Here is a 72,089-nt window from a genome sequence, read left to right on the forward strand (position 1 = left end):
GATAGCAAAAAACGATTAGAGCCCATCCTGGCCCCCCTCCTCGCACTAATACAACAGAGAGGAGATGGGCTTTATATAACTGTGAGGGTGGGCAATAAGGATGTGGACTGTCTTTTAGACACGGGGCAGAATTAACATGCTTACCCCAACAATATGTAGACGATATCCTGCTAGATTCAAACACAGAAGAACAGCATGAACAAGATTTACGAGCTTTGCTGGATCACCTTCGGCTGAAAGGACATAAAGCCAGCAGCGACAAAGCACAAATCACCAAGAAGGAACACCATGGCCCCAGGCACTACCAATAGTGATATGCAGCATTAGGGCAACCCTGAACAGAACTACAGGTCTAAGCCCATTTGAAATTATAACAGGAAGACCAATGTCGCTGCCAGGAACTATCGATTTACTGAAAGCTGATGTTCAATTAATGAGTGACAATTGGTTATCATACTATCAGAACTTAACCAATGCTATTAGTTCTGTTTCCCGACAGGTATCGGCAGCTTGGGGTAATCCACCCGAAGGAGGACACAACATCATCCCGGGAGTCTGGGTGTATGGGAAAAAATTGCATAAAGAACCTTTGGATGCCAAGTGGGAGGGACCTTATCAAGTGTTATTGACCACCCAGGCAGCTGTTAAAGTCCAAGCAAAGAAAGCCTGGATCCATGCTTCACACGTTAAACGAGCACTTGTAACTGAAGCTGAAATCTAATAAGGACAATTACTTTTTGCCAAAATGTTTAAATTTACTGTATTATTGATTGTAGGTATTATAGGCATAGGCCTACTTCTTACTAGCCGACCCTCTGCACCAAAGGGAAATAGTAGGGTAAGCAAGGGAATTATATGTAAATACCTTTTTATATATGTCATAAATTTATGCCAAACAAGGTAACATTTCTAGTTGTTGGGTGTGTACGCATATTCCTATTCACTCAAAGGGAGGGATTCCCTTGAGGCCAGTTCCCTTGAATATGTCGGAAATGGCTGACTGGATAATAAAACAGACAATGCGTTTCAGGATACGGAAAACTGGGCACGTAAATGGAAATCAGCAGGTTACAATTTGACTACCTTTGAAGGGGGATACCAACCGTGGTACAATAATTCCAAACAGCCCCCATTTTTTGTTATCACTAATACAACGGGAATAGGAAGACCGGGGGAATCGGTCTGTCTGATTAGAAACATCAAAGGAGGCCAAAATATGGGGTATAGTAACTGCTCCCGGAATTATAATATAATCAAGCCACGGAACCGTCCAAACTGGGCCGATGTGGGAATTTTTAACGTAACGGGGATTCTGAATAAAACAGATGGAAAAGCCTGGACAGGCCCCGGAGTGTTGCTGATAAAGAAACAGCTAACATTCATTTCATATAATGGCACCTATTGGGTGTGTGGCCACAAGGCCTACCTTGGCTGCGTGGCCACAAGGCCTACCTTGGCTGCCCCAGAATTGGATGGGATCCTGCTATTTAGCCGACATTGTGCCTTATATGCATCATATAAAGTCACTGTCGGAACATTTACACCGTCCTAAGAGAGCTATCACAGAAACAGAGAAGTTCTTTGCCATCCTGATCCCTGGGTATGGGACCGCCAAACTGGCAAGGGAATCCATTAACATGGTATCCATTGTGGAACGGGTAGCCAATGATACCTCAGGGGCCCTAGTTAAAATCAATGCAGAAAGGTAGCAATCCGCACAGTAGCCCTACAGAATAAACTGGCCCTTGACTATATCCTGGCTGAAAAGGGAGATACTTGCACCCTACTCGGAACTGAGTGTAGCACATATATCCCAGATAGCTTCGAAGAAATTACCCACTTAGCGGAGCATATCCAAAAGGAGGTCGAAAAACTTAAGCAACCCCCATCATTCACTTTGTGGAGTGGAGCCACTGAATGGCTAGGTTCAATAGGAAATTCATTGGTGGAAGGTTTAATTATATTTGTTGTAATTGTTTTACTTTTATATTGTTTGTTTATGTTGATTAAATGTTGTTGCGACCAGGCGGCTGTAGCGGCTGTCCCGCAGGTGAGGCACCTTCCAGGTCCCAGCAGACCGTCTGTACGTGGCACAGGGGTATGTTATGCTTAAGGAAAGGTGGTTTACTGGTTGAATTAAGATATTGATTTGGATTAAATTGGAATAAGGTTCATTAATCTATTAAAACCAGACTTCCATTGTGGCCACGATGGAACTCGGGTCGGTGTAAATTTGTGTGGAAGCTACCAGTCCGGACATGTGGCAAAACACATCAACAAATTTTGGAAGGAAACTCTATTAACATGTATGAAATTATTGTGTAGAATGTTTAACCAGTGATACCTGAAGTTTTATGATTCAGTTTGTGAAAGAATCAAAGGGGGGATTGATAGAGTATTCAAACAGGCTCATTTAGACAGGCTTTGAAAATTCACAGGCCCCCAAGTCAAAGCTACTACGTGCTGCTCAGCATGTTGCATTAACTCATCAATCAACTTGATATTTTCGGTCCTTGGGTAGCAAGCCAATAAAATGTTAAAAGACTTTCAATTGAGCCAATAAGGTCAAAGAAGGCGAGTTCTTTTCTGTATTTGATCCAGGTATAAGGTACAGCCATTTTTGACCATGTGTATCAGTAAGACAAAGAAACTGGCAATCAGCCAGCAGTTTGTTGCTCTCTGCCGAGATTAAAAAGCTAAAACTACCATCGGAGTTCGTATTTCATTGGAAATTAAGAGATCTAACACCTCTCCCTATCCATACTGTCCCCCCTCTCTATCCATACTGTCTCCCCTCTCTATCCATACTGTCCCCCCTCTCTATCCATACTGTCCCCCTTCTCTATCCATACTGTCCCCCTCTCTCTCTATCCATCCATACCGTTCCCTCTCTCTATCCAGACTGTCCCCTCTCTCTATCCAGTGAGGATATCGTCCGGTGCTGTTGAGGTGCAACCTGTCTGGCTTGTACTGGTCCTACCTCCCCCAGAAATGCTCCCAATGCCTCAGGAATCTAAAGCCCTCCCTCCTGCACCAAACTCCAGCCATGCATTCATCTGCTCTATCCTCTTATTTCTGTACTCACCAGCACGGAGCACCGGGAGTAATCCGGACATTACTACCTTTGAGGTCCTGTTTTTTAATCTCTTTCCTAGCTCCCTAAAATCTGCCTGCAGGATCTCATCCCTCCTTCCACCGATGTCATTGGTCCCGATATGGACCACAACCTCTGGAAGTTCATCCTCCCCCCTCAACAATGTCCTGCAGCTGCTCAGTGACATCCTTGACCCTGGCATCAGGGAGGCAACATACCATGCTGGAATCATGCCTGTGCCTGCAGAAGCGCTTGTTTGTTCCCCTAACTATCAAATCCACCACCACCATTGCTCTTCCACTCTTCTTCCTCCCCGCCCTGTGCAGCTGAGCCAACCACGGTGTCGTGGACATGGCTCTGGCTGCACTCCCCAGAGAAACCATCGCCCTCATCAGTATCCAGAACTGAAAACCGGTTAGTGAGCGAGATGCACTCAGGGGACTCCTGTCCTACTCTTGCCTCATAACGCTGAAAATGTTTTAAACTCATGTTTATCTCTTTCGAAAGTTACAAGTGAATCTGCTTCCACCACCCGAACAGGCAGTGCGTTCCAGGCCAGAACATCTCGCTGCTTCATTAGTCCCCTCATGTAGCATCTGGTTCATTTGCCAATCACATTAAATCTGTGCCTCTGGTTACTGAACTTTGACACTGAAAATTGTTTCTCCTTATTAAGAGGATTGGCGGGCTGGAGGAGTTTGTAGAGATAGGGAGGGGCGAGGACTTGGAGGGATTTGAACAAGAGGATGAGAATTTTAAAGCATGAAGTCACCAGCCGTCTCCCCCAGTGCAGAATGTGACTCACTGCTAACAGAAATGATTTGTGTTTACTTACAAAAGATGCTTAATGAAGGGAAATCAATCTCTGTATCTTTAACTAACAGCGACATGAGGGAAATGAATGGCCTTTAAACACCTGGTCCACTTGGCACTGAAGTGTCTGAAACTCATAATAGGAACTCCAGGGAAACAAAATACTGACAAATGTTAAACTGTTTTGCTGACAAAAGAAATCTCGATTTAACTTTAAAAGATGAATAGATTCACTGGGGTTCACACAGACTCACCTGACAGGCCGACTCAGGATCCACCCCTCAAGCACCGCGATTGGTTGCACAACACGCTGCTCCCTGGGCCCTCCGGCCTCTGACCTCTCTTCCTGTTGGTTCCCAGGACAATCAATCACCACTCGCCAACATTACGCTGCGAGATTAAGTTGAGAGGCTCAGAGGAAGAAATAAAATGGGGCCGTGAATCTGCATTAAGAAATAAAATTCGAAATAAATGATTAAATTTATAAGCAAAACTATTAAAAGTCAAATCAAATGAATTATTGCATTTAATACATCCTTCTGGGCCAAGTGGGAAACAAGTGATGTGTGGGCTGTGCAGAGTGTCTGTGCCCGGTTACACAGCGTGTCCTTGGCTCCCCGCTCCAAGTGCACATGTTTCAGCTCACATCCAACTGACTGGATAAACCTCGCCCGTCTAAACCCATCACACAAATAGCAGCATTTGATGTTTAGTTATGCTCAACCTTTATAAAACAGTGGTTAGGCCTCAGCTGACACATTGTGCTCAATTCTGGGCACCACACTTTCAGAAGGGTATCTCCACCTTAGAGAGGGACCAGAAGAGATTTACTAGAATGGTACGAAGGAGGAGGGACTTCAGTTATGTGGAGATACTGGAGAAGCTGCGGGAATTCTCCTTGGAGCAGAAAAGGTTAAGGAGATTTGATAGAGTGTTCAAAAGCATGAATGGTTTTATTAGACTAAATAAGGAGAAACACTTTCCAGTGGCGGAAGGGTCAGTAACCAGAGGACACAGAGTTCAGGTGATTGGCAAAAGAAGCAGAGGCGACATGAGGAACCATTGTATAAGCAGCGAGATGTTGCAATCTGGAATGCACTGCCTGATAGGGCGGTGGAAGCAGATTCAACAGTGGCTTTCAAAAGTGAAATAGATATATACTAAAGGGACAATATTTGCAGAGCTATGGGGGAAGAGCAGGGGAGTGGAACTAACTGGATAGCACGACCATAGAGCCAGCACAGGCACGATGGGCCGAATGGCCTCCTGCGCTTTCATTCTATGAAAATGGCGGATGATCTTATCCAGAATGCTGCGACCACATATCCCCAGAAAACCAAGACCGCCTATTTCCACCTGTGTAATATCGGCCCTCTCCACCCCTGCCTCAGCTCACCCTCTGCTGAAACCCTCGTCCATTCCTCGGTTACCCCGAGACTTGACTATTCCAACACACTCCTGGCTGGCCTCCCACATTCTACCCCATGTAATCTTCACCTCATCCAAAACTCGGCAGCCCGTGTCCGAACTCGCGCCAAGTCTCGTTCACCCATCACTCCCTGTGCTCGCTGACCTACATTGGCTCCCGGTTAAGCAACGCTTCGATTTCAAAATTCTCATCCTGGTTTACAAATCCCGACATGGCCTCACCCCTCCCTATCTCTGTAATATCCTCCAGGCCCACAAACCCCAGAAATGTCTGCTCTCCTCTAATTCTGCCCTCCTGAGCATCCCTGATTATAATCGCTCAACCATTGGTTTCCTTGTCTTCTGTTGCCGAGGCCCCAAGCTCTGGAACTCCCTCCCTAAACCTCTGTACCTCCTCCCTGAAAGCATTGACTCTGACTTTCTTCAGTTCTACACTCACTGGTTCCCCTCTCTCTCCTCCCCTGAAGGTACTGACTCTGGCTGTGTTCAGTTCCACACTCACTGGTTCCCCTCCCCTGAAGGTACTGACTCTGGCTGGGTTCAGTTCTACACTCACTGGTTCCCCTCCCCTGAAGGTACTGACTCTGGCTGGGTTCAGTTCTACACTCACTGTTTCCCCTCCCCTGAAGGTACTGACTCTGGCTGGGTTCAGTTCTACACTCACTGGTTCCCCTCCCCTGAAGGTACTGACTCTGCCTAGGTACAGTTCTACACTCACTGATTCGCCTCCCCCAAAGGTACTGACTCTGGCTGGGTTCAGTTCTACACTCACTGGTCCCCCTCCCCTGAAGGTACTGACTCTAGCTGGGTTCAGTTCTACACTCACTGGTCCCCCTCCCCTGAAGGTACTGACTCTGGCTGGGTTCAGTTCTACACTCACTGGTTCCCCAACCCTGAAGGTACTGACTCTGGCTGGGTTCAGTTCTACACTCACTGGTCCACCTCCCCTGAAGGTAATGACTCTGGCTGGGTTCAGTTCTACACTCACTGGTTTCCCTCCCCTGAAGGTACTGACTCTGGCTGGGTTCAGTTCTACACTCACTGGTTCCCCTCCCCTGAAGGTACTGACTCTGGCTGGGTTCAGTTCTACACTCACTGGTTCCCCTCCCCTGAAGGTGCTGACTCTGGCTGGGTTCAGTTCTACACTCACTGCTCCCCCTCCCCTGAAGGTACTGACTCTGGCTGGGTTCAGTTCTACACTCACTGGTTCCCCTCCTCTGAAGGTGCTGACTCTGGCTGGGTTCAGTTCTACACTCACTAGTTCCCCTCCCCTGAAGGTACTGACTCTGGCTGGGTTCAGTTCTACACTCACAGCTTCCCCTCCCCTGAAGGTGCTGACTCTGGCTGGGTTCAGTTCTACACACACTGGTTCCCCTCCCCTGAAGGTACTGACTCTGGGTGTCTGTGCTCCCGTCACCACTTTATACACTCTGACACTTCCTATATATCTGTAATATCTCCCTGTTTTGGTGATGGGCTCTCCCTGACCACTCACTCCCTGACTCTCACCATTTCAGGGAATCATACGGCACAGAATGAGGCCATTCGGCCCATCGAGCCTGTCCGACTCACTGAAAGACCCACTCCCTGCACCTGCCCCAAAACACCAGAAAATGTTCCCTTTGACCATTGCTGGTTTTGAAAGTTATTATTGATGTCCCAGAATTGAGGCCAACCCTCAATATCTGAGTGTAACTAGTGAGTGATAAAGGTTGACCAGAACTTGCTTGTTGTACTCTATACTGCTATTAATGCTGGAACAGATTGATCAGCGGACCCTGCCCCTCACAGCTTTGTGTTCACCTGCAAATTGCACCATTTGCTTTAGAATGTCTCCCATTTTTCCTCCTTCCCAAATCCCAGCTGGCGGTCGGTGACCCCGCTGACCCCGGGCCTGTCACCGCGGGTCAAGCCCGGGGTCAGCCTCTGGGCTGTGATTGGCCCTGGGCCCTACACCACGTGTTTATGACGCTAACCAGCCCCACGCGCGGCTCCAATTCCTGCCCCGCGCCGACAACCGACATCATCCGGGCTCCACCAACTGTCGCCGCCGCCGCCCGCACATGCTCAGTACGGGAGATCCGGGCTCAGCCCCGCCCCTCGCACACTCCGATTGGTTGGAGGACCCACCTCCCGCTCGGTCCTCCAGCCCCGCCCCGAGTACAGTCTGATTCGTTGGATGACCCATCGCCCACTCGTTCCTCCGGCCCCGCCCCCGCTCTTCCTATTGGCCCGAAGCCGCCGTCAATAAGCCGGGCAGTGTGAGTAGATCATGCGCGGTGGGGCGGCTGTGTCTGAGGCAGCGGCTGAGAGATGGGCGGAGGGAGGGAGCGGGTTAATAAACACCGAGGGGCCGCGGGCTTCACACACACCGAGTGCGGGCACATGCCCCGAACAACAACCTGCGGCTCCGGCCTTTCCCCGAGCGGGGCCCCCGGGGAGGTGGGCTCTGGGCCCGTGCGGTGCCCCCGGGGTGGTGGGCTCTGGGCCCGTGCGGGGCCCCCTGGGAGGTGGGCTCTGGGCCCCTGCGGGGCTCCCGGGGAGGTGGGCTCTGGGCCCGTGCGGGGCCCCCTGGGAGGTGGGCTCTGGGCTCGGGGCCCCCGGGGTGGTGGGCTCTGGGCCCGTGCGGGGCCCCCTGGGAGGTGGCTTCTGGGCCCCTGCGGGGCTCCCGGGGAGGTGGGCTCTGGGCCCGTGCGGTGCCCCCGGGGTGGTGGGCTCTGGGCCCGTGCGGGGCCCCCTGGGAGGTGGGCTCTGGGCCCCTGCGGGGCTCCCGGGGAGGTGGGCTCTGGGCCCGTGCGGGGCCCCCGGGGAGGTGGGCTCTGGGCCCGTGCGGGACCGCCGGGGCGGTGGGCTCTGGGCCCGTGCGGGGCCCCCGGGGAGGTGGGCTCTGGGGCAGATTAGATTGTTAAACACACCCTGTCCACACAATGGAAAAGTGTTTGAGGAACAAGTATTTCTGGAGAGACTTTTAATCCATTGAACATTTACAGATTTTTAAATGTGTTCCGGGCTGTGGCCATCGCTGCCAAGGCCGGCATTTATTGGCCATCCCTAATTACACTGGAGAAGGTGGTGGGGAGTCACCTACTTGAACCGCTGCAGTCCGTGTGGGGAAGGTACTCCCACAGTGCTGTTAGGGAGCCAGTTCCAGGATTTTGACCCAGTGATGATGAAGGAACGGCGATATATGACCAAGTCCGGATGGTGTGTGACTTGGAGGGGAACTTGCAGATGATGGTGTTCCCATTCACCTGCTGCCCATTTCCTTCTGGGTGGTAAAAGCCGTGGGACAGGTTGGGTGGCAGGTTCTCTTCCATCAGAATATAAGGATTAGGAGCAGGAGACAGCCATATGGTCCTTCGAGCGTTCTCCGCCGGTCAATACGACCATGGCTGATCTTCGACCTCAACTTGACTCTCCCGCCCGATCCCCAGATCGCTGGAGGACATTAGTGCACCAGTTGGGATTTTAGTGACAATCCGGCAGCTTTCATGGTGACTGCTTTTCTGGCGCCTACCCCACAAATTCCCCGATTTATTAAGCTCAATTTTACAACAAGCCTTTGTGTTATTCTGGGTTCCCTCCCTTTTATTTTATTTATATTCATTTTACAGGTTATTAGAACGAGAGGACTTGTAGACGGGAAATTTAACTCCAACATCACATCAAGGTCAGCCAGTCTATTCATCGGGACCTGAATATCATCAAACATAACATGGAAACAAAAAGCAGAGTTGACAGCGGGGAGAAACCGTACATGTGTTGTGTGTGTGGACGAGGATTCAGCCGATCCTGTGGCCTGGCGAAACACAAACGCAGTCACACTGGGGAGAAACCGTGAAAATGTGGGGACTGTGGGAAAGGATTCAATTACCCGTCTGAGCTGGAAACCCATCAACACAATCACACTGGGGGGAGTGAGGCTGTTCAGCTGCTCCGTGTGTGGGAAGAGATTCACTCGGTCATGTGAGCTGCTAACACACCAGCGAGTTCACACTGGGGAGAGACCTTCACCTGCTCCGTGTGTGGGTCAGGATTCATTTCCTCAACCCACCGACTGAGACACGAACTTGTTCACACCAATGTGAGACCTTTTAAATGTTCTGCCTGTGAGAAGAGCTTTAAAAGCAAAAAGGAACTGCGGACACACCAGCGCACTCACACTGGGGAGTGGCCGTTCACCTGCTCCATGTGTGGAAACACATTCAACAGTAATTACTGTAGTGTTTGGCAGCACTCTAGTAATGACTCCACGAGGTAAGGTATTGCACTTGCACTGTTGTGACCTTAGTCGTTTTATTGCATCTCCTGAATGAGGTGACAGTAAGGTGGGCTCCCTTTTATATCTGCAGTGTGCAGGTGAAGTCTAGGTCTCCACCTGTTGCACCCTCTAGTGGTACAGGCATATTGTATACAGTGTAAAGATACACTCATAGGTTTATGTAACTGTACATTGAGTGTACAGGGTGTATACATGCACAACAATTATCACCTTCTGAGACACCAGCGAGATCATACCGGGGAGAGGCCGTTCACTTGCTCCATGTGTGGGAAGGGATTCACTCGACCATTCAGCCTGCTGAGACACCAGCGAGTTCACAAGTGACTGCAGGGTTTGGATTCTGCTGTTATTGCTGCTGTTAATCACATCCAGGACTGAACCATGTTCATTCCACTGTGGAACTCCGCTGACCCCGCTGAAGGGTGTGAGCTCAGGGAGTGGGACCTCCAGGAGTCGAGTGTAAGAAAGCTGGGTTTCAGTATCCTGACAAATGGCACGGTACCAGAGAAATCCTTACTGGTTAGGTTCTGGAATGCACTGCCTGAGAGGGTGGTGGAGGCAGACTAAATCGCGGCTTTCAAAAGGGAATTGTATAAGTGCCTGAAAGAAAAAGATTTGCAGGGCTCCGGGGAAAAGGCGGGGGAGTGGGACTAGCTGAAGGACTCTTGCAAAGAACTGGCACAAACTTGATGGGCCAAATGGCCTCCTTCTGTGCTGTAACCACTCTGATTCTCTACTAAGGAACCGTCCAGCCTCGGGGTGAATGATGCCTGATTCCCTGAACTATTTCACATTGAACCCAGTTCAGATCCAGATCAATTCAGTTTACAGAAGAATAGAGAGAAATATCACCCCCAACTGAGGGAGACAAAAGCAGCCATTAGAGAAGCTCAGAGATCTTTGGAAAAGAAGAGAGTGCTCAATTATGGCAATCATTGCAAAAGCTTTTCCAGCTACGTCAGGAGGCAGAAGAAGGTTAAAGATGGTTTAGTGCAGGGGTGGACCATTATTTGGGCTGGAGGGCCACTGAACAAGTTTTGCTGAGCTGTTGAGGGCCGCCCACCAATGTTCCCCCAAAGGTGGACGGCCGCACGGTCACGCATCAATCACAGGGTCCCACGCAGGGTGCTCACCAGCTCCCACCGCTGGAAGAGACACCGTGCAGCAGATTTAAAGGGATCGCTCACCAGCTCCCACCGCTGGAAGAGACACCGTGTAGCAGATTTAAAGGGCCGCTCACCAGCTCCCATCGCTGGAAGAGACACCATGTAGCAGATTTAAAGGGACCGCTCACCAGCTGCCACTGCTGGAAGAGACACCGTGCAGCAGATTTGAAGGGAGCGTGCACATTGGTGAGAATAAAGTGCTAAATTGGTAAATTTAAAACAGTCCCACTCTTGGGGCCTAAATTTGGCCAATAGAGATTTCTGGCGAACTCACCAGAGGTGCGCCGCTTTTCTACACCGATTAGGGCGCCAAAAATCTTCAGGCCGAGTTAGGCCACTCCCCAGCCTCTCCGATGGAGGCGGAGCCAGGTCCCGGTGCAGAAAACAGTGCCAGGACCTCTGCACATGCGCGCTAGATTATGCACACATGTGCAGTAGCTCCTCGCCCCAGAATCTCTGCGTGTGCTGTGCAGGCTGTGTGGGAGGGGTCCAAAGCGCGCCACCCCTATTCCTGGCCGAATGGGCTCTCTCATTGTTGGCCTGCTGAAGGTACATAAGAACATAATAATTAGGAACAGGAGTAGGCCATCTAGCCTCTCGAGCCTGCTCCACCATTCAACAAAATCATGGCTGATCTGGCCGTGGACTGAGCTCCACTTACCCGCCTGCACCCCATAACCCTTAATTCCCTTATTGGTTGAAAATCTATGTATCTGTGATTTGAATACATTCAATGAGCGAACCTCAACTGCTTCCTTGGGCAGAGAATTCCACAGATTCACAACCCGCTGGGAGAAGAAATTCCTTCACAACTCGGTTTTAAATTGGCTCCCCCATATTTTGAGGCTGTGCCCCCCTAGTTCTAGTCTCCCCGACCAGTGGAAACAACCTCTCTGCCTCTATCTTGTCTATCCCTTTCATTATTTTAAATGTTTCTATAAGATCACCCCTCATCCTTCTGAACTCCAAAGAGTAAAGACCCAGTCTACTCAATCTATCATCATAAGGTAACCCTCTCATCTCCGGAATCAGCCTCCTGAATCGTCTCTGCACTCCCTCCGAAGCTAGTATATCCTTCCTTAAGTAAGGTGACCAATATTGCACGCTGTACTCCAGGTGCGGCCTCACCAATACCCTGTACAGTTGCAGCAGGACCTCCCTGCTTTTGTACTCCATCCCTCTCGCAATTAAGGCCAACATTCCATTCGCCTTCCTGATTACCTGCTGCACCTGCAAACTAACGTTTTGGGAATTCATGCACAAGGGCCAATGGTGGAGCAGTGGAGGCGTGGCCTATTCAGTTGGAGCTGAGCTGCAGAGAAAGAAGGAGCTACCTGCTTTGCTCCTGTTTGGAAGGCCTGGCGTGAGCCCTGAGAACAGCCCAGGAATAGGAGGAAAGCGCTGGCTTGCTACGTAATCAATATCCAGAGGGAGAGGTGGAGCGCAGAAAAATTACCAACTTTATTACTGCTACAAAGAGTTGGAGACAGTGAAAAGAGAAACAATCTGTGTGGAAGGAGGGAAATTCTGCAATATTCTACAAGTGGGTGTTGGTGCATTCCCCGAAAGACATTGTTTTATTGGTGGGGGGAGAAAGGAAGACCTTTCGAGGGCAGGAACATCGCGGGGGGTGTGTGTGTGTGGAAGTGTGTGTGGGGGTCTTGCTTACAACTAGGCCACACACACCACTGAAGCACCCCTCCCCCATTGCCTAGCCTGGGATAGCTGGATCTACCAGGCTGATAACTAGTGATTACCCTGGTAAACATCGTTGGGAGTGTGTGCCTGTGTGGCTCCAGCTGCCCCAGGTGAAGACATCTTCTCCCCGCCACCCGAAGACCACCCCAAAGACTGTATTTTGTTTTGCAATCTGGGGAGTGTACCCACCCATTGCTGGGAGGGGAGACCTGCCCTCGCAGCCTCCCTCTTTCCCACACCCCCTCGCTCTATCTCTCTCTCTCTCGGTCTCTCCCCTCTCTTTCTGAGAGCCCTTCCTCCTAACTTTTTAATAAAAAACAATTAAAACAACTGAGCAGAGGGAGCAAGGCCCCTCCCCAATTGCCAACTAGGGGAGAGGTGTGACTCTTTCAGAGCTCCCTCTGTCCATACATTCAAACGAGGCCACTTAAGACCATTCAGGCCTGTGACTTTGGGGTGCGTGTGGCCCTTAAATGGACCCCGTGATGGCGACCCCATCCACGCCGGTGGCAGGGCCAGCTAGGACATATGCGCAGGTGGCATCCACATCCATGGCACCTCCTGCGCCACCTGCTGCCCTGCCGCCTTTCAGACTAATTACCAAGAAAAACGGGGTCAAGATCTACACTCACCCCACAATGAGAATTTAGGAGTGCGTGCGGGTGATGGCTGGGGTAGTCGGCCCCTCGGCCATTGTCGCAGCCTCCAAGATGTCTGGGAAGGCCGTGTTCTTCCTGGGGTCGGAGCGAGCGGTGTCCCTGGCCATTGAAAAGGGGCTCACGATGGGCGGGGCGTTCCTGCCGGTGGACCCTCTCGAAGCCTCCGCGCAGAAGGTCATTCTATCGAACGTCCCGCCCTTTTTTGCCGCTGAGCTCCTCCTCCCTCACCTATACCAACTGGGGGAGGTAAGGTCGGGGATCAACCTCATACCGCTCGGCCTCAGGGAGAACAGCCTGCGCCACGTGTTCTCCTTCCGCCGCCAGCTCTTTGTCTGGCTGGCGCGGGAGGAGACGACGGAGGGAAATTTTAATGTGGTGCACGAGGGGACTGCCTACCGCGTCTTCTGGACGTCGGACGTCGTGCAGTGCCATGCCTGCAGGGAGGTGGGGCACGTTCGCAAGAACTGCCCCGCCTCCAAAGCCGCCAAACCACCGAAGGCGGCAAAGGCTGGTGCCGCCGCCACCCCTCCACCTATGAGCGTCCACGTGCCGGGAGCCGTAGGTGCGCGGGAATCGTCGGAGGGCATTGTTTTCACGGCCGCCGGCGGGGGGGAGGGAGAGCGTCCGACCGGAAGGAAGGCGCGGAAGAGGACGAGACATTTAGAGGCGGGTCCCCTCGGTGCGCCAGACAATCTGTTTACCGCGCTCGGCCCAACCCCGTCACCGGCGAGCGCGGGGTGCCCGAGCCCTTGACCAGTAGCACAGAGAGGCTCAGGCGCGGGCAGGAAAAAAGGAGGGGGTGGAGCGGTAGGCCTCGGCAGACATCGAGGTCTCCCTGCCTCCGCACCCCCCCAGGAAAAAAAGGAGGCGCCGCTACAATGAGGCGGAGGTGTCCCGTGTCCCCCACCAGCGCCCCCAAACTGCGCCGTAGACGGGAGGAATCTGTCCCCGGGGAGGGAGGGGCAGTCGAGGCTGTCCAGTCTCTGCCTCCCGGGGATGGCGTGGAAGATCTGCCTGTGGTGGGGGGCGTGGGGCCAGAGAATTAATGCATTGCCACCGGGCCGAGCGTCCCGGAGACTGAGGCGGGCGGGGCCGAAAAGGCCGAACCTGAGCCCGCCCAGCTATTAACCAACTTTCCCCCTGAGTCGCTCGACCTGGCAGAAACCAAAATTATGTCTAATTTTAAAGATTCTGTACACGCTGGGCCGGGGGGTGGCGGTGGGGAGGGGGAAGAACAACAACCCTCGCCCCCTACTTTGGAGCTGGGATACTTGGTGGACCTGGAACATTACTTTGACCAGTTCTCTCCTTGTTCCCCGTTCCTGGGGCGGAGGAGGAATCCCTTCCGCTGTCGCTTCCCGACCCAGCACCAATTTTAAAAGAGCCCAGTGGGGACTCCTCTGCCGATGATCCTGGGGGTGGGATCGGGGAAGAGCCAGGGCCAGAAGGAGCGGCCGGGCCGTTTGCCGTACCTCGTGCGGTCGACGGGCCGGCTGCTGGCGGCGACCTCCCGGAGGAGGACGGAGACTCGGTGGAGGACGCGGGTGAAGATCTCGAGTCCATCGCCAGTGAGGCGGTGGATCTGCTCGCGGCTGCCGCTGAGACCCTCCTCATTCCCGTAGAGGAATTCCGGGACTTTTTGGTCCAGTGCCGGGGTCGCCGCGACCAAACCCGTCTGGCCCTGGAAAGATGGTCCGAGTCGGGGCTGCTCATCGCTTCCGTCCGCGCCGCCGCTAAAACCATAGCCGCGGGCGGGCCCTTATCAAAGGTGCAAGGCCTTGAGCTGCGCCGGCTCAAAACGTTCCTCGCTGGGCTGCTGAAGGAGTGGAGGTCAACAAACGACTCCACTTCCCCCCCCCCCCCACAATAGGTTAGGTAGAGGATGCACTATGCTTTTGCCATGAAGATAACCATAGCCAGCCTCAACATCAACGGCGGCAGAGAGGCACGCCGTAGATTTAACAATTTTTCGCTCCTGCGGGAGGGGAAATATGCGGCGTGTTTCCTGCAAGAAACCCACACCGTTCCAGGAGACGAACCCACGTGGCTCCTGAAATGGCAAGGAGAGGTCCGCATGAGCCACCTCACCGCCACTTCTAGTGGGGTGGCCGTCTTGCTGGGCCCGAATTTTCAGCCGGAGATCTTGGGGGTCGAGGAGCCCGTGCCAGGCCGCTTGCTGCACGTAACGGTTCGCCTGGGGGACGTGCCGCTCCATCTCCTGAACGTGTACGCCCCTCAGCCCGGCCCGCAGCAAACGCGCTTCTTTGAAGAGGAGTCCGCTCTTCTTGGCTCCGCCGACGTCGGTTACTGCATTGTCCTCGGGGGGGATTTTAACTGCACCCTCGAGGCGAGGGACCGCTCCGGTGCCCCGCAGTGCATGACGGTGATGGAGAAGTTGAGGGACCTGGTCGGGTCCTTCGAATTGGTGGACGTCTGGCAAAATCTCCACCCCGACTCCAGCGCCTTTACTTGGGTCTGGCCTGGAGTTGGATGATCTAGAGTCGACCGCCTTTACATGTCTCGGGCGTACGTTTCCTGCGTCCCGGCGGCCTCCATGCGGCCGGTGCCGTGTTCGGACCACCACCTGGTGTGGGCGGAGCTCGCTTCGCTCCGCGCGAGGACGGGGTCCGCGTACTAGCACTTTAACAACCGGCTGCTGGAGGACGTGCGTTTCCAGGACTCGTTCCGTCGATTCTGGTCCGACTGGAGAAGGAAGCAGGGGGGCTTCCCCTCCTTGAGGCTATGGTGGGACGTGGGCAAGGCTCACGACCGCATCTTCTGTCAAGAGTACGCGAGAGGGTCGACCAAGAGGCGGGCGGCCAGGGTCGGGCGCCTAGAAAAAGAGGTGCTCGACCTGGAATCCCGTCTCGGTGAAGTCGTCGAGGACCTGGCCCTGCGGACGGTGTACGAAGCGAAGAAGGCCACGCTGAAGGAACTGCAGCTCGTCGGGTCCCGAGGCGCGTTCGTGAGGTCGCGGATCCGGTTCCTGCGGGATCTGGACCGCGGCTCCCCCTTCTTCTACTCGCTGGAAAAAAGGCAGAGTGTCCGTAAGCAGCTCTTGACGCTGGTGGCCGACGACGGCTCTCTCGCCTCGGATCCGGAGGGCGTCAACAACAGGGCCCGTGAATATTACGGGGCTCTGTTCTCTCCGGATCCGTCCAGCGAGGAAGCGCGTAGAGTTTTGTGGGAGGGCCTGTCGAAGGTCAGCCCGGAGGGCGCCGAAAATCTGGAAGCTCCGCTAAGCCTGGCGGAGCTGACCGGTGCCCTCGACCAGCTCTCGAGGGGAAAATCCCCGGGGCTGGACGGGCTGACCGTGGAGTTCCACAGGGCGTTCTGGGACGTCCTGGGGCGCGAATATGCGCGGGTCCTGGGGGAAAGTCTAGCGACCGGGGAGATGCCCCTCTCTTGGCGCAGGGCAATCATCATCCTGCTGCCTAAGAAGGGCGATCTCCGCCTCCTTAAGAACTGGCGCCCGGTCTCCCTCCTCAGCACGGACTACAAAATCTTCGCCAGGGCGATGTCTGCTCGCCTTGGTGCCGTGCTGGACCACATGATCCACCCCGACCAGTCCTACACGGTCCCGGGCCGGACAATCCACGATAACATGCATCTCGTCCGGGACCTCATCCATTATTCCCAGGCGGCTGGTCTGTCGGTCGCCTTCCTATCCCTCGACCAAGAGAAGGTGTTCGACAGGGTGGATCACGACTATCTGCTCGGAACTCTGCGCGCTTTCGGGTTCGGGACGCACTTCGTCGCTCGGATCCGACTTTTGTACGCCGCCGCGGAATGTCTGATTAAGGTTAACGGGTCCTTGATGGCGCCCCTTCGCTTTGGGAGAGGGGTGCGCCACGGATGCCCCATGTCCGGCCAGTTATACGCCGTTTGCGTGGAGCCTTTCCTGCGCCTCTTGTGGACGAGGTTGACGGGACTGGCTCTGCAAGGGCCGGGCGTGGAGGTCGTTCTCTCAGCTTACGCCGATGACGTGCTCCTCGTGGTAGAGGATCCCGCTGACCTGCGGAGGATGCGTGAGTGCCAGGAGATTTACTCAGAATCCCAGAATCAACTGGGAAATATGTTCCGGACTCCTGGTGGGTCAGTGGCGGTTGGACTCCCTGCCGGAGGAGCTCAGGCCTTTTGCCTGGAGCACGACCCATCTCCTCTATCTGGGAGTCTACCTTAGCCCCGACGAGGAAGCCTGGCCGGCGAACTGGCAGGAGCTGGAGGCCAAGGTGGCCGCTCGCCTAGGGCGCTGGACAGGACTGCTCCGAGTGCTGTCCTACAGGGGCCGAGCGCTAGTCATAAAGCAGCTGGTGGCCGCCATGTTGTGGTACCGGCTGGTCACTTTGACCCCTCTCCCTGCGTTTGTCGCCAAGATACAGAAGAAGCTGGTGGACTTCTTCTCGAACAACAGGAAGCACTGGGTCTCTGCCGCGGTACTGAGGCTCCCGCTTGGGGAGGGCGGTCAGTCGTTGGTGTTCATCAGCACCCAGCTCGCGACTCTCCGTCTTCAGACCCTGCAGAGATACCTTTACGTCGAGCCCCCTCCTAGGTGGCGTGCTCTGGCGACGTATTTCTTCCGCCAGAAGCACGGCCTCAACTACGACACGCAGCTCCTGTTTGTGAGTATGGGGGGCGTCAGGACCGCCCTCCGGGAGCTGCCTGTCTTTTACAAGGAACTCATCAGGGTCTCGAACAAAGTCTCCACCAAATGCAGCTCTCCGCCGGCTGGAGTGGCGGCCGTCCTGCAGGAGCCGTTGCTCGGGAATCCGTACCTCCACGACCGAGGTTTTTTGTGACGGTCGGACGAGAGGGCTGTGGCTGGTGAGGTGACCAGGGTCAGGGACCTGCTCGATGGTGGAGGAGCGGGCTGAATGGTGCTAGACACGCTGGCGCGACGCCTAAATTCTGCCAACGTCCGCCACGCGGTCGATGCCATCGAGTCGTTAAAAACAGCTCTGGGCCCTGACTCCGTTAAGTCCATCGAGGAGGCTCAAGCACGTGGGGAGATCCTGTCCGAACTGAACCCCGTCCGGACGGAATTCCTCATCGGCGCCAAACCCCGGAACCTCCCTCGGGGGCCGGCGCCTCACAACTTGAGCCGCCTCGGGGAAATCCCCTCCATGCCTTTCAGTTCCACGCGGAGGGGTTTCCTGTACGGGCTGCTCCTGCACACTCTCAACTTTGCCATCCTCGCCTGCCATCCGGACACGCCATGGCGTACAATCTTGCCGTCCGGAGGAGGCGGGGGTCCCCGATGGAGGGCACTCTACGCAGGGGTCCTCCCACTATTCATCGGGGACTTGGCCTGGAGGGTGGTGCACGGAGCAGTGCCGTGCAACAAATTTTTAAGCCGGTTCACGGACTCCCAGGCCGCCTGCAATTTCTGCGGTCTGGAGGAGTCCGCGTTCCATGTTTTTATTAAGTGCACGAGGTTGTAGCCCCTGTTCCATTATTTGAAGGGGCTGCTCCTGAAATTCTGGCTGCACTTCAGTCCCACTTTCCTGATCTTTGGGCACCCTGTGCGGAGGGGAGCGGGTAGGTACGTTTTAAAGTTTAATTTGTTTTAATTGCCGGTGATTTTAGTGCCCCCCTTCCCTTTTATAGGGGGCACTTGGAGAAAAATTCAATTCTGTGCCAAAAAAAAAAGGCATTGTAAATGTTGGTGCTTCCCCCAGATCGGGGGGCACGGTTTAATGTTTTTCCGTTAACTCGCTAAAGGAGCTTCATACACAAGGAACCAATCGTGGAGCAGTGGAGGCGTGTCCTGCTCAGTTGGCTGAGTGAGTAGTGAGGAAAGCAGATCCTGTTGCAGCTCCTGGCTGGGCCTGTGAATCAACCCAGGAAGACAAGGAATGAAGGGGCTTCACCACCAACTTTCACCGAGAGGGAGAGGAGGAAAGCAGAAAACTTTCAACAACTTGACCATTTATACAAAGTGTTGGAGAGAGGGGGAAAGACCAACAACAACATCCAGTGTGGAAGGAGGGAGACTCTACCATTCTACAGGTTGGTGTGGGTGCATTTCCCTAAAAGACTTTGTTGTATTGGTGGGGGGAGGAAAGAAGACCACTGAGGGCCGGAACTTCGCGGGGTTGTGTGTGTGTGTGTAAATGTGTGTGGGGGCCTTGCTTACAACTGGGCCCCACACACAATTGACCCCCCCCCCCGCCATTGCCTAGCCTGGGATAGCTGGAGCTACCAGGCTGAAGATTCTTTCGCTCACCCGTTAAACATTGTTGGGAGTGTGTGCCTGGTTGGCTCCAGCTGCCCCAGGTGAAGACATATTCTCCCCCCACCCGAAGACCACCCCAAAGATTGTGTTTTTGTTTTTTTTGCCATCTGGGGAGTGCACCCACCCATTGCTGTGAGGGGAGACCTGCCGCTCGCAGCCTCCCTCTTTCCCGCACCCCCTTTATCTATCTCTCTCTCTCTGTCTCTCCCCTCTCTCACTGAGAGCCCTTTACTCCAAATTAAAAAAAAACAAAAAAATAACACAACTGAGCAGAGGGAGCAAGGCCCCTCCCCAATTGCCAACTAGGAGAGAGGTGTGCCTCGTTAAGAGCTCCTCTGCTCAGTCTTTAGATACGAGGCCAATTAAGACCATTGAGGCCTGTGACTTTGGGGTGGGTGTAGCCCTTAACGGGACACCGTGATGGCGACCCCATCCACGCCGGTGGCAGGGCCAGCGAAGACATATGCGCAGGTGGCAACCGCTTCCATGGCACCTCCTGCGCCGCCCGCTGCCCTGCCACCTTTCACACTTATTACAAAGAAATACGGGGTCAAGAGCTACACTCACCCCACAATGAGCATCGAGGAGTGCGTGCGGGCGATGGCTGGGGTGGTCGGCTCCTCGGCCATTGTCGCAGCCTCCAAGATGTCTGGGAAGGCCGTGTTCTTCCTGGGGTCGGAGCGGGCGGTGTCCCTGGCCCTTGAAAAGGGGCTCACGGTGGGCGGGACGTTCCTGACGGAGAACCCTCTCGAGGCCACCGCGCAGAGGGTCATCATATCGAACGTCCCGCCCTTTGTTCCCGCTGAACTCCTCCTCCCTCACCTACACCAACTGGGGGAGGTAAGGTCGGGGATCAACCCCATACCGCTCGGCCTCAGGGAGAACAGCCTGCGCCACGTGTTCTCCTTCCGCCGCCAGCTCTTTGTCCGGATGGCGCGGGAGGAGACGACGGAGGGGTATTTTAATGTGGTGCACGACGGGACTGCCTACCGCGTCTTCTGGACGTCAGACGGCATGCGGTGCCATGCCTGTAGGGAGGTGGGGCATGTTCGGAAGAACTGCCCCGCCTCCAAGGCCGCCAAACCACCGAAGGTGGCCAATGCTGGCGCCGCCGCCACCCCGCCCCCTAGTTGCGTCCGCGTGCCGAGAGCCGTAGGTTCGCGGGCATCGTCGGAGGCCGCGGTTTTCATGGCCTCCGGCGGGGGGGGTGATAGAGCGTCCGATCGGAAAGAAGGCGCGGATCAAGGCGAAACATCCAGAGGCGGGTTCCCTCAGTGCGCCGGAAAGTTTGACCACCGCGCTCGGCCCAACCCAGTCACCGGCGAGCGCGGGGTGCCCTGAGCCCGTGCCCGATCCCTTGACCAATATCACAGAGGGGCACGGGCGCGGGCAAGAGAAGAAAAAGAGGGAGGGGTGGAGCGGGAGGCCTCGGCAGACATGGAGGTCTCCCTGCCTCCGCGCATCACCAGGAACAAAAGGAGGTGCCGCTCCGATGAGGCGGAGGGGGAACAACATCTCTTTGCGGAGGAGTCGGTGCCCGCCGCGTGTCCCGCGTCCCACACCAGCGCCCCCAAGCTGCGCCGTAGGCGGGAGGAGTCGGCCCGGGGAGGGAGAGACAGTCGAGGCTGCCCAGCCTCTGCCTCCCGGGGATGGCATGGAAGATCTGCCTGTCGTGGGGAGCGTGGGGCCAGCGGAGGAATGCTTTGACGCCGGGCCGGGCGTCCCGGGGACTGAGGCGGGTGGGGCCGAAAAGGCTGAACCTGAGCCCGCACAGCTAATATCCAACTTCCCCAGGGATTTGCTCGACCCGGCAGAAACCGAAACCCATAATTTTAATGAAACTGTAAATGCTGGGCCGGGGTTGGCAGCGGGGAGGGGGAGGAACACCCACCCTCGCCCCCTACTTTGGAGCTGGGGCACTTGGAGGGCCTGGGGATTTCCTATGGCCGGGTCTCTCCTTGTTCCCCGGTTCCTGGGGCGGAGGGGGAACCCCTTCCGCTGTCGTTTCCCGACCCAGCACCATTTTTAAAAGAGCCCAGTGGGGACTCCTCTGCCGACGATCCTGGGGGTGGGATCGGGGCAGAGCCAGGGCCTGTTGGAGCGGCCGGGTCATTTGTCGTACTTTGTGCGGTCGATGGTCCTGCTGCTGGCGGCCACTTCCCGGAGGAGCACGGGGACTCGGTGGGGGACGCGGGAGAAGATCTAGAGCCCACCGCCAGGGAGGCGGTGGATCAGCTCGCGACCGCCGCTGAGACCCTCCTCATTCCTGCAAAGGAACTCCGGGACTTTTTGGCCCAGAGCCGGGGTCGCTGCAACCAAGCCGGACTGGCCCTGGAAAAATGGTCCGAGCCAGAGCTGATCAAGTGGTCCGTCCGCGCCACCGCTAAAACCTTGGCCGCGGGCGGGCCGTTGACAAAGGCGCAACACCTTGAGCTGCGCGAGCTCGAGGGACTCCTCGCTGGGCTGCGGAGGGAGTGGAGTTCAACAAAAGACTCCGCTCCCTCCCCCACAATAGGTTAAGGTAGAGGTTGCACTATGCTTTTGCCTTGAAAATAACCATAGCCAGCCTCAACATCAACGGCGGCAGAGGGGCACGCCGTAGATTTGACAATTTTTCGCTCCTGCGGGAGGGGAAATATGCGGTGTGCTTCCTGCAAAAAACCCACACCGTTCCGGGAGGCGAAGCCACGTGGGACCTGGAATGGCAAGGAGAGGTCCGCATGAGCCAACTCACCGCCACTTCTAGTGGGGTGGCCATCTTGCTGGGCCCGCATTTTCAGCCGGAGTTCTTGGGGGTCGAGGAGCCCGTGCCAGGCCGCTTGCTGCACGTAACGGTTCGCCTGGGGGACGTGCCGCTCCATCTCGTGAACGTGTATGCCCCTCAGCCCGGCCCGCAGCAAACGCGTTTTTTGAAGAGGTGTCCGCTCTTCTTGGCTCCGTCGACGTCGGCGACTGCATTGTCCTCGGGGGGGATTTTAACTGCACCCTCGAGGCGAGGGTCCGCTCCGGTGCCCCGCAGTGCATGACGGCGATGGAGAAGTTGAGGGACCTGGTCGGGTCCTTCGACTTGGTGGACGTCTGGCGAAATCTCTGTCCCGACTCCAGCGCCTTTACTTGGGTGAGGCCCTGGAGTTGGATGGTCTAGAGTCGACCGCCTTTACGTGTCTCGGGCGTACGTTCCCTGCGTCCGGCGGCCTCCATGCGGCCGGTGCCGTGTTCGGACCACCACCTGGTGTGGGCGGAGCTCGCTTCGCTCCGCGCGAGGACGGGGTCCGCGCACTGGCACTTTAACAACCGTCTGCTGGAGGACGAGCGGTTCCAGGACTCGTTCCGTCGTTTCTGGGCCGACTGGAGAAGGAAGCAAGGGGGCTTCCCCTCCTTGAGGCTATGGTGGGACGTGGGCAAGGCTCACGTCCGTGTCTTCTGTCAAGAGTACGCGAGGGGGTCGACCAAGAGACGGGCGGCCAGGGTCGGGCGCCTAGAAAAAGAGGTGCTCGACCTGGAATCCCGTCTCAGTCAAGTCGTCGAGGACCCAGCCCTGCGGACGGTGTACGAAGCGAAGAAGGCCGCGCTGAAGGACCTGCAGCTCATCAGGTCCCGAGGCGCGTTCGTGAGGTCGCGGATCTGGTTCCTGCGGGATCTGGACCGGGGCTCCCCCTTCTTCTACTCGCTGGAAAAAAGGAAGAGTATCCGTAAGCAGCTCTTGACGCTTTGGCCGATGACGGCTCTCTTGTCTCGGATCCGGAGGGCGTCACCAACACGGCCGTTCAATATTATGGGGCCCTGTTCTCTCCGGAGCCGTCCAACGAGGAAGTGCGTAGAGTTTTGTGGGAGGACCTGTCGAAGGTCAGCCCGGAGGGCGCCGAAAATCTGGAAGCTCCGCTAAGCCTGGCGGAGCTGACCGGCGCCCTCGACCGGCTCTCGAGGGGAAAATCCCCGGGGCTGGACGGGGTGACCTTGGAGTTCCACAGGGCATTCTGGGACGTCCTGGGGGTCGACTACGCGCGGGTCCTGGGGGAAAGTCTGGTGATCGGGGAGATACCCCTCTCTTGGCGCAGGGCAGTCATCATCCTGCTGCCTAAGAAGGGCGATCTCTGCCTCCTTAGGAACTGGCGCCCGGTCTCCCTCCTCAGCACGGACGACAAAATCTTCGCCAGGGCGATGTCTGCTCGCCTTGGTGCCGTGCTGGACCACATGATCCACCCCGACCAGTCCTACACGGTCCAATGCCGGACAATGCACGATAATATCCATATGTTCCGGGACCTCATCCATTGTTCCCAGGAGGCTGATCTGGCAGTCGCCTTCCTATCCCTCGCCCAAGAGAAGGTGTTCGACAGGGTGGATCACGACTAGCTGCTCGGAACTCTGCGCGCTTTCGGGTTCCGGATGCATTTCGTCGCATGGAGCCTACTTTTGTACGCCGCCGCGGAGTGTCTGATTCAGGTTAACGGGAACTTGATGGCGCACCTTCGCTTTGGGAGAGGGGTGCGCCAGGTATGCCCCATGTCCGGCCAGTTATATGCCGTCTGCGTGGAGCCTTTCCTGCGCCTCCTGCGGACGAAGTTGATGGGACTGGCTCTGCAAGGGCCGGGCGTGGAGGTCGTCCTCTTGGCTTACGCCGATTACGTGCTACTCGCGGTAGAGGATCCCGCTGACCTGCGGAGGATGCGTGAGTGCCAGGAGATTTACTCGGCCACATCCTCCGCCAGAATCAACTGGGAAAAATGTTCCAGACTCCTGGTAGGTCAGTGGCGGGTGCCTGGAGCACGGCCCATCTCCTCTATCTGGGAGTCTACCTTCGACCCGACGAGGAAGCCTGGCCGGCGAACTGGCAGGAGCTGGAGGCCAAGGACGCCACTCGCCTAGGACACTGGACAGGACTGCTCCGAGTGCTGTCCTACAGGGGTCGCGCGCTAGTCATAAACCAGCTGGTGGCCGCCATGTTGTGGTACCAGCTGGTCACTTTGACCCCTCCCCCTGCGTTTGTCGCCAAGATACAGAAGAAGCTGGTGGACTTCTTCTCGAACAACAGGAAGCACTGGGTCTTTGCCGCGGTCTTGAGGCTCCAGCTTGAGGAGGGCGGTCAGTCGTTGGTGTGCGTCCACGCCCAGCTCGCGACTTTCTGTCTTCAGACACTGCAGAGATACCTTTACGTTGAGCCCCCTCCTCGGTGGCGTGTTCTGGCGATGTATTTCTTCCGCCAACAGCATGGCCTCAACTACGACACTGCACTCCCGAGGGTGCAGACGGAGCTTCACTTTAACATTTCATCCGAAAGTCAACAGCTTCAACAATGCAAAATTCCCCAAGTGATGCACTAGAGTGTTAACCAAGATTATATACTCAAGTCTCAGGAGTGCGACTTGAACACACAAACTCCAGAATCAGTAGAGAATGCTGCCACTGAACCAAAGCCGATACAAAAGATCACAACCGTATTATTTTCCCTAAATCTTTTTTATAAGTTCCAGGACATACCAAATTCATGATGATGATTTGCACTGACAGTTGCACATACACAGAGACATATATAGAGATAGACAGACACAGAGACACACACACATACATAACCAAAAATTTACATGCACCAACGGGCATGCACAGATGCTTTCGACATACAGAGGGATAGGCAGCCTGAATCACTGTCGCAACTTTGACTGATTTTTCCATTTTCCTATCCGTAAGTATCGCGAATATTGCAGATTAATAAAAATGAGAAAAAAATGTCAGTGTTGAAAGGTGTGGGACGTTATTCCATCTATCTCATGATCAATTTGGCAGAGAACCGGTTACACTGTGAAATGGAATGAAAAATGCTGAGAATGGTCGTCGGCAGGATTCGAACCTGCACAATAAAATACCAATACATTTCTATTCCATCACCTTAACCACTCGGCCACGACCACTGAGACGCTGCCTTTTTAAACGTTGCTGAGAAAAAACTGAGTCATCCATCTCTGTGCAGCTGACGGCCAAAGACTCCTGAAAAAGTCGCAGTTTGCTAAAAATCTGGACGAGGCAATCTCCTCTACCAATATTTTTACAGTTCTTTGTTGCTCTGGAACTTTTTAATATGAATCTCTACCAAGAAGCAGAAGTAAAATTCGACATTTTGCAACAACAGCCTCCTAGTCGCGGAATTGAACCCCAGTCTCCCGCCTGACAGGAGGGGATACACACCACTATACTAACGAGGAACTGGCAGGTACCAGATCTGTCAGAGCAGGAATCGAGCTGTGCAGAGAACTGGACACCATGAGAAGTCGACAGACACATTGAGAGACAGAGACAAACCGACAAGCAGGGAAAGACAGACAGCGAGATAGAGATAACGAGAGACAGAAAGAGTAAGACTGAGAAGGAGAGGCAGACTGAGTGAGAAAAAGACTCAAACACATACATATACAGAGATGTGTGTACGTGTGATCTATTAAGAGAGAGAGGGTCAGAGTGAGAGAAAGACAATTATAAAGACAGTGACAAGGAGAGAGACAGATAGAGAGAGAGCGATAGAGACTAAAACAGAAAATGATGGAAATACTTCTCAGCTTACAGGCAGGGACTAACAGAGACAGGCAAAGACATGGACAGACCGAAATGATGGGAAAGAGAGAGCCAGTCAGACAAAGATTCTGAGAGAATCCCATTGGAACAGACGTGGGCACCATGAGAAAGAGACAGATTGAGAGACAGAGACAAACAGAGAAAGACAGAGTGAGTCAGACAGAGAGAGACAAATGATCAAGCATACAAACCTATCTAAAGAGAGAGAGAGAGGCAGAAACCGAGCGACACAGATAATTTTCACAATTTCATTTCATTATCGGTTCAGAGTGTCACACAGTTACAGAAAATTGCTGATTCAACGGATGAAAATTCGGTATTGCTGATCAGAATGGGAGGAAATCCGTGTTAAATTAAAGAGATACCTGGAGTGGGGTACGAACCCACGCGGGAAAAAACCCATTGAATTTTAAGTCCAACACCTTAACCACTCGAGTATCCTGGTTCTGTGCGAATCTGGATTCTGTCTCTGTGAGAAACTCGGCTCCAACCCCAACCCCACATAAAACACATGCATATCAGCTTTCAGTGAGCATTTACGAACATTGTTAGTGATATTGACACGGGGGCAACTCTACTATCCTTTTTCAAATAATGCTCTTAGACCTTTCATATCAACCCGAGGGTGCAGACGGAGCTTCACTTTAACATTTCATCCGAAAGTCAACAGCTTCAACAATGCAAAATTACCCAAGTGGTGCACGAGAGTGTTAGCCAAGATTATATGCTCAAGTCTCAGGAGTGCGACTTGAACACACAAACTCCAGATTCAGTCGAGAATGCTGCCACTGAATCAAAGCCGATACAAAAGATCACAACCGTATTATTTTCCCCAAGTCTTTTTTATAAGTTCCAGGACATATCAAATTCATGGTGATGATTTCCACAGACAGTTGCGCATGCACACAGATATATATACAGATAGACAAGCACAGAGACACACACATATACATAAGCAAAAATTTACACGCACCAACGGGCATGCAGAGATGCCTTCGACATAGAGAGGGGTCGACAGGCTGAATCACTTTCGCAACTTTGACTGATTTTTCCATTTTCCTATCTGTAAGTATCGCAAAAATTGCAGTTTAATAAAAATGAGAAAAAAATGTCAGCGTTGAAAGGTGTGGGACGTTATTCCATCGATCTCGGGATCTCTTTGGCAGAGAACCGGTTAAATTGTGAAATGGAATGAAAAATGCTGAGAATCGTAGTCGGCAGGATTCGAACCTGCACGGGAAACCAAATGGATGTTTAGTCCATCGCCTTATCCACTCGGCCACGACTACTGTGTCGCTGATTTTTGAAACATTACTCAGAAAAAAACTCAGTCATCCATCTCTGTGCAGCAGACGGCCAAAGAATCCTGAAAAAGTCTCGGTTTGCTTACAATGTGGAAGAGGCGATCTCCTCTACCTGAATTTTTACAGTTCTATATTGCACAGGAATTTTTAATATCAATCTCGACCAAGAAACAGAAGTAAATTCCCAATTTTGAAACACCTGCCGCCACGTCGGGGAATTGTAACCCGGTCGCCCACGTGACAGGCGGGGACACTCACCACGATACGAACGAGGAACTGACGGCTGCAAGTTCTGTTATAGCCGGAATCGAGCTGTGACAGAACTGGACACCAAGAGAAGTCGACTGACGCATTAAGAGACACAGACAAACCGACAAACAGGGAGAAACAGACACAAACATATACATATACAGAGTACGAACCCACGCGGGAAAAAACCCATTGAATTTTAAGGGCAACGCCTTAACCACTCGGCTCGCCTGGCCCTGTGAGAAATTTGGATTCTGTGTCTGTGAGAATGTGGGCTTCAACCCTAACCCCACATACAAACACATGCACATCGGCTTTCAGTGAGCATTTACGAACATTTTTAGTGATATTGAGACGGGGGCAACTCTCCTATTCTTTTTCGAGTAATGCACTGGGAACTTTCATATCCACCCGAGGGTGCAGACGGAGCTTCAATTTAACATTTCATCCGAAAGTCAACAGCATCAACATTGCAAAATTCCCCAAGTGCTGCACTTGAGTGTTCGACAAGATGATATGCTCAAGTCTCAGGAGTGCGACTTGAACACACAAACTCCAGATTCAGTCGAGAATGCTGCCACTGAATCAAAGCCGATACAAAAGATCACAACCGTATTATTTTCCCCAAGCCTTTTTATTAGGTTCCAGGACATACCAAATTCATGGTGATGATTTCCACAGACAGTCGCACATACACAGAGACATATATAGAGATAGACAGACACAGAGACACACACACACATAACCAAAAATTTACACGCACCAACGGGCATGCACAGATACCTTCGACATCTCGACGGACAGACAGGCTGAATCACTGTCGCAACTTTGACTGATGTTTGCGATTTTTGAAACGGATGTATCGTGAATATTACAGATTAATAAAAATGAAAAAAAAATGTCAGTGTTGAAACGTGTGGGACGTTATTCCATCTATCTCAGGATCAGTTTGGCAGGGAACTGGTTAAATTGTGAGATGGAATGAAAATAGCTGAGAATCGGAGTTGGCAGGATTCGAACCTGTGTGGGATAACCCAATGGACTTCTAGTCCATCGCCTTAACCACTCGGCCACGACTACTGTGTCGCTGCCTTTTTAAACGTTACTCAGGAAAAACTTAGTCACCCATCTCTGTGCAACAGACGGCCAAAGACTCCTGAAAAAGTCTACATTTGCAAAAAATCTGGACGATGCAATCTCCTCCACCTGCATTATTACACATCTTTGTTGCTCTGGAACTTTTTAATATGAATCTCTACCAAGAAACAGAGGTAGAACTCAACATTTTGAAACAACTGTCTCCCCATCGGGAAATTGAACCGCGTGACAGGCGGGGATGCTCACCACTGTTCTAAAGAGGAAATGACGGGTACTAGGTTGTCAGAGCAGGAATCGAGCCACTGTGAACAGAAGTGGACACAATGAGAAGTCGACAGACACATTGAGAGACAGAGACAAACCGACAAACAGGGAGAGACAGACAGCGAGATAGAGAGAACGAGAGACAGAAAGAGTGAGACTGAGAAGGAGAGGCACATTAAGTGAGAAAAAGACTCAAACACATACATATACAGAGATGTGTGTGTGTGATGTATTAAGAGAGAGAGGGAAAGAGTGAGAGAAAGACAATGATAAAGACAGTGGCAAGGAGAGAGACAGATAGAGAGAGCGATAGAGACTAAAACAGAAAATGAAAGAAATATTTCTCAGCTTACCGGCAGGGTCTAACAGAGACAGGCAAAGACATGGACAGACCGAAATGATGGGAAAGAGAGAGCCAGTCAGACAAAGAGTCTGAGAGAATCCCATTGGAACAGACGTGGCACAGTGAGAAAGAGACAGATTGAGAGACAGAGATAAACAGAGAAACAGGGACAGACAGAGTGAGTAAGACTGAGAGAGACAAAGACTCAAACATACAAACACATACACAACACTCTGAAGAGAGAGAGAGAAGCAGAGACCGAGCGACACAGATGCATTTCACAATTTCATTTCATTATCGGTTCAGAGTGTCACATTGTTACAGAAAATTACTGATTCAACCGATGAAAATCCGGTCTCACTGATCAGAAAGGGAGGAAATCCGTGTTAAATTCAAGAGATACCAGGAGGAGGGTACGAACCCACGCGGGAAAAAAACTATTGAATTTTAAGGCCAACGTCTCAACCACTCGGCTATCCTGGTCCTGTGAGAACCTGGATTCTGTCTCTGTGAGTAGCTGGGCTTCAACCCTAACCCCACATACAAACACATGCACATCGGCTTTCAGTGAGCATTTACGAACATTTTTAGTAATATTGACACGGGGGCAACTCTCCTATTCTTTTTCGAGTAATGCACTGGGAACTTTCATATCCACCCGAGGGTGCAGACGGAGCTTCAATTTAACATTTCATCCGAAAGTCAACAGCTGCAACATTGCAAAATACTCCAAGTGCTGCACTTGAGTGTTAGCCAAGATGATATGCTCAAGTCTCAGGAGTGCGACTTGAACACACAAACTCCCGATTCAGTCGAGAATGCTGCCACTGAACCAAAGCCGATACAAAAGTTCACAACCGTATTATTTTCCCCAAATCTTTTTTATAAGTTCCAGGACATACCAAATTCATGGTGATGATTTCCACAGACAGGTGCACATACACAGAGACATATATAGAGATAGACAGACAGAGAGACACACACAAACATAACCAAAAATTTGCACGCACCAACGGGCATGCACAGATGCCCTCGACTACTCGGGGATAGAGAGGCTGAATCACTGTCGCAACATTGAATGATGTTTGCGATTTTTGAAACGGATGTATCGTGAATATTGCAGATTAATAAAAATGAGAAAAAAATGTCGGTGTTGAAAGGTGTGGGACGTTATTCCATCTATCTCAGGATCAGTTTGGCAGAGAACTGGTTACATTGTGAATTGGAATGAAAAATGCTGAGAATGGTAGTCGGCAGGATTCGAACATACGCCGGATAACCCAATGGATTCCAAGTCCATCGCCTTAACTACTCGGCCACGACTACTGTGTCGCTGCCATTTTAAACGTTACTCAGAAAAAACTCAGTCATCCATCTCTGTGCAGCAGACGGCCAAAGACGCCTGAAAAATTCTGCGTTTGCGAAAAATCTGGACGAGGCAATCTCTTCTATCTGTATTTTTACAGTTGGATATTGCTCTGGAACTTTTTAATATGAATCTCTTCCAAGAAACAGAAGTAAAATTCAACATTTTGAAACAACTGCCTCCCCGTCGGGGAATTGAACCCCGGTCTCCCGCGTGACAGGCAGGGATACTCACCACTATACCAAAGAGAACTGACGTGTACCAGTCCTGCCAGAGCAGTAATCGAGCCACTGTGAACAGAACTGGACACCATGAGATGTCGACAGACACATTGAGAGACAGAGACAAACCGACAAACAGGGAGAGACAGACAGCGAGATAGAGACAACGAGAGACAGAAAGTGTGAGACTGAGAAGGAGAGGCAGACTGAGTGAGAAAAAGACTCAAACATTTCCATATACAGAGATGTGTGTGTGTGATCTATTATGAGAGAGAGGGAAAGAGTGATAGAAAGACAATGATAAAGACAGTTACAAGGAGAGAGACAGATGGAGAGAGAGCGATTGAGACTAAAACAGAAAATGATGGAAATACTTCTCAGCTTACAGGCAGGGACTCACAGAGACAGGCAAAGACATGGACAGACCGAAATGATGGGAAAGAGAGAGCCAGTCAGACAAAGAGTCTGAGAGAATCCCATTGGAACAGACGTGGCACCGTGAGAAAGAGACAGATTGAGAGACAGAGACAAACAGAGAAACAGGGACAGACAGAGTAGTCAGACTGAAAAAGACAAAGACTCAAACATACAAACACAAACACATGCACAACTTATCTGAAGAGAGAGAGAGAGAGGAAGAGACCAAGCGACGCAGATGCATTTCACAATTTCATTTCATTATCGGTTCAGAGTGTCACATTGTTACAGAAATTTGCTGATTCAACCGATGAAAATACGGTCTCACTGATCAGAATGGGAGGAAATCCGTGTTAAATTAAAGAGGTACCAGGAGTGGGGTACGAACCCACGCGGTAAACAACCATTAAAATTCAAGGCCAACGCCTCAACCACTCGGCTATCCTGCTCCTGTGAAAACCTGCATTCTGTCTTTGTGAGAATCTGGGCTTCAACCCCAACCCCACATACAAACACAGACACATCGGCTTTCAGTGAGCATTTACGAACATTTTTCGTGATATTGAGACGGGGGCAACTCTCCTATTCTTTTTCGAGTAATGCACTGGGAACTTTCATATCCACCCGAGGGTGCAGACGGAGCTTCAATTTAACATTTCATCCGAAAGACAACAGCTTCAACATTGCAAAATTCCCCAAGTGCTGCACTTGAGTGTTTGCCAGGATGATATGCTCAAGTCTCAGAAGTGCGACTTGAACACACAAACTCCCGATTCAGTCGAGAATGCTGCCACTGTACCAAAGCCGATACAAAAGTTCACAACCTTATTATTTCCCCCAAGTCTGTTTTATAAGTTCCAGGACATACCAAATTCATGGTGATGATTTCCACAGACAGTTGCATATACACAGAGACCATATATAGTGATAGACAGACACAGAGACACACACACAAAACCAAAAATTTGCACGCCCCAATGCCTCAGAAATCTAGAGGGATAGACAGGCTGAATCACTGTCGCAACTTTGACTGATGTTTGCGATTTTTGAAACGGATGTATCGTGAATATTGCAGATTAATAAAAATGAGTAAAAAATGTCGGTGTTGAAAAGTGTGGGTCGTTATTCCATCCATCTCAGGATCAGTTTGGCAGAGAACCGGTTAAATTGTGAAATGGAATGAAAAGTGCTGAGAATGGTAGTCGGCAGGATTCGAACATGCGCGGGATAACCCAATGGATTCGTAGTCCATCGCCTTAACCACTCGGCCACGACTACTGTGTCGCTGCCTTTTTAAACGTGACTCAGAAAAAACTCAGTCATCCATCTCTGTGCAGCAGACGGCCAAAGACGCTTGAAAAAATCTCCGTTTGCTAAAAATCTGGACGAGGCAATCTTCTCTGTCTGTATTTTTACAGTTCGATATTGCTCTGGAACTTTTTAATATGAATCTCTTCCAAGAAACAGAAGTAAAATTCAACATTTTGAAACAACTGCCTCCCCGTCGGGGAATTGATTCCCGGACTCCTCATGACAGGCGGGGATACTCACCACTATACTAACGAGGAACTGACGTGTACCAGTTCTGCCAGAGCAGTAGTCGAGCCACTGTGAACAGAACTGGACAACATGAGAAGTCGACAGACACATTGAGAGACAGAGACAAACCGACAAACAGGGAGAGACAGACAGCGAGATAGAGACAACGAGAGACAGAAAGTGTGAGACTGAGAAGAAGAGGCAGACTGAGTGAGAAAAAGATTCAAACATTTCCATATACAGCGGTGTGTGTGTGTGATCTATTATGAGAGAGAGAGGGAAAGAGTGATAGAAAGACAATGATAAAGACAGTTACAAGGAGAGAGACAGATGGAGAGAGAGCGATAGAGACTAAAACAGAAAATGATGGAAATATTTCTCAGCTTACAGGCAGGGACTCACAGAGACAGGCAAAGACATGGACAGACCGAAATGATGGGAAAGAGAGAGCTTGTCAGACAAAGAGTCTGAGAGAATCCTATTGGAACAGACGAGGCACCGTGAGAAAGAGACAGATTGAGAGACAGAGACAAACAGAGAAACAGGGACAGCCAGAGTGAGTCAGACTGAGAGAGACAAAGACTCAAACATACAAACACATACACAACTCTCTGAAGAGACAGAGAGGGAGAGACCGAGCGACGCAGATACATTTCACAATTTCATTTCATTATCGGTTCAGAGTGTCACATTGTTACAGATAATTGCTGATTCAACCGATGAAAATCCGGTCTCACTGATCAGAAAGGGAGGAAATCCGTGTTAAATTAAAGAGACACCAGGAGTGGTGTGCGAACCCACGCGGGAAAAATCCATTAAAATTCAAGGCCAACGCCTCAACCACTCGGCCATCCTCGTCCTGTGAGAGCCTGCATTCCGTCTCTGTGAGAATCTGGGCTTCAACCCAGACCCCACATACAAACACATACACATCGGCTTTCAGTGAGAATTTAGGAACATTTTTAGGAATATTGAGACGGGGGCAACTCTCCTATTCACTGTAATGCACTGGGAACTTTCATATCCACCCGAGGGGGCAGACGGAGATTCAATTTAACATTTCATCCGAAAGTTAACAGCTTCAACATTGCAAAATTCCCCAGATGCTGCACTTGAGTGTTTGCCAGGATGATAATGCTCAAGTCCTCAGAGGTGCGACTTGAACACACAAACTCCCGATGCAGTCGAGAGTGCTGCCACTGAACCAAAGCCGATACAAAAGTTCACAACCTTTCTATTTCCACCACGTCTTTTTTATAAGTTCCAGGACATACCAAATTCATGGTGATGATTTCCACAGACAGTTGCACATACACAGAGAAATATATAGAGATAGACAGACACAAAGACACGCACACACATAACCAAAAATGTGCACGCACCAACGGACATGCACAGATGCCTTCGTCATCTCGAGGGAAAGACAGGCTGAATCACTGTCGCAACTTTGACTGATGTTTGCGATTTTTGAAACGGATGTATCGTGAATATTGCAGATTAATAAAAATGAGAATAAAATGTCAGTGTTGAAAGGTGTGGGACGTTATTCCATCCATCTCAGGATCAGTTTGGCAGGGAACCGGTTAAATTGTGAAATGGAATGAAAAATGCTGAGAATGGTAGTCGGCAGGATTCGAACATGCGCGGGATAACCCATTGGATTCCTAGTCCATCGCCTTAACCACCCGGCCACGACTACTGTGTCGCTGCCTTTTTAAGCGTGACTCAGAAAAAACTCAGTCATCCATCTCTGTCCAGCAGACGGCCAAAGACTCCTGAAAAATTCTCCGTTTGCTAAAAATCTGGACGAGGAAATTTCCCCTATCTGTATTTTTACAGTTCGATATTGCTCTGGAACTTTTTAATATGAATCTCTTCCAAAGAAATAGAAATAAAATTCTACATTTTGAAACAACTGCCTCCCCGTCGGGGAATTGAACCCCGGTCTCCCGCGTGACAGGCGGGGATACTCACCACTATACTAACGAGGAACTGACGTGTACCCGTTCTGCCAGAGCAGTAATCGAGCCACTGTGAACAGAACTGGACACCATGAGAAGTCGACAGACACATTGAGAGACAGAGACAAACCGACAAACAAGGAGAGTCAGACAGCGAGATAGAGACAACGAGAGACAGAAAGTGTGAGACTGAGAAGGAGAGGCAGACTCAGTGAGAAAAAGACTCAAACATATACATATACAGAGATGTGTGTGTGTTTGATCTATTAAGAGAGAGAGAGGGAAAGAGTGATAGAAAGACAATGATAAAGACAGTTACAAGGAAAGAGACAGATGGAGAGAGAGCGATAGAGACTAAAACAGAAAATGATGGAAATATTTCTCAGCTTACAGGCAGGGACTCACAGAGACAGGCAAAGACATGGACAGACCGAAATGATGGGAAAGAGAGAGCTTGTCAGACAAAGAGTCTGAGAGAATCCTATTGGAACAGACGAGGCACCGTGAGAAAGAGACAGATTGAGAGACAGAGACAAACAGAGAAACAGGGACAGCCAGAGTGAGTCAGACTGAGAGAGACAAAGACTCAAACATACAAACACATACACAACTCTCTGAAGAGACAGAGAGGGAGAGACCGAGCGACGCAGATACATTTCACAATTTCATTTCATTATCGGTTCAGAGTGTCACATTGTTACAGATAATTGCTGATTCAACCGATGAAAATCCGGTCTCACTGATCAGAAAGGGAGGAAATCCGTGTTAAATTAAAGAGACACCAGGAGTGGTGTGCGAACCCACGCGGGAAAAATCCATTAAAATTCAAGGCCAACGCCTCAACCACTCGGCCATCCTCGTCCTGTGAGAGCCTGCATTCCGTCTCTGTGAGAATCTGGGCTTCAACCCAGACCCCACATACAAACACATACACATCGGCTTTCAGTGAGAATTTAGGAACATTTTTAGGAATATTGAGACGGGGGCAACTCTCCTATTCACTGTAATGCACTGGGAACTTTCATATCCACCCGAGGGGGCAGACGGAGATTCAATTTAACATTTCATCCGAAAGTTAACAGCTTCAACATTGCAAAATTCCCCAGATGCTGCACTTGAGTGTTTGCCAGGATGATAATGCTCAAGTCCTCAGAGGTGCGACTTGAACACACAAACTCCCGATGCAGTCGAGAGTGCTGCCACTGAACCAAAGCCGATACAAAAGTTCACAACCTTTCTATTTCCACCACGTCTTTTTTATAAGTTCCAGGACATACCAAATTCATGGTGATGATTTCCACAGACAGTTGCACATACACAGAGAAATATATAGAGATAGACAGACACAAAGACACGCACACACATAACCAAAAATGTGCACGCACCAACGGACATGCACAGATGCCTTCGTCATCTCGAGGGAAAGACAGGCTGAATCACTGTCGCAACTTTGACTGATGTTTGCGATTTTTGAAACGGATGTATCGTGAATATTGCAGATTAATAAAAATGAGAAAAAAATGTCAGTGTTGAAAGGTGTGGGACGTTATTCCATCCATCTCAGGATCAGTTTGGCAGGGAACCGGTTAAATTGTGAAATGGAATGAAAAATGCTGAGAATGGTAGTCGGCAGGATTCGAACATGCGCGGGATAACCCATTGGATTCCTAGTCCATCGCCTTAACCACCCGGCCACGACTACTGTGTCGCTGCCTTTTTAAGCGTGACTCAGAAAAAACTCAGTCATCCATCTCTGTCCAGCAGACGGCCAAAGACTCCTGAAAAATTCTCCGTTTGCTAAAAATCTGGACGAGGAAATTTCCCCTATCTGTATTTTTACAGTTCGATATTGCTCTGGAACTTTTTAATATGAATCTCTTCCAAAGAAATAGAAATAAAATTCTACATTTTGAAACAACTGCCTCCCCGTCGGGGAATTGAACCCCGGTCTCCCGCGTGACAGGCGGGGATACTCACCACTATACTAACGAGGAACTGACGTGTACCCGTTCTGCCAGAGCAGTAATCGAGCCACTGTGAACAGAACTGGACACCATGAGAAGTCGACAGACACATTGAGAGACAGAGACAAACCGACAAACAAGGAGAGTCAGACAGCGAGATAGAGACAACGAGAGACAGAAAGTGTGAGACTGAGAAGGAGAGGCAGACTCAGTGAGAAAAAGACTCAAACATATACATATACAGAGATGTGTGTGTGTTTGATCTATTAAGAGAGAGAGAGGGAAAGAGTGATAGAAAGACAATGATAAAGACAGTTACAAGGAAAGAGACAGATGGAGAGAGAGCGATAGAGACTGAAACAGAAAATGATGGAAATACTTCTCAGCTTACAGGCAGGCACTAACAGAGACAGGCAAAGACATGGACAGACCGAAATGATGGGAAAGAGAGAGCCAGTCAGACAAAGAGTCTGAGAGAATCCCATTGGAACAGACGTGGCACCGTGAGAAAGAGACAAATTGAGAGACAGAGACAAACAGAGAAACAGGGACAGCCAGAGTGAGTCAGACTGAGAGAGACAAAGACTCAAACATACAAACACATACACAACTCTCTGATGAGAGAGAGAGGGAGAGACCGAGCGACGCAGATACATTTCACAATTGCATTTCATTATCGGTTCAGAGTGTCACATTGTTACAGAAAATTGCTGATTCAACCGATGAAAATCCGGTCTCACTGATCAGAATGGGAGGAAATCCGTGTTAAATTAAAGAGATACCAGGAGTGGTGTGCGAACCCACGCGGGAAAATTCCATTAAAATTCAAGGCCAACGCCTCAACCACTCGGCTATCCTCGTCCTGTGAGAGCCTGCATTCCGTCTCTGTGAGAATCTGGGCTTCAACCCCGACCCCACATACAAACACATACACATCGGCTTTCAGTGAGCATTTAGGAACATTTTTAGGAATATTGAGACGGGGGCAACTCTCCTATTCTTTTTCGAGTAATGCACTGGGAACTTTCATATCCACCCGAGGGTGCAGACGGAGATTAAATTTAACATTTCATCCGAAAGTCAACAGCTTCAACATTGCAAAATTCCCCAAGTGCTGCACTTGAGTGTTTGCCAGGATGATAATGCTCAAGTCTCAGAAGTGCGACTTGAACACACAAACTCCCGATTCAATCGAGAGTGCTGCCACTGAACCAAAGCCGATACAAAAGTTCACAACCTTATTATTTCCCCCAAGTCTTTTTTATAAGTTCCAGGACATACCAAATTCATGGTGATGATTTCCACAGACAGTTGCATATACACAGAGACATATATAGAGATAGACAGACACAAAGACACGCACACACATAACCAAAAATGTGCACGCACCAACGGGCATGCACAGATGCCTTCGTCATCTCGAGGGATGGACAGGCTGAATCACTGTCGCAACTTTGACTGATGTTTGCGATATTTGAAACGGATGTATCGTGAATATTGCAGATTAATAAAAATGAGAAAAAAATATCAGTGTTGAAAGGTGTGGGACGTTATTCCATCCATCTCAGGATCAGTTTGGCAGAGAACCGGTTAAATTGTGAAATGGAATGAAAAATGCTGAGAATGGTAGTCGGCAGGATTCGAACATGCGCGGGATAACCCAATGGATTCCTAGTCCATCGCCTTAACCACTCGGCCACGATTACTGTCTTTTTCAGCTACAGACAGAGTGAGTCAGACTGACAGAGACAAAGACTCAAACATCTCAACAATGCACTGTTCTCTGAAGAGAGAGAGAGAGGCAGAGACCGAGCGACACGGATACATTTCATTATCGGTTCAGTTTGTCACATTGTTACAGAAAATTGCTGATTCAAACGATGAAAATCCGGTTTTACTGATCAGAATGGGAGGAAATCCGGGTCAAATGAAAGAGATACCAGGAGTGGGGTACGAACCCACGCGGGAAAAAAAACAATTGAATTTTAACGCCAACGCCATTACCACTCGGCTATTCTGGTCCTGTGAGAACCTGGTGAGTACTTGGTAGAGATTAACTCAGAAAAAACTCAGTCATCAATCTCTGTGCAGCAGACGGCCAAAGAATCGTGAAAAAGTCTCCGTTTCCGAAAAATCTGGAAGAGGCTCTATCCTCAACGTGTATTTTTACAGTTCATTATTGCTGTGGAACTTTTTAATATGAAACTCTTCCAAGAAACAGAAGTAAAATTCTCCATTTTGAATTGAACCCCGGTCTCCCGCGTGACAGGTGGGGATACTCACCACTAGACTAACGAGGAGCTGACAGGTAATGTAGCTGCCAGAGCAGGAATCGAGCTGAACAGAACTGGACACCATGAGAAGTCGACAGACACAATGAGAGACAGAGCCAAACCGAAAAACAGGGAGAGACAGACAACGAGATCGAGGCAACAAGAGACAGAAAGTCGAGACTGAGAAGAAGAGGAAGACTGAGTGAGAAAAAGACTCAAACACTTACATATACAGAGATATGTGTGTGTGTCTGATCTCTAAAGAGAGAGAGGGAAAGAGTGAGAGAAAGTCCGTGATAAAGGCAGTGACAAGGAGAGAGACAGATAGAGAGAGAGCGACAGAGCGAGAGAAAGACAAAGATATCAACAGAAAATTATGGCAATTCCCAGCAGGTTAGATACAGGAACTACCAGCCACAGGCAAAGATAGACAGACAGGCAGAGACATAGACAGACAGAGATGGTGGGACAGTCAGAAGAGAGACTGAGAGAATCCCATTGGAACAGAACTGATCACCGTGAGAATGAGACAGACACATTGAGAAACAGAGACAAACAGTGAAACAGGGAGAGGCAGACAGCGAGATAGAGACAGAGAGAGACAGAAAGCTTGAGACTGAGAGGGAGGGTCAGACTGAGCGTGACAAAGACTCAAATGCATACATACACAGAGATATGTTTGCGTGCTCCATAAAGAGAGTGAGGCAAATTGTGATGGAATGACAAGAAAAAGACAGGAACAAAAAGGGAGACAAAGAGGGAGACAGATAGAGAGAAAGTCAGATAGAGAGAGAGACATAGAAATGATGGGAAAGAGAGAGCCAGTCAGAGAAAGAGTCTGAGAGAATCCTATTGGAACAGAACTGGACACCGTGAGAGAGACAGATTGAGAGACAGAGACAAACGGAGAGACAGGGACAGACAGAGTGAGTCAGAGAGAGGCAGACTGAGAGAGACATAAACACATACACAGCTCTCTAAAGTGAGAAAGAGGCAGAGACTGAGTGATACAGAAACATTTCACAATTTCATTTCATTGTCTGCTCAGAGTGTCACAGAGTTACAGAAAAATGCAAATGCAACAGATGAAAATCGGATATCACTGAGCAGGATGGGAAAAATCTCTATTTAATTAACATATTCCAGGAGTGGGGTTCGAGCTCACACGGGTATAAACCCATTGGATTTTATGCCCAACACCTTAACCGCCCGGCCATTCTCGTCCTGTCAATGCTGGGACTCTGTCTCGATGAGAAGCTGGCCTTTAACTCCATCCGCACAGACGCACACAGACACATCGGATTTCAGGGAGCATTTTCCAACATTTTTCGTCATATTGACATGGGCGCAACTCTCCTATTCTTCTTCGATAAGGCTCTGGGAACTTTCACATCCACCCGAAGGTGCAGACGAAGCTTCCATTTCACATTTCATCCGAAAGTCAACAGCTTCAACAATGCAAAATTCCCCAAATACTGCATTTGAGTGTCAGCCAAGATTGTATGCTCAAGTCTCAGGAGTGGGACTTACACACACAACCTCCTGATTCAGTCGAGAATGGAGCCAATGAACCATAGCGAATATCAAAGATCACAACTGTATTATTTTCCCCAAGTTTTTAAAAATGTTCCAGGACACATCAAATTCAATGTGATGATTTCCATAGACAGTTGCACATACACAGAGACATACATACAGATAGACATATACAGACACACACACACACACTTGTCAAAAATATACACGCATCAACATAGAAACATATAAATTAGTTGCAGGAGTTGGTCATTCGGCCCTTCGAGCCTGCACCGCTATTCAATAAGATCATGGCTTATCATTCAACCTCAGTACCCCTTTCCTGCTTTCTCTCCATACCCCTTGATCTCTTTAGCCGTAAGGGCCATATCTAACTCCCTTTTGAATATATCTAACGAAATGGCCTCAACAACTTTCTGCGGTAGAGAATTCCACAGGTTAACCACTCTCTGAGTGAAGAAGTTTCTCCTCATCTCGGTCTTAAATGGCTTACCCCTTATTCTTGGACTGAGACCTTGGTTCTTGAACTCCACAGCAACGGGAACATTCTTTCTGCCTCTAACCCTTCCAATCTCGTCAGAAAGTTATATATTTCTATGAGATCGCCTCTCATTCTTCTAAACTCCAGTGGATACCAGCCCAGTTGATCAAGTCTCTCCTCATATGTCAGTCCTGCCATCCCGGGAATCAAGCTGGTGAACCTTCGCTGAACTCCCTCAATCGCAAGGACGTCCTTCCTCAGATTTGGAGACCAAAACTGAACACAATATTCCAGGTGTGGCCTCACCAAGACCCTGTGTAATTGCAGTAAGACCTCCCTGCTCCTATACTCAAATCACCTCGCTATGAAGGCGAACATGCCATTTGCCTTTTTACCGCCTGCTGCCAACTTTCAATGACTCATGTACTATGACACCAGATCAAGATATACACAGAGTGCCTTAGACAAATAGAGGGATAGACAGGCAGGATCACTCTCGCTACTTTGGCTGCCTTTTGCTTTTTTCTATCCGTATGTATCGTGAATATTGCAGATTAATGAAAAAAATAAAAAAAATGGCAGTGTTGAAAGATGTGGTACTTTATTCCACCAACCACAGGATCAGTTTTGCAGAGACCTCGCTAAATTGTGAAATGGAAAGAATTGTAGTCGGCAGGATTCGAACCTGGCGGGGAAAACCCAATGCATTTCTAGTGCATCGCCTTAATCACTGGGCCACGACTACTAGTTTGCTGCATTTTTAAATATCACTCAGATAAAACTCAGTCATCCATCTCTGTGCAGCAGACGGCCACAGAATCCTGAAAAAGTTTCTGTTTGCTAAAAATCTGGAAGAGGCAATCTCCTCTTTTTGTATTTTTACTCTTCTTTATTGCTCTCGAACTTTTTAACATGAATCTATACCAAGAAACAAAAGTAAAATTCTACATTTTGAAAAAGCCTTCCCCCCGTCTGGGAATTCAACTCCGGTCTCCTGCGTAACAGGCAGTGATAATCACCACTATACTAACGAGGTAAAGAGGGGTATGGGCTCTCTAAGAGCAGAAATCGAGCTGTGAACAGAACTGGACAGCATGAGAAGTCGACAGGCACATTGAGACACATAGATAAACAGAGAAACAGGGAGAGACAGACAGCGAGATAGAGACAAAGAGACAGATAAAGTGTGAGACTGAGAGGGAGAGAAAGACTCAGTGAGAAAAAAAACTCAAGCACATACATACAAAGATGTGTGTGTGCTCTATAAAGAGAGAAAGGGAAAGAGTGATAGAAATACAGAGATGAAGACAGGGACAAAGAGAGACACAGAGATAGACAGATAGAGAGAGAGAGACAGATAGAGTGAGAGAGACAGAGATAAAAAGAGAAAATGATAGAAATACTCAGCAGGTTAGAGACAGGGCAAAGAAAGACAGGCAGGCAGAGACATAGACAGATAAAGTGAGACGATGGGAAAGAGAGAGACAGTCAGACAGAGAGGGATGATGGGAAAGAGAGACCCAAATAGACAGGGAGACTGAGAGAATCCCATTGAAGCAGAATTTTGACACCGTGAGAAAGTAAGAGACAGATTGAGAGACAGGGACAAACAGAGAAACATAGAAAATAGGTGCAGGAGTAGGCCATTCGGGCTTTCGAATCTGCACCACCATTCAATAAGATCATGGCTGATCATTCAGCTCAGTACCCCTTTCCTGCTTTCTCTCCAAACCTCTTGATGCCTTTAGCCATAATGGCTATATCTAACTCCCTCTTGAATATAGCCAATGAATTGGCATCAACAACTCTCTGCGATAGGGAATTCCACAGGTTAACAACTCTCTGAGTGAAGAAGTTTCTCCTCATCTCGGTCCTAAATGACCTGCCCCTTATCATTAGACTGTGTCCCCTAATTCTGGACTTCCCCAACATCGGGAATTTTCTTGCTGCATCTAACCTGTTAAGTCCCGTCAGAATTGTTCATGTTTCGATGAGATCCCCTCTCATGCTTCTTAACTCCAGTGACTACAAGCCACTGTCGATCCAGTCTCTCCTCATATGTCAGTCCTGTCATCCCGGGAATCAGTCTGGTGAACCTTCGCTGCACTCCCTCAATAGCAAGAAAGTCCATCCTCAGATTACCAGACCAAAACTGAACACAATATTCCAGGTGAGGTCTCACAAAGGCCCTGTACAACTGCAGTAAGACCTCCGTACTCCTATACCCAAAACCCCTAGCTATAAAGGCCAAAATACCATTTGCCTTCTTCACCGCCTGCTGTAACTGCATGCCAACTTTCAATGACAGATGTACCACGACACGCAGCTCCCATTGCACCTCCCCTTTTCCTAATCTGCCGCCATACAGATAATATTCTACCTTCGTGTTTTTGCCGCCAAAGTGGATAACCTCACATTTATTCACATTATACTGCATCTGCCATGCATTTGCCCACTCACCTAACCTGTCCAAGTCACCCTGCAGCCTCTTAGCGTCCTCCTCACAGCTCACACCCCCACCCTGTTAGTATCATCTGTAAACTTGAAGATATTACACTCAATTCCTTCACCTAAATCATTAATGTATATTGTAAATAGCTGGGGTCCCAGCACTGAGCCCTGTGGCACCCCACTAGTCACTGACTGCTTTTCTGAAAAGGACCCGTTTATCCCGACTCTCTGCTTCCTGTCTGCCAACCAGTTCTCTATCCACGTCAGTACATTACCCCCAATACCATGTGCTTTAATTTTGCACACCAATACCTGTGTGGGACCTTATTGAAAGTCTTTTGAAAGTCCAAATACACCACATCCACTGGTTCCCCTTGTCCACTATACTAGTTACATCCTCAATAAATTCCAGAAGATTTGTCAAGCTTGATTTCCCTTTCATAAATTCATGCAGCTTGGACCGATCCTGTCATTGCTTTACAAATGCACTGCTATTTCATCTTTAATAATTGATTCCTACATTTTCCCCACTACTGATGTCAGGCTAACCGGTCTATAATTATCCATTTTCTATCTCCCTCCTTTTTTAAAATGTGGTCTTACATTAGCTACTCTCCAGTCCATAACAACTGATCTGGAGTCCATGGACTGTTGGAAAATGATCACCAATGAATCCGCTATTTCTAGGGCCACTTCCTTAAGTACTTTCCAATGCAGACTATCAGGCCCCGGGGATTTATCGGTCTTCAATCCCATCAATTTCCCTAACACAATTACCTGACTGATAAGGATTTCCTTCAATTCCTCCTTCTCGCTAGATCCTTGGTGCCCTAGTATTTTGGAAGGCTATGCGTGTCTTCCTTCGTGAAGACAGAAACAAAGTAATTGTTCAACTGGTCTACCATTTCTTTGTTCCCCATTATAAATTCACCTGAATCTGACTGCAAGGGACCTACATTTGTCTTCTCTAATCTTTTTGTCTTCACATATCTTTCGAACTTTACTATGTTTCCAACAAGCTTCCTCTCATAATCTATTTTCCCCTTCCTAATTAAACCCTTTGTCCTCCTCTGCTGAATTCTAAACTTCTCCCAGTCCTCAGGTTACGGCTTTTTCTGGCCAATTTATATGTCTCTTCCTTGCATTTAACACTATCCTTAATTTCCCTTGTTAGCTACGGTTGAACCACCTTCCCCATTTTATTTTTACTCCAGACAGGGAAATAAAATTGTTGAAGTTCATCCATGTGATCTTTAAATGTTTGCCATGGCCTATCCACCGTCAACCCTTTAAGTATCATTTGCCAGTCTATTCTAGCCAATTCACGTCTCATACCATCGAAGTTACCTTTCCTTAAGTTCAGGATCCTAGTCTCTTAATTAACTGTGTCACTTGCCACCTTAATAAAGAATTCTACCTTATTATGGTCACTCTTCCCCAAGGGGGCCTCGCACAACAAGATTGCTAATTAGTCCTTTCTCATTACACATCACCCAGTCTAGGATGGCCAGCCCTCTAGATGGTCCCTCGACATCCTCCTCCACCGTATTGCTTCCTGTTTGGTTCGCCCAATCTACATGTAGAGTAACGTCTTGATAACTGCTGTATCTTTATGGCACACATCCCTCATTTCTTGTTGGATGCTGTCCCCAACTTCACTTCTACTGTTTACTGATCTCTACAAAACTCCTCTAGCGTTTTCTTCCCTTTGGTATTCCGCAAATCCACCCATACATGTTCCACATCATCCAAGCTAATGTCGTTCCTTACTATTGCCTTAATTTCCTCTTTAACCAGCAACGCTACCCCACCACCTTTTCATTTCTGTCTGTGCTTCCTGAATGTTGAATTCCCAGCCTTGGTCACCCTGGAGCTATGTCTCCATCATGCCAATTATACCATATTCAGTAATTGCTGCTGGGCAGTTAATTCGTCCACTTTATTACGAATTCTCCTCGGAATGAGGCACAGAGCCTTCAGGCTTGTTATTTTAGTACATTTTGACCCTTTATAATTTTGCTGTAAAGTGGCCCGATTTGGTTTCTGCTCTCCACCTTTACTTTTATTTTTTCGCTTCTGCGCCCCTTCTACTTCCCTCTGTCTCCCGTCACCCTGCCATATTACTTTAAACATGCCCCAACACGAGCAAACAATCCCCCTTGGACTTTGTTTCTGGTCCTGCCCAGGTGCAGATCTTCCGGTTTAGTTCTGGTCCCACCTCCCCCCCAGAACCAGTTCCAAAGTCCCAGGAATTGAATCCCTCCCATCTGCACTAAATTTCAAGCCACGTATTCACGTGAGCTATCCTGCGATTCCTGCTCCGACTAGCAGGTGGCACTGGTAGCAATCCTGAGTTTGCGACCTTTGAGGTCCTACTTTTTAATTTAACTCCGAGCTCCCTGAATTCAGCTTGTCGGTCCTCAGACAGAGTGAGTCAGAGAGTGACAGAAACTGAAACACATAAAGATATACAGGGCTCTCTAAAGATAGAGAGTGAGAGGCACAGATACATTTCACGATTCCATTTCTTTGTCAGTTGAGAATGTGACAGGGTTACAAATTCAACGGAAGCCATTCGAGTAACACTGAGCAGGATGGTAGAAAATCGGTGTTAAATTCAAGAGTTACCAGGAGTGGGGTTCGACACCACGCGGGTATAAACCCATTAGATCTTAAATGCAATGACTTATACACTCGGCCATTCAGGACTTGTGAACCTTCACATTCTGTCTCTGTGAGAATCTGGGCTTGAGCTCCACCCTCACAGACACACGCATACACACAGGTTTTCAGTGAGCATTTCAGAATATTTATATAAAAGTGACACGGGGCAACTCACTACTCTTTATCGAATAATGCTGTTGGAACTTTAACATTCACCCGAGAGAGCAGACAGAGCTTCAATTAAACATTTCATCCGAAAGTCAACATCTTCGACAATGCAAAATTCTGCAAGTACTGCACTCGAGTGTTAACCAAGATTATATGCTCAAGTCTCAGGAGTGGGACTTGAAGTCGAAAATACTGCCGCTGAACCAAAGCCGATATCAAATGTCACAACCGTATTATTTTCCCCAAGTCTTTTTAACAAGTTCCAGTACATACCAAATTCATGGTGATGATATCCACAGACAGTTGCACATACACAGTGACATACATACAGATAGGCACACATAGAGACCTTTGAGGTCCTACTTTTTAATTAACTCCGAGCTCTCTGACCCCTCTGTGAAGGGAAATAGGTCCTTCCTATGCACTCTATCTAGGCTCCTCATAATTTTATACACCTCATTAACGTCTGCCCTCAGCCTCCTCTGTTCCAAAGAAAACAAACCATTAAGTGGGTTGATGGGCTGGTGGAGATTACAGAGATAGGGAAGGGTGAGACCCTGGAGAGATTTGAACACTAGAATGCGTATTTTAAAGGCTGATGCCACCAGCCATCACGCCCAGCACAGAATGTGACTCACTACCAACAGGAAGGATGTTACGTTAACTACTACAAATACATAATGAGAGGAAATCAATCTCTGTCCCTTTAATTAACAGCAACATGGAAAGAGGGAAATGAATGACCTTTAAATACCTGGTCCACTTGGCACTGAAGTGTCTGAAACTCATAATAGGAACTCATAAATGGAAATAAAATACTGACAGATGTTAAACTGTTTTGTTGACAAAAGAAATCTCGATTTAACTTTTCAAAGATAAATAGTTTAACAGGGGTTGACACATACTCACCCGATAGGCCTACTCAGGATCCACCCCTCAAGAACCGCGATTGGTTGCAGAACACGCTGCTCCCTTGGCCCTCCGGCCTCTGATCTCTCTTCCTGTTGGTTCCCAGGGCAATCAATCACCATTCGCCAACATCCCACTGCCAGATTAAGTTGAGGGGCTCGGAGGAAGAAATAAAATGAGGCCGTGAATCTGAGTTAAGAAATAAAATTAGAAAAAACATGATTAAATGAACGAGGAGAGACAATATAAACTAAAGGGTACAATCCTAAAGGGGATGCACGAACATTGAGACCTGCGGGTATATGTGGACAAATCGCTGAAGGTGGCAGGACAGGTTTGGAAAGCAGTTTAAAAAGCTTGCAGGATCCTGGGCATCATAGAGTACAAAAGCAAGGAGGTTATGATGAACCTTTGTAAAACACTGGTTCGGCCTCAAGTGGAGCATTGTGTCCAATTCTGAGCACCGCCCATTGGGATGGGATACCCTTAGAGAGGGTGCAGAAGAGATTGACAAGAATGATTCACTAGATGAGGGAATTCAGTTTTGTGACTTGACTGGAGAAGCTGGGGTTGTTCTCCTTGGAGCAGAGAACGTTGAGAGGAGAATTGATAGAAATGTTCAAAATCATGAGGGTCCGGACAGAGAAGATCGAGAGATACTATTCCCATTGGCGGAAGGGTCAAGAACCAGAGGAGACGGATTTAAGGTGGATGAGCAGAAGAACCAAAGGCGATGTAAGAAAAATCTATTTCATGCTACGAATCGTCAGGATCTGGAATGCACGGCCTCAAAGGATGGTGGAGGCAGACTCAATCACAGCTTTCAAAAGGGAATTGGATAATATCTGAAAGAAAACATTTGCAGGGCCGGGGGGAAAAGGCGGGGCAGTGGGACTAGCTCAGAGCCGGCAAGGGCTCGACGGGCCGAATGGCCTTCCGTGCTGTAACCATTCTCTCATTGCGTGAGCAGAACCACTCTGTTCCCTGACTCAATCTAAAGCCTTCCTGTTTGTGAGCACCTCTGTTAAACCTCTTTATCTCCGCCTTAAATATATTCAATGATCCAGCCTCCACAGCTCTCTGGCAGAGAATTCCACAGATTTGCAAGAAGAAATTCCTATTCATCTCATTTTTAAATGGTCTGAGGAGAAAGGCTGCATTTGTAAATAGAACAGGATTTACTCGGATTGCTTTGGGCACTGAACCATGTTCATTCTGGCACCTCTTGTTTGTTTCTGATTATCTTAATAACCCCTATATATGGGCTGGAGATTAATATCTTGTATAAATGTTGAACAAATTATCTTCGTTTCAAACACAGTGTGTCGAATATTTGATTCCTCCATGACCAGAGGAGACTAATTGATGTTCTGTTACCGACTGTTCCATTTTAGTGCTTTTTCTTAATCTAACTTATATCACTTCTCACCGAGTTCATCTTCTATTATATCAAACCCCAAACTTGTCCCGTTTGAGTACATGAGTTGCAATTGTAGTAGACTTAACTGCAGTGTCTTAATTTAAACTCAGCTGAAATCCTTTGAACCACCCCTTTATTGAACTGCCTTGCAAAAGATTTGAAATCCGTTACTTTGTAAACCTGGTTTTGGAACCGATTGAATTTTAAAATGCATCCACACATTTTGCCCGTGATAGCCTGTGAAATATTCTGATATTTGTAATTGTCATTGCCACAAACTCAGCTCTCTAGCCACCGATTCAATCCCTCTCCCCAACGTGTGTCTGTACCTGAACCGGACTGTTTGCAACCTTAGTGCCATATTTAATCCTGAAGTATGTTTTTGACCACATATCCACAGCATGATTAAGAATGCATATTTCCAACTGTGTAACATCGCCCTTGCCTCAGCTCACCCGCTGCTGACCCCTCATCCCTGCCTTTCTTACTTCTGGATTTGACTATTACAACACACTCCTGCCACATTCTCACCTGCATAAATTAGAGTTGATCCAAAATTCGGTTGCCCGTGCCCTAACTCTCACCAAGTCCAGCTTACCCATCAGCCCTGTGCTCGTTGAACGACATTGGCTTCTGGTTCAGCAACGCCTTGATTTCAAAATTCTAATACTTATTTTCAAAACTCTCCATGGCCTCACCCCTCCCGAGCTCTGTAAACTCCTCCAGCCCCAACCAGCACTACACCGCCACCTCCCCCCCACCCCCCCCTCCGCCCACCCATGAGATATCTATCTTCCTGAGCATCCCTGATTATAATTGGTGGCTGTGCCTTCTGTTGTCCAGGTACCAACTTCTTGAGAACCCAGCCTAAACCTTTCTGTCTAACCTGTGCAGTACCTGCCTTGGCAGTTCCTGATGGGATACTGCAGAGCAAGCTTTTCTCTCTTATCTAATCCATGCTGCATCTTTCCACGGAGTGTTTGATAGCAGAGTGTAGGGTGAACTTTACTCAGTATCTAACCCGTGTTGTTCATCCTCTGGGTGTGTTTGATGGGATGGTGTAGAGGGAGATTTGCTCTGTATCTAACCCGTGCTTTAACTGTCCTGGAAGTGTTTGATGGACAGTGTCGGGGGAGCTTTACAGTGTATGTAACCTGTGCTGTACCTGCGCTGGGAGTGTTTGATAGGACAATGGCGCAGGAGTTGTACTCTATATCCAACCCATGCCGTAACTGCGATGGGAGTGTTTGATGGATCAGTCTATGGGAGCTTTACACTCTGACTAACCCATGTGCCTATTGTGCGAGTGGTTGATGGGACAGTGTAGAGGGAGATTAACTCTGTATCTAACCAATGCTGTACCTACCCTGGGACTGTTTGGGACAGACTAGAGGGTGATTTAACCTTCAATATCCAAGGCTGTATCTACCTGAGAATGTCTGGTGAGACATTGTAGAGGGAGCTTTACTCTGTATCTAACCTGTGTTGTCATCATCATCATCATCATCATAGGTAGTCCCTCGAAATCGAGGAAGACTTGCTTCCACTCCTGAAGTGAGTTATTTGGTGGCTGAACCGTCTAATACGAGAGCCACAGACTCTGTCACAGGTGGAACAGATAGTCGTTGAAGGAAGGGGTGGTTGGGTGCAGCACGCTCTTTCCACTACCTGCACTTGTTTTCTGCATGCCCTTGGCGATGAGACTCCCGGATGCACTTCCTCCACTTAGGGTGGTCTTTGGCCAGGGACTCCCAGATGTCAGTGGGTATCTCGCACTTTATCAGGGAGGCTTTAAGGGTGTCCTTGTAACGTTTCCGCTGCCCACCTTTGGCTCATTTTCCGTGAAGAAGCTCCGCATAGAGCACTTGCTTTGGGAGTCTCATGTCTGGCATACGAACTATGTGGTCTGCGTAGCGGAGCTAATCGAGTGTGGTCAGTGCTTCAATGCTGGGGACGTTAGCCTGGACGAGGACGCTGATGTTGGTGTGCCAGTACTGCCAGGTGATTTGTAGGATTTTGCGGAGACATCGTTGGTGATATATCTCCAGCGAGAAGAATTGTCTACTGTACATTGTCCATGCCTCTGAGCCATACAGGAGGGCGGGTATTACTACAGCCCTGTAGACCATGAGCTTGGTTGTACCTGCCCAGGGAAAGGTTAATGAGACAGTGCAGAGGAAACTTTACTCTGTCTCTAACCCGTGTTGTGTCTGTCCTGGGAGTGTTTGATGGGACAGTGTAGAGGGAGCTTTACTCTGTATCTCACCCGTGCTGCACCTGCCCAGCGAATATCCGCTGGAATAGTATAGAGGGAGATTTTCTCTATATCTAACAGGTGCTGTATCTGCCCTGGAATGGCTGGGACAAGTTAGAGGGAGATGTAGTCTGTGTCTAACCTGTGCTGTACTTGCACTGGAAACGTTTGGTGGAACAGTATAGAGGGAGCTTTATTCTATATTTAACCTGTTAAGTCCAGAAAAAGTAATGTGATTGAGTACTGTAGACGTGAGTAAGTGTGACCTGTCTCTTTATTCTAACTTCAGAGTGCACGTACAAAATGGAAGGTCTGCTTATATACAGTGCTCCCAAGGGACGCTGGGATCCCTTGGGACTCCAACAGATACGCCCTGTGGTGGTGGTAGAATTCTGGTTACATAGAGTTATATATATCACATCACTCCCTCCTAAAGTCAAAGTACACGTATTTGCAAGTTGAGACGATCTGGGGCTTTTCACTCCCGAGTCGATCGTCTCGGTACAAATACAGGTGCAGGTGAGTTGGTTGGTTCTTCGCTGGGCTGCTGTGCAGCTGACCTTACTGGGCTGCTGGGGATGATGAGTTCAATTTCGTGGTCAACCATAATGTTGGTTGCCACTTGTGTGTGAGGGTCGAAGTTGGTTGCTTGTGGCTGTCTGTGAATCGAAGTTTGGTTTGGTCCAAATTCTTTCTGCAAGTTAATGCATTTGCGAGTTTGACCTGAAACACCCTCCTCCCTTCTTTGTCTATGACAGTGCCAGCAAGCTATTTGGGACCATGTCCATAGTTGAGTACAAATACAGGGTCATTGACTTCAATATTGCGTGACAAATCTGTGCGATCACGGTACATGCTTTGTTGATGCCGCCTGCCCTCGGCTTGATCATGGAGATCAGGGTGAACAAGAGAAAGCCTTGTTTTGAGCATCCTTTTCAGGAGCAGCTCAGTTGGGGTACCCCGGTGAAAGCATGGTGTCTGGTGCAATGGCTGAGCAGGACTCGGGACAGGTGGGTCTGCAGGGAGCCTTTTGACATGTGTTTTAAGCTTTGCTTGATGGTTTGGACTGCACGTTCTCTCTGGTCATTGGATGCGGGCTTGAACGGGGCAGATGTGATGTGCTTGATCCCATTGCGTGTCATTAAATGCTTGAATTCAGCGCTGGTGAAGTATGCACGACCCATTGTCGCTAAAAAGACATCAGGCAGGCCGTGCGTGGCTCGTAGGTTTTCGAGGAATGCAGTGGACGTGCTTACAGACATTATTACAGACTCAATCCAGTTAGAATAAACATCCACAAGAACGAAGAAAATTTTGCCTAAAATGGGCCGGCAAAGTCAACGTGGATCCTAGACCACGGTTTGGAGGGCCATGACCACAAACTTGGGTGCCCTGGGTGCATTGCTCAGTTGCGAGCAAGTGGTGCATTGGCGCACGCAAGACTCCAAATCTGAGTCGATATCGGGCCACTACACATGGGGTCTGACTATAGCTTTCATCATTACTATGCCTGGGTGGGCACAGTGTAGGTAACGTTTGAACATTTCTCTGCCTTTCTTGAGCAAAACCACGTGATTACTCCACAAAAGACAGTCCGTCTGTCTGGACATTTCGTCTTTACGCTGCTGGAATAGCTTGATCTCTTCATGCATCTCCGCTGGGACGCTGGACCAACTCCCATGGAGGACACAGTTTTTACAAGGGACAGTAAAGGATCCTGGCTGGTCCAGGTCCTTATCTGGCGGCCGTAACGGGTGACTTTTCATTTTCAAATGCATCCATCACCAAGAGCAAGTCTGCAGGCTGTGCCATTTCCATCCCGGTGGTGGGAAAAGAAGCCGACTGAGGGCATCAGTGCAGTTCTCTGTGCCTCGCCAGTGGTGAATTACATACGTATATGCATACAGCGTGAGCGCCCATCTTTGGATGCGAGCAGAAGCATTTGTATTAATACCTTTGCTCTCTGTGAATAGCGATATGAGCGGCTTATGGTGAGTTTCTAACTCGAACTAAAGCCCAAACAGATACTGGTGCATTCTTTCACCCCATAAACGCATGCCAGAGCTTCTTTTTCAATCATGCTGTAGGTCCTTTCGGCCTTGGACGAACTCCTGATCGCATGGGCGACCGGTTGCAATGTTCCCAATTCGTTTGCTTATTGTAACACATGCCCGACCCTGTACAAAGGTGCATCGCAAGCTAGCACCAAACGTTTACATGGATCATACAGGACAAGCAGTTTGTTGGAACATAACAGATTTCGGGCTTTCTCAAAAGCAGTCTCTTTTGATCTTCCCCATGCCTAATAATCCCCCTTGCGCAGCCACATGTGTAGAGGTTCTAGCATGGTGCTTAACCCGGGTAGGAGATTACCAAAATAATTGAGGAGCCCCAGGAAGGACCACAGCTCCGTCACATTCTGTGGTATCGGCGCATTCTTGATGGCCTCCGTCTTGGTGTCAGTGGGTCTGATGCCATCTGCCACGGTTCTTCTCCCTAAGAACTCGACCTTTGGCGCCAGGAAAACACACTTCGAGCGTTTCAACCTGAGTCCCACATGATCTAGCCGACTTAGAACCTCTTCCACGTTCTGCAAGTGCTCAATGGTGTCCCGACCTGTGACCATTATACCATCCTGGAAAACCACGATGTGCAGAACCGACTTTAGCAGACTCTCCATGTCCCTCTGAAAAAAAGCCGCGGTCGATCGAATTCCAAACGTGCATCTAATGTCGATGAACAGACCTTTGTGCGTGTTGATGCAGGTGAGGTTTTTTTAAGGTTCCGCCAGCTCCTGCGTCATGTGGGCCGAGGTCAGGTCCAACTTGGTGAATGTCTTTTCTCCTGCCAGTGTCGCAAATAGTTGATCTGCCTTGGGTTGCGGGTACTGGTCCTGCAGCGAAAAATGGTTCATCATTACTTTATAGTCCCCGCAAATTCTGACCATGACATCACCCTTGAGAACCAGAACAATCTGACTGGGCCACTCGTTGAACTCCACCAGTGCGATGATGCCCTCTCGTTGCAGCCTGTCTAACTCGATCTCCACTTTCTCTTGCATCATATATGCCACTGCCCGTGCCTTGTGATGGATGGGTCATGTACCGGGAATCAAGTGGATCTGCACCTTCACCCTCAAGAAACCTCCGATCCCGAGCTCAAACAATGATGGAAACTTGCTCAGAACCTGGGCACATGAGGCGTCATCGATGGATGAAAGCGCTCGGATGTCATCCCAGTTCCAACGTATTTTTCTCAGCCAGCTTCTGCCGAACAGTGTGGGGCCATCTCCTGACACTATCCTGAGTGGTAGTTCGTGTACTGTTCCATTATAAGAGACTTTTAATACTGTGCTGTCAATTACTGGGATCAGCTCTTTAGTGTAAGTTTTCAGTTTTGTGTGAATGGGGCTCAGCTTGGGCCTGTCGAAGGCCCTTTTCTCATGATGGACTGACTCACACCCATGTCCAATTCCACAGATACTGGAATTCCGTTCAGTTCAACATTTAACATGATTGGTGGACATTCCGTGGTGAAGTGTGTACGCTGTACACTTCTGCCTCCTCGGTTTGAGTCTCTAGTTCAGTTTGATTCACCATGGATCGGTCTACCACTGCAATGTGGTGCTTTGCAGTGTTTGCAGCTCATCTGCACATTCGCTGGAGGTGTCCCATTGTTCCACAGCCTTTGAACGCATAGTGTTTGAAGCTGCATTAATGGGCTCGATGATCACCTCCGCAGTGCCAACAAGCTGTTAACTGCCTCGCATTAACGCTTGATGGCAGACTCTGAGTCATCTGAGATCATGCAGCTGCAGGCGTGTACATTCTGCCATATGTATTCCTGCCTGAAAACGCTGTTACTTTGTGTACAGTACTTGCCGAAACATCTGTATGCTGTGAAATTTGTTTGGCTGGTGGACATAAATGCCTAGGCTATCGTTATGGCTTTGCTCAGGTGCGGTGTTTCAACAGTCAATAGTTTGCGAAGGTGATCCTCATGGCCAATGCCAAGCACAAAAAATCTCTTCGCATTTACTCCAGGTGTCCATCAAATTCGCAATGTCATGCAAGGTGCCTTATTTCGTCGACGTAGCTCACCACTTCCTGGCCTTCAGACCGTTGACATCTGTAAAATTGATACCTTACCATCAGAATGCTCTCCTTCGGATGTAGGTGCTCCTGGATCAGCGCACACAGTTCTTCATACGATTTGGTTGTTGGTTTCACCGGAGACCATATTCTTCATGAGACCATAGGTTGTTGCCCTGCAGAGAGTGAGGAGGATCGCCCTTTGTTTGGCATCATTCACATTCCCTGCCATGAAGTATTAATCGAGTCGCTGCATGAAGACCTCCCAATCGTCCCCTTCTGAGAATTTCTCCAGGATATCAGGCAAACCAGTCCCACCCACTCATTCGTTCAACGACTCTCTGTCCCACCTGTGACAGAGACTGTCATTCCCATACTGGACTGTTTCGTCACCTAAGAACTCATCTTTAGAGTGTAAACAAGTCTTTCTCGATTTAGACGGACAGCCTGTGATAATGATGATGTGTATCTCACCAGTGTTGTGCCTGTCCTGTGCATTTTTGGATTGGCTGTTTAGAGAGATGTTTACCCTGCATCGAAATTATGCTGCACTTGCCCTGGGAGTGTTTGATGGGACAGTGTAGAGGGAGCTTCACTCTGTATCTAACCGATGCTGTACCTGCACTGGGAGTGTTTAATGGGACAGTGTAGAGGGAGCTTTACTCCATATCTAACCGATACTGAACCTGACCTGGGAGTGTTTCATTCTTCACTGTAGATGGAGCTTTACTCTGTATCTAACATGTGCTGTACGTGCCCTGGGAGTGTTTGATGGGACAGTGTAGAGGGAGCTTTACTCTGTATCTAACCCGTGCTGTACCTGCCCTGGGAGTGTTTGGTAGGTCACTGTAGAGGGAGCTTTACTCTGTATCTAACATGTGCTGTACCTGCCACAAGTACGCTTGCAGCCTTCTGCAAGAGGTCGGCACCGGAGGGACTGGAGTGCATCATCACCTCCAGCAACCAAATTTTAATTTGATTTAAGTTTACCGTCCAAAGTTTAATTGGTTTATTTTGCCGGTTATAGTGTTCCCTCCCCCCTTTAATCAGGATGCATTTGATTTACAGATCAACAACAAAATAGTTGTGCTGTACCTGCCCTGTGATTTTTTCTTGGGACAAGAGAGAGGGAGCTTTATTCTGTATCTAACCTGTGCTGTGCATACCCTGGGAATACCTGGTGGGACAGTGCAGATGGATCCTTACTGTGTATTTAATATGTGCTGCACCTGCCCTGGGAGTGTTTGATGGGTCAGCGTGCAGCAAGCTTTAAATTGTAACTAACCCGTGCTGTACCTGCCCGGGGAGTGTTTAGGACAGTACAGAGGGAGCTTTACTCTGTAGAGAACCGTGCAGTATCTGGCCCACTCCTGCTCCGATTTCAAAAGGTCTTATGTACCCAGCATGCCCCGCGGGGTAGAATGTGCTGCACGCAGACGACAGCAGCTCAGTGCGCAGGCGCATGCCTTGCCTGGTTTGGAACATGCGCGAGGCTTATAATGGCGGTGAAGACATGTTTTGGACAGGCTCCTCAGAAGTGTCATTTTCAGCGGACCGGAGCGGGGTAAGGGACCAGCGGGGAGGTGGGGAAGCTTCACAAACAACCGGTGCCCGCCGGAAGCCCGGAATAATAACCGGAATATCGGCGGTTGCAGCTTCGGGTCTTTCTCCGGTCAAAGGCCCAGGCTAACGGCGGCCATCTTGGTAAAGGAGGGTAGATTCCGCGTTCCACCATTTTGATTCAGTGAGTAGCACAGCGCATGTGCGGCCATCTTGGTGCAGGAACAAAGTGAAATGTCAGTGGAACTGAACCCAACCAGAGTCAGTACCTTCAGGGGAGGGGAACCAGTGAGTGTAGAACTGAACCCAGCCAGAGTCAGTACCTTCAGGGGAGGGGAACCAGTGAGTGTAGAACTGAACCCAGCCAGAGTCAGCACCTTCAGGGGAGGGGAACCAGTGAGTGTAGAACTGAACCCAGCCAGAGTCAGTACCTTCAGGGGAGGGGAACCAGTGAGTGTAGAACTGAACCCAGCCAGAGTCAGTACCTTCAGGGGAGGGGAACCAGTGAGTGTAGAACTGAACCCAGCCAGAGTCAGCACCTTCAGGGGAGGGGAACCAGTGAGTGTAGAACTGAACCCAGCCAGAGTCAGTACCTTCAGGGGAGGGGAACCAGTGAGTGTAGAACTGAACCCAGCCAGAGTCAGTATCTTCAGGGGAGGGGAACCAGTGAATGTAGAACTGAACCCAGCCAGAGTCAGTGCCTTCAGGGGAGGGGAACCAGTGAGTGTAGAACTGAACCCAGCCAGAGTCAGTGCCTTCAGGGGAGGGGAACCAGTGAGTGTAGAACTGAACCCAGCCAGAGTCAGTGCCTTCAGGGGAGGGGAACCAGTGAGTGTAGAACTGAACCCAGCCAGAGTCAGTACCTTCAGGGGAGGGGAACCAGTGAGTGTAGAACTGAACCCAGCCAGAGTCAGTACCTTCAGGGGAGGGGGACCAGTGAGTGTAGAACTGAACCCAGCCAGAGTCAGTACCTTCCGGGGAGGGGAACCAGTGAGTGTAGAACTGAACCCAGCCAGAGTCAGTACCTTCAGGGGAGGGGAACCAGTGAGTGTAGAACTGAACCCAACCAGAGTCAGTACCTTCAGGGGAGGAACATAGGAATTAGGAACAGGAGTAGGCCATCTAGCCATTCGAGCCTGCTCCGCCATTCAATAAGATCATGGCTGATCTGGTCATGGTCTCAGCTCCACTTACCCGCCCTCTCCCCGTAACCCTTATTGCTTTAAAATCTATCTATCTTTGACTTGAAAACATTCAATGAGCCAGCCTCAACTGCTTCCTTGGGCAGAGAATTTCACAGATTCACAACCCTCTGGGAGAAGAAATTATTTCTCAACTTGGTTTTAAATTGGCTGCTCCGTATTTTGAGGCTGTGCCCCCTAGTTCTAGTCTTCCCCCATCAATGGAAACAACCTCTCTGCCTTTATCTTGTCTATCCCTTTCATGATTTTAAATGTTTCTATAAGATCACCCCTCATCCTTCTGAACTCCAAGGAGTAAAGACCCAGTCTACTCTATCATCATAAGGTAACCCCCTCATTTCTCGAATCAGCCTAGTGAATCGTCTCTGTACCCCTTCCAAAGTTAGTATATCCTTCCTTAAGTAAGGTGACCAAAACTGCACGCAGTACTCCAGGTGCGGCCTTAACAATACCTTATACAGTTGCAGCAACACCTCCCTGCTTTTGTACTCCATCCCTCTCGCAATGAAGGCCAGCATTCCATTTGCCTTCCTGATTACCTGCTGCATCTGCAAACTAACCTTTTGGGATTCATGCACAAGGATCCCCAGGTCCCTCTGCACCACAGCATGTTGTAATTTCTCCCCATTCAAATAATATTCCCTTTTACTGTTTTTTTTCCCCAAGGTGGATGACCTCACACTTTCCGACATTGTATTCCATCTGCCAAACCTTAGCCCATTCGTTTAACCTATCCAAATCTCCTTGAAGCCTCTCTTGAGTCCTCTACACAACCCGCTTTCCCACTAATCTTAGTGTAATCTGCAAATTTTGTTGTACTATACTCTGTCCCCTCCTCTTGGTCATCTATGTATATTGTAAACAGTTGTGGTCCCAGCACTGATCCCTGTGGCACACCACTAACCACTGATTTCCAACCGGAAAAGGACCCATTTATCCCGACTCTCTGCTTTCAGTTCGCCAGCCAATTCTCTATCCATGCTAATACATTTCCTCTGACTCCGCGTACCTTTATCTTCTGCAGTAACCTTTTGTGTGGCACCTTATCAAATGCCTTTTGGAAATCTAAATACACCACATCCATCGGTACAACTCTATCCACCATGCTCGTTATATCCTCAAAGAATTCCAGTAAGTTAGTTAAACATGATTTCCCTTTCATGAATCCATGCTGCGTCTGCTTGATTGCACTATTCCTATCCAGTTGTCCCGCTATTTCTTCCTTAATGATAGTTTCAAGCATTTTCCCCACTACAGATGTTAAACTAACCGGCCTATAGTTACCTGCCTTTTGCCTGCCCCCTTTTTTAAACAGAGGCGTTACTTTAGCTGCTCTCCAATCTGCTGGTACCTCCCCAGAGTCCAGAGAATTTTGGTAGATTGTAACAAGTACATCTGCTATAACTTCCGCCATCTCTTTTAATACCCTGGGATGCATTTCATCAGGACCAGGGAACTTGTCTACCTTCAATCCCATTAGTCTGTCCAGCACAACCTCCCTAGTGATAGTGATCATCTCAAGGACCTCCCTTCCCACAATCCTATGACCAGCAATTTTTGGCATGGTTTTTGTGTCTTCCACTGTGAAGACGGAAGCAAAATAATTGTTTAAGGTCTCGGCCATTTCCACATTCCCTTTTCATCTTCTAAGGGACCAACATTTACTTTAGTCACTCTTTTCCGTTTTATATATCTGTAAAAGCTTTTATTTTCTGATTTTATGTTTTGCGCAAGTTTACCTTCGTAATCTGTCTTCCCTTTCTTTATTGCTTTTTTAGTCATTCTTTGCTGTTGCTTAAAATCTTCCCAATCCTCTAGTTTCCCACTAACCTTGGCCACCTTATACGCATTGGTCTTTGATTTGATACTTTCCTTTATTTCCATGGTTACCCACGGCTGGTTATCTCTTCTCTTGCCGGCCTTCTTTTTCACTGGAATATATTTTTGTTGCGCATTTTGAAAGAGCTCCTTAAAATTCCTCCACTGTTCCTCAATTGTGCCACCATTTAGTCCTTGTTTCCAGTCTACTTTAGCCAACTCTGCCCTCATCCCACTGTAGTCCTCTTTGTTTAAGCATAGTACGCTCGTTTCTGACACAACTTCCTCATCCACAAATTCAACCATATTGTGATCACTCATTCCGAGAGCATCTTTTACGAGGAGATCGTTTATTTTTCCTGTCTCGTTACACAGGACCAGATCCAAAATGGCTTGCTCCCTTGTAGGCTCTGCTACATACTGTTCTAAGAAATAATCCCGTATGCATTCTATGAATCCCTCCTCCAGGCTACCCCCTGCGATTTGATTTGACCAATCGATATGTCGGTTCTGCCGTTCCTTTTTCACATGCCTCCATTATTCCCTTGATTATTGCCCGCCCCACCATGAAGTTATTATTTGGGGGCCTATAAACTACACCGACCAGTGACTTTTTCCCCTTACTATCTCTAATCTCCACCCACAATGATTCAACATTTTGTTCATTGGAGCCAATATCATCCCTCACAACTGCCCTGATATCATCCCTTATTAATAGGGCTACCCCACCTCCCTGGGAGGGGCACCAGTGAGTGTAGAACTGAACCCAGCCAGAGTCAGTTCCTTCAGGGACCAGTGATTGGAGCCGCGGCCCCACCCCCCGCCACTGATTGGCGCGGAGCAGCGCGCTGGTTGGGCTGGTGACGGGAATACATGAGAACATCAGAAATAGGAGATGAGTCGGCCCTTTGGCCCCTCGAGCCTGCCGCCATTCAATAAGATGATGGCTGCAGCATCTGGGGTGGTTCTCCTTGGAGCAGTGAAGGTGCAGGGCAGGTTTAACAGAGGTGCTCACAATCAGGAAGGCTTTAGATTGAGTCAGGGAACAGAGTGGTTCTGCTCACAGAATCAGAGAATGGTTACAGCACGGAAGGCTGTTCAGCCCGTCGAGCCCTTGCCGGCTCCCAGCTAGTCTCACTGACCCGCCCTTTCCCTCAGCCCTGCAAATGTTTTCTTTCAGATACTTATCCAACTTTTTTTTGAAAGCTGTGATTGAGTCTGCCTCCACCACCCTTTCAGGCCGTGCATTCCAGGTCCTAACCACTCGCTGCATAAAATAGATTTTCTGATGTCACCTTTTGGTTCTTTTGCGAATCACCTTAAATCCATCTCCTCTGGTTCTCGACCCTTCCACCAGTGGGAACAGTATCTATCTATCTACTCTGTTCGGACCCCTCATGATTTTGAACACTTCTCTGCTCCAAGGAGAACAACCCCAGCTTCTCCAGTCAATCCACGGAACTGAAGTCCCTCATCTCGTGAATCATTCTTGTCAATCTTTTCTGCACCCTCTCTAAGGCCATCACATCCTAATGTGTGATGCCCAGAATTGGACACAATGCTCCAGTTGAGACCGAACCAGTGTTTTATAAAGGTTCATCGTAACCTCCTTGCTTTTGTACTCTGTGATGCCCAGCAACCTGTAAGCTTTTTTAACTGCTTTCTCAACCTGTCCTGTCATCTTTAGTGATTTGTGCACATATACCCGCAGGTCTCACTGTTCATGCACCCCCTTTAGGATTGTACCCTTTAGTTTATATTGTCTCTCCTCATTCATTTAATCATGCTTTTCTAATTTTATTTCTTAACTCAGGTTTATGATCTATTTTTATTTCTTCCTCAACTTAATGTGGCAGCGTAATGTTGGCGAGTGGTGATTGATTGCCCTGGGAACCAACAGGAAGAGAGATCAGAGGCCGGAGGGCCCAGGGAGCAGCGTGTTCAGCAACCAATCGTGGTGCTTGAGGGGTGGATCCTGAGTCGGCCTGTCAGGTGAGTCTGTGTGAACCCTGTTAAACAATTTATCTTTTAAAAGTTAAATTGAGATTTCTTTTGTCAACAAAACAGTTCAACATTTTTCAGTATTTTGTTTTCCTGTAGTTCCTATTCTGAGTTTCAGACACTTCAGTGCCAAGTGCACCAGGTGTTTAAAGGTCATTCATTTCCCCTTTTCCATGTCGCTGTTAGTTAAAGGGACAGAGATTGATTTCCCCGCATTATGCATTTGTAGTAGTTAAAATAATATCCTTCCTGTTGGTAGTGAGCTACATTCTGTGCTGGGTGAGATGGCTGGTGGCATCAGTCTTTAAAATACACATTCTCTTGTTCAAATCTCTCCAGGGTCTCACCCTTCCCTATCTCTGTAACCTCCTCCAGCCCACCAACTCTCTTAATAGTTTGTTTTCTTTGGAACAGAGGAGGCTGAGGGGAGACCTTAATGAGGTGTATAAAATTTTGAGGGGCCGAGATAGAGTGGATAGGAAAGACCTATTTCCCTTCACAGAGGGGTCAGCAACCAGCAGAAGTTTTTAGCCAGTACGTAGCAAGCCCAAGAAGAGAGGGGGAAGTTCTGGACTTAGTATTAGGGACTGAAGCTGGGTAGGTGGAAGGGGTATCAGTGGCACAGCATTTTGGTGCTAATCATCATAATTCAGTTAGATTTAAGGCAGTTATGGAAAAGGACAAAGATAGACCAGGAATAAAAGTTCTCAATTGGGGAAAAGCCAATTTTACAAAGCTGAGATGTGGTTTAGCCAATGTGGACTGGAAACAGCTATTTGAAATGGTGAGAGATTGGGAAATGCTGGTGTTCAGATGGACCTTGGTGTCCTTGTACACGAATCACTGAAAGTTAATATGCAGGCACAGCAAGCAACGAAGAAAGCAAATGGTGTGTTGGCCTTTATTACAAGAGGATGTGAGTACAGGAGTAAAGACGTCTTACTGCAATTATATAGGGTCCTGGTGAGACTGCAGCTGGAGTATTGTGTACAGTTTTGGCTGCTTACCTAAGGAATGATGTACTTGCCATTGAAGATGGCAACGAAGTTTCACCAAACTGAATTCCTGGGATGGGAGGATTGTCCTATGAGGAGAGATTGAGTAGACTAGGCATGTATTCTCTAGAGTTTAGAAGAATGAGAGGTGATCTCATTGAAACATACAAAATTCTTTCAAGGCATGACAGGATAGATGCAGGGAGGATGTTTCCTCTGGCTGAGGAGTCAAGAACCAAGGGTCACAGTCTCAAAATAAGGGGCTGGCCATTTAGGACTGAGATGAGCAGAAACTTATTCACTCATTAATCTTTGTAATTCTCTACCCCAGAGGGCTGTGGAGGCTCTGTGTTTGAGTATATTCAAGACAGAGATCGACAGATTTTTGTATATTAAGGGAATCAAGGGACATGGAATAGTGCAGGAAAGTGGAGTTGAGGTAGAAGATCAGCCATGATCTCATTGAATGGCAGAGCAGGCTCGAGGGGCCGAATGGCATACTCCTGCTCTGAAATCTTATGTTCTTATGTTGAAGTTAAATCAGTCTCAGAGCAGTGGGAGGCATTCAAGGAGGAGATAATGAGGGTTCAGAGGAAGTATGTTACCTTCAAGAAAAAGGGTGGGACTAATAAATCTAGAGCCCCCTGGATATCAACATAAGAAATAGGAGCAGGAGTAGGCCATAAGGTCCCTCGAGCCTTCTCCGCCATTCAATGAGATCATGGCTGATCATCGACCTCAACTCCACTTTCCCGCCTGATCATCATATCCCTTGATTCCCTTAATATACAAAAATCTATGGATCTCAACTTTCAATAGACTGAGCATTCACAGCCCTCTGGGGGAGAGAATGCCAAAGATTCACAACCCCCTGAGTGAAGAAATTCCTCCTCATCTCTGTCTTAAATGGCCGACCCCTTATCCTGAGACTCTGTCCCCTAGTTCTAGACAGTCCAGCCAGGGGAATCAACCACTCAGCATCTAACCTGTCAGTCCCTTTCAGAATCTTGTATGTTTCAATGAGATCACCTCTCATTATTCTAAACTCGAGAGTGTATAGGCCCATTCTGCACACTATCTCATCATAAGACAGCCCACTCATCCCAGGAATCAATCTTGTGAACTGTCTCCAAGGCAAGTGTTTCCTTCCTTAGATAAGGAGAACAAAACTGTGCCCAGTACTCCAGGTGTGGTCTCACTAAGGCCCTGTACAATTGTAGCAAGACCTCCTTACTCTTGTACTCCAAACCCCTTGCAATAAAGGACAAACCATTTGCCTTCCTTATTGCTTGCGTACCTGCATGCTCACTTTCTGTGTGTCTTGCACAAGGACACCCCGAATCTCTCTGAACACCAACGTTTAAAAGTTTCTCATCATTTAAAAGATATTCTGTTTTTCTGTTGTTCCTACCAAAGTGAGTAACCTCACATTTCCCTACATTATACTCCATCTGCCACCTTACTGCCCACTCACAGTCTATATATATATCTTTAGACTCTTGTGTTCTCACAGCTTACTGTTCCACCTAGTTTTGTATCATCAGCAAATTTGGATACATTACACTCGGTCCCTTCGTCCAGGTCATAAATCATAAAATCATAGAAATTTACAGCACGGCAGGAGACCATTTCAGCCCACCATGTCCGTGCCGGCTGACAAACAGCTATCCAGCCGAATCCCACTCTCCAGCTCTCGGTCCGTAGCCCTGTAGGTGATGGCACTTTAAGTGCACATCCAAGTATTTTTTAAATGTGGTGAGGGTTTCTGCCTTTCAGGCAGTGAGTTCCAGACCCCCACAAACCTCTGGGTGAAGAAATTTCCCTTTGCATCTCCTCTAAACCAATTACTTCAAATCTGTGCCCCCAGTTGTTGACCCCTCTGCCAAGGGAAACAGTTCCTTCCTAGCCACTCTATCCAGGCCCCTCATAATTTTATACACTTTCATCAGGTCTCCGCTCAGTGTCCTCTGTTCCAAAGAAAACAGATCCAGCATCTCCAATCTTTCCTCATAGCCAAAATTCTCCAGTACAGGCAACATTCTTGTAAATCTCCTCTGTACCCTTTCCAGTACAATCACATCTTTCCTGTAATGTGGTGACCAGAACTGCACACAGTATTCCAACTGTGGTCTAACCAGTTCAAGCATAACCTCCGATCTCTTGTATTCCATGCCTCGACTAATAAAGGCGAGTATTCCATATGCCTTCTTAACCACCTTATCTACCTGGCCTGCCACTTTCAGGGATCTGTGGACCTACACTCCAAGGTCCCTTTGTTCCTCTACAATTTTCAGTGTTGCAGCATTTAATGTATATTCCCTTGCCTTGTTAGACCTCCCCAAATGCATTACCTCACACTTATCTGGATTAAATTCCATTTGCCACTTTTCTGCCCCTCTGATCAGTACATTTTTTGCTTCCTGCACTGTGCAGTTTTCTTAATTCTCAACCACACAGCCTATTTTAGTGTCACCTGCAAACTTCTTAATCATACCCCAACATTGAAGTCCAAGTCATTGATATATACCACAAAAAACAAGGGACCCAGCACTGAGCCCTGCAGAACCCCACTGGAAACAGCCTTCCAGTCACAAAAACACCGAATGGCCCACTCCTGCAACTATTTTCTATGTTTCTATGACCCAACTTCCACAGCTCTCTGAGGCAGCAAATTCCACAGATTTATAACCCTTTGAGAGAAGACATTCCTCCTCATCTCAGTTTTAAATGGGTGGCCCCTTATTCTAAGATCATGCCCTCTAGTTCGAGTCTCCCCCATCAGTGGAAACATCCTCTCTGCATCCACCTTGTCCTGCCCCCTCATAATCTTATACGTTTTGATAAGATCACCTCTCATTCTTCTGAATTCCAATAAGTAGAGACCCAAACTACTCAACCTTTCCTCATAAGTCATCCCCCTCATCTCCGAAACCTTCTCTGAACTGCCTCCAAAGCAAGTATATCCTTTCATAAACATGGATCAGGAAGGCCAAGATTCCATTCGCCTTCCTGATCACTTGCTGTACCTGCATACTATCCTTTTGTGTTTCATGCACAAGTACCCCAGTTCCCGCTGTACTGCAGCACTTTGCAATCTTTCTCCATTTAAATAATAACTTGCTCTTTGATTTTGTTCTGCCAAAGTGCATGACCTCATACTTTCTAATATTATATTCCATCTGCCAATTTTTTTCCCATTCACTTAGCCTGTCTATGTCCTTTTGCAGATTTTACGTGTCCTCACACATTGCTTTTCATCCCATCTTTGTATCGTCAGCAAACTTGGCAACGTTACACTCAGTCCCTTCTTCCAAGTCCTTTAATATAGAATGTAAATAGTTGGGGTCCCAGCACTGATCCCTGCAACAACCCACTAGTTACTGGTTGCCAACCAGGGAATGAACCATTTATCCGACTCTCTGTTTTCTGTTGGTTAGCCAATCCTCTATTCTTGCTGATGTATTACCCCCAACCCCGTGAACTTTTATCTTGTGCAGTAACCTTTTACGTGGCAGCTTGTCAAATGCCTTCTGGAAGTCCAAATACACCACACTCACTGGTTCCCCTTTATCCACCCTGTTTGTTACATCCTCAAAGAATTCCAGCAAATTTGTCAAACATGCCTTCCCCTTCATAAATCCATGCTGACTCTGCCTGACCAAATTTTGCTTTTCCAAATATCCTGCTACTGCTTCTTTAATAATGGACTCCAACATTTTCCCAATCACAGATGTTAGGTTAACTGGTCTAAAGCTACCTGCTTTTTTTCTGCCTCCTTTTTTAAATAAGGGCGTTACATTTGCAGTTTTCCAATTGCTGGGACCTCCCCAGAATCCAGGGAATTTTGGTAAATTACAACCAAAGCATCCACTGTCCCTGCTGCTACTTCTCTTAAGACCCTAGGGTGCAAGCCATCAGCTCCAGGGGATTTATCCGCCTTTAGTCCCATTATCTTACTGAGTACCACCTTCTTAGTGTTAAGTTCCTCCCCCTGTAGCCCCTTGACTGTCCACTGTTGGGATATTGTTAGTCTCCTCTACCTTAAAGACTGATAGAAAATATTTGTTCAGAGTTTCTGCCATCTCCATGTTCCCCATTACTAATTCCCTGATCTCGTCCTCTAAGGGACCAACATTTACTTTAGCCACTCTTTTCCTTTTTATATACCTATAGAAACTCTTGCTATCTGTTTTTATATTTTGTGCTAGTTTACTTTCATAGTCTATCTTCACTTTCTTAATCATTTTTTTAGTCATTCTCTGCTGGCTTTTAAAAGCTTCCCAGTCTTCTGTCCTCCCACTAGTATTGGCCACTTTGTATGCCTGTGGAAGAACTTTAGTTCACGATATAGGAAGGGGTTAAATTTCTCTCTTCCTTTTAGTAAGTTTAATTCTGTGCTGAGACTGCAGAATCCTGCAAGGCCAGAAAATACTTGATGTCTCTTCTTTGTTAGAAAAGAACAGATAACATGAAAGCTGTACATCTGGTATTTGTATATGTTAAGATACCCCCATTGCCTGGACAAACTGATTTCTCTGATAAGAGGGGCTTTTAGTGATGATCTTGCTGACCCTCGAAAAGATTGAATAATGACGTGACAAGATACTGTTGGGCTGTGTAAACTGACCTTTGTGCCCTGTTTAGAATTGGTAATGTTCCTGAATAATGTAGGTGTCAATTGTAGAGATAAAATTCCTTTTTTTCTGTATAAAGATGGAACAAGTTTCTATAGAATTTCAGAGTATTGCCTTGGTAAGGACCAAGCAGCTCTCCGAGATATCTCGCCTGTACATATTAAAGAATCTCTTGAAGCAAGACTCTGAAATCTCCGCTTGAGTTACTTTAACTTAGAAATTTCCTCGACAGTTTCTGGCGTAGTCTGCAGGACCTCTGATAACGAGATCCCAAACGAACAAAATTAAAAGTAAAAAAAAGAAAAAGAGGAATTTTAAAAGGATTTTCCTAGCTTAAGGGGGAAAGTGCCTAGGCTGTCCTAGAAAAGGGGGCAAGCCGCCTAGATCCCGGAAGGGTGAGGCATAGGGTAGCTACCGTAAGAAGCTAAAATAACAAGAAAGCTAAAGGAGACCCGAGCCGAGCCGAAAAGAGACACCGGTGAGCGCTTTGTAAATACTGTGTGTGTATATATTTTTGTGGGCGTGTCTTAACCTCTCGTTTCAGGAAACACCGCGAGAAACTGCACCCGGAGAGAATGGGAAACAGCTCTAGTCGAGCAGGATGCTTGCGTCCAGTTCCTAGAAAAGGGAAGAAAACCGACCCTCCAACTAAAAGAATGAGTATGCAGCGTAAAACTGAAAAAAGGATTCGTAAGGTAGTAAAGCAACGAGAGAAGGTAGGAGATCCAATTGTGCCACCCGGCTCGCCGGCGGACACTGTAATTAAAGAAACAGGAGATGACCGATACGCGGTAACATTTAGTTGCGATTTATACGGTTGGTCTGATGGGGACTGGCCATATGGAGGAAGTTTTAAATTGTCTTTAATCGAAGAATGGAGGAAAATAACTAAGGAAGGGGGAGGAGACCCTACTTGGGACAAAGATTATATGGATAAATGTTTTATTAAATGGCTAGAGGTTGCAAAAAGACATCAGCCTCCGAAAGTAAAAATATCAGAGAATAAATCAGGAGAGAAAGAAAGGGGGAGCCAATCTGAGAGCTGGTATGGTTCTAAGGTCACAAACAACCCCAGCTCAGGCAGAAGCCGACTCTACCCTCCTCCTCCAAAATCCCTGAGTAATGATAGGAACCACAGCGGTTTTAAAACCCTGGTCTCCGGGAGAGGCCAGAGATATGATCTCTGCAGCCCCAAACCCGGTAAAGAAACCTGTTGCATTTCATAACTGGCTTGAGCAGACCTGTACAATTTATAATCCGCTACCAGGGGATGTTAAACTATTATTACAAGCAGCGTACGGATCTTCCTGGCAGGGAGTAAAAGATATGTTCCATATCCCGCCCGGAGAAGAAGGGGATTGGAGAGCTAATAATGATTTGCTAAATGAAGGAAACGAATCTTTAACACACTGGCTACAGAATAGAGGACGGAATGCAATTCTACAAGGGGCTAGACAACATGGGGATATAGGGGAGGTTACTCGCTGTTTGCAGAAAGCGGAAGAATCAATGATAGATTTCGCAGCCAGGTGGAAAAATAGCTGGGAGGAGTATGCAGGAATACCCTTAGATACGAATGAACCTTTAGCAGTACAAACACTGCTGAACTGCATGTTACCACAGCATGCAAAGACCTACAAAATTAAAGTTTTAGATTGGCAAGGAAAAACCTGGAAAGAGACAGTCACTGTCTTGGCAAACATGGACAGGGAGGGATTGTTCAATTACGTAAGTAAAACCAAAGCAACAGGTCAATATTACCAGCAGAGAGGCGGAGGGCAGGCGCAGAATCGAGGGGGATTTAGGGGTGGAGGAAGAGGAAGAGGACAGTGGTCACAGCGAGATCGCTCTCAAGATGAGTGTAGAAATTGTGGAAGAATAGGGCATTGGGCTCGCGACTGTAGATGCCCGCCCAAACAGAATAGAGGGTCGCAAGGGAACTTTTCCGAACCTCCACCTCCACCAGCCCCTCAATTTTCCTTTTCTAACCCCAATCCGTATCAATCAGCATAGGGATGCCCCAGAGGCATAACGGTACAGGCAGCGACTCTTCGCTTATCAACGGACATAGAAGAAAATCCCTTAGCAATACTAAAAGTAGGAAACACTTATGTAAAGTTCCTGGTGGATACCGGCGCCACTATGTCCTCTGTACCGCCCTCTGTGGGATTACCCGTAAGCAACACCACTGTTTTAAGCATGGGTGTGGCCGGCGTCCCCTTGAAAGATTTTTTATCCGAACCTACTAAATTGACAATTGAAGGACAACAAGTTAATGACGAAACCCTGATAGTCTCTAAGACAACGCCTCTCCCTCTATTAGGAAGACAGACTTTGTGCAAACTAGGAGCCACAATATATTGCACAAAGGAAGGGATGTTTATGGAGATCCCTCCAAATAACATTCATCAGTTCTTTAATGGGATAGAAAGAGAGAAAGAGGAAAAGAATGAAGAAAGTGCTGCCCTTTATAGTTGGCAACTGAGTGGCAACTTCTACTCCCCCCTGATAAAAGAGGCAGTGGAAAACTTAAAGATTAAAATTGACCCTAATATTAAAGAGTTATTGTATATCATCTTAACAAGCTTTGAGGCAGTTCAGCTTCACTGTACAGCCTGGTATACTCGACACAGGGCTGAAGACTATCAGCGCTTTGTGCAACCGTTCTTAAATAAAAACGAAGTAATAGAAGCTACTCCCCACATTTATTTCGGATCTGAAGGGTTGGGGGTGGCCGTGGAGCTAACACCGTTACAACAAAAACGATTTAAAGAAGAAAATACGACACCCCATCTGACATTGGCTGTAAAGCCCCCAGCAAAACCTAAAGACATGGGCGGGATGATCTTAGACATAGAAGAGAAAAGACAGCGACCAGGTTATCAACCATGGGCGATGATAGAACTGCAGGATATACGGCTAGAATTTATCACCCGTGACAGAGGAATTCTCCACTGGGAGAGAAAAGGGCACGATGCTACGTTTGAAAAACAGCAACCCCCCGGACAAACTAGCCCTAACATACCAATGGCACTGAGTCAAGTGTCCCCCGAACTCTGGGCTAAACATAAAAACCATGTTGGACAAGTCTATTCTGCGGTGCCCCATAGGGTCCCCACCTAAAGTGGAATGGACCCCTGAGAGGGAAGAAGCATTTAAACAGTTAAAAAAAATGCTATTACTAACGCTCCAGCATTGGGACTTCCGAACTATTCGAAACCTTTTCAAATGTATGTGAATGAAAAAGAAGGATTCGCAACAGCAGTGTTAACCCAAGAACATGGTGGGGGAAATAGACCAGTTGCTTATTATTCGGTAATGCTCCCCCCAGTAGTACGAGGAATGCCTGCTTGTCTGCGTGCTGTAGCCGCTACTGCGGTCATGGTGGAAAAATCAGTACCAATTGTATTGGACTATCCGTGCACTGTTATCACCGCGCATGCGGTGCTGTTATTGTTGAATTCCGCAGCAACTCAGCATTTCACAGCATCCCGAAGGACAGGCTACGAGGTGCTGCTGTTGTCACACCCTAACTACACTTTTCGCCGTGCGCCTGCAGTAAACCCTGCTGTTTTTGTTCCTACCAGCTCCACTAGAGAAATAGAGGACCCAGACCAGCACGACTGTCTGTCAACAGTGGAGATGGCTACCATGCCTAGACCAGATTTGCTTACGGAACCAATGGACAATCCCGATCTCATTCTTTATACAGATGGGTCGTCTCACAGACCATCAGACAATTTGCTCCTGGCAGGCTATGCTATTGTGAACCCATATGAAATTGTTGAGGCATTTGCCTTGCCCCCCGGAACCTCGGCACAGGCAGCTGAATTGTTCGCCCTAACTAGAGCATGTATATTAGCTAAAAAAAAATCAATCTTCTAATATATATACCGATTCAAGATATGCATTTGGTGTAGTCCATGATTTTGGACAACTATGGAAAAACAGAGGCTTCATCACCTCTGGCGGGAAGCATATTAAGCACTCACAATTAGTGCTTAACCTGATAGATGCCATTCAATTGCCAAAAAGGGTTGCTGTTATTAAATGCGCAGCCCACACAACTGGTGAAGATGAAGTATCAATAGGAAATAGGAGGGCCGACGAGGCGGCCCGACGAGCCGCTTTGGAACAGACGTGCTGCCTACAGGCAGCCTCAGTCTCCCCTCTGCCAACACTGAGCGCCCAACAACTTGAAATAGCACAGCAACAAGTTACAGTGCAGGAAAGAAAAACATGGGAGAAACAAGGATGTTTTTTAAAAAATATCTGGACCCATCCTGACGGACGAACTGTATGTCCTAGGTCTTTGTTTTTGCCCTTGTCTCGCCTAGCTCATGGTCAGGCTCACATGGGCAAAGGAGGGATGATACATGCTATCAATGCGCAATGGTATGCACCAGGAATAACAGTAATAATTGAGAAAATTGCTAAAACCTGCCAAATTTGCCAACAAAACAATAGAGGAAAGACGCCTGCAGAATATGACCATCTACCCCAACCAAGCATGCCCTTTGAAAATTTGCAAATTGATTTTGTCCACATGCCTCCAGTATTAGGCTTTAAGTATCTATTAGTAATAGTAGATATGTTTACAAGGTGGGTAGAGGCATATGCAACAAGGAAGGATGATGCCCGAACAGTAGTGAAGATCCTATTTAAAGAAATAGTGCCAAGATATGGGATACCTATGGGAATCAACAGTGACAGAGGAACACATTTTACAGGAAAAATAGTGCAGAATCTAGCCGAAGCGCTAGGTTTCCAGTGGAAATTGCACATACCGTATCAACCTCAGTCCTCAGGCATGGTGGAAAGAGTCAATGGAGTGATAAAGTCCACCCTTACTAAAGTATGTCAAGAAACAGGACTAAAATGGCCAGATGCCCTTCCATTGGTACTATATACCATAAGAAACCAAAAGAACCAAAATACTGGTTTGACACCCCATGAAGCCTTAT

General features: G+C 48.5%; 8 non-coding genes across 8 annotated transcripts; all 8 read right to left on the reverse strand.

Moving 5' to 3' along the window:
• Positions 1 to 27,151: 27,151 nt before the first annotated feature.
• On the reverse strand, positions 27,152 to 27,231 carry trnaf-aaa (transfer RNA phenylalanine (anticodon AAA)). The gene has a single exon. It is a non-coding gene; the product is annotated as a tRNA-Phe (tRNA).
• Positions 27,232 to 30,445: 3,214 nt separating this feature from the next.
• trnap-ugg (transfer RNA proline (anticodon UGG)) lies at positions 30,446 to 30,526 on the reverse strand. Its single transcript has one exon. It is a non-coding gene; the product is annotated as a tRNA-Pro (tRNA).
• Positions 30,527 to 32,401: 1,875 nt separating this feature from the next.
• Positions 32,402 to 32,482, reverse strand: trnar-acg (transfer RNA arginine (anticodon ACG)). The gene has a single exon. It is a non-coding gene; the product is annotated as a tRNA-Arg (tRNA).
• A 1,879-nt stretch (positions 32,483 to 34,361) lies between these two features.
• On the reverse strand, positions 34,362 to 34,442 carry trnap-agg (transfer RNA proline (anticodon AGG)). Its single transcript has one exon. It is a non-coding gene; the product is annotated as a tRNA-Pro (tRNA).
• Positions 34,443 to 34,662: 220 nt separating this feature from the next.
• On the reverse strand, positions 34,663 to 34,734 carry trnad-guc (transfer RNA aspartic acid (anticodon GUC)). Its single transcript has one exon. It is a non-coding gene; the product is annotated as a tRNA-Asp (tRNA).
• A 1,591-nt stretch (positions 34,735 to 36,325) lies between these two features.
• Positions 36,326 to 36,406, reverse strand: trnap-agg (transfer RNA proline (anticodon AGG)). Its single transcript has one exon. It is a non-coding gene; the product is annotated as a tRNA-Pro (tRNA).
• Positions 36,407 to 36,626: 220 nt separating this feature from the next.
• trnad-guc (transfer RNA aspartic acid (anticodon GUC)) lies at positions 36,627 to 36,698 on the reverse strand. Its single transcript has one exon. It is a non-coding gene; the product is annotated as a tRNA-Asp (tRNA).
• Positions 36,699 to 38,293: 1,595 nt separating this feature from the next.
• trnap-agg (transfer RNA proline (anticodon AGG)) lies at positions 38,294 to 38,374 on the reverse strand. The gene has a single exon. It is a non-coding gene; the product is annotated as a tRNA-Pro (tRNA).
• Positions 38,375 to 72,089: the final 33,715 nt, after the last annotated feature.

Source organism: Pristiophorus japonicus, chromosome 23 (genome assembly GCF_044704955.1).
Source record: "Pristiophorus japonicus isolate sPriJap1 chromosome 23, sPriJap1.hap1, whole genome shotgun sequence".
Taxonomy (NCBI): domain Eukaryota; kingdom Metazoa; phylum Chordata; class Chondrichthyes; family Pristiophoridae; genus Pristiophorus; species Pristiophorus japonicus.